The sequence below is a fragment of the Narcine bancroftii genome, chromosome 2 (genome assembly GCF_036971445.1).
Source record: "Narcine bancroftii isolate sNarBan1 chromosome 2, sNarBan1.hap1, whole genome shotgun sequence".
Lineage (NCBI taxonomy): Eukaryota > Metazoa > Chordata > Chondrichthyes > Torpediniformes > Narcinidae > Narcine > Narcine bancroftii.
This window is the reverse complement of record NC_091470.1, coordinates 26,352,936-26,425,024: the sequence shown is the minus strand read 5'-3', so window position 1 is coordinate 26,425,024 and position 72,089 is coordinate 26,352,936.

The following is a 72,089-nucleotide window of genomic DNA, read 5'->3' as shown; positions in this document are numbered from 1 at the left end:
TCACCTTGGCTTCCCACCCACCGGAGCTCCTGATGCTCCAGCCACAGACTCTCTCCTAGGCTGGGCCACCCACCCACCTGAGCTCCAAAGATCCCGAACGTGGACTTACCACCAGGTCTCGGTCATCCGAGCTCCCGATGCCTTAAACGATGCAGGTACTTACCACAGTTAGAAGTATAACCTGTGTAAAAGTTGACCCCTCCAAATTTCACCTGAGAAATTGGTCCAAAACTGGAGTATTACACAATTATACACAGTAAATACAATCAGATGATTATTCAAAAGATTAATAGCATTAATTGTTTTATAGAAATTGTTTAATGTATATTAATAAATTGAGAAATAATATAAAATTATTACATAATGTAAAGTGAGATAAAAATATTAATTGAACCATTAACTTTCCCCATCTGATCCACTGGCCCAGAATTCAAGTGGATCACTATTCAGTTGCTAGGACTATTTGATTCATTGCGGGAAATCTCAGCAGCATTGGGTGCCACCGTTGGACTTTATAAGGAGTTTAGTAATGGAGTGGAGTAACTGATACACCAGCCCCTATCCAACAACTCCTAGACTTGTAGCAGGCCACATAAATCCGAGTCCTGCTTCTCTGGGAGTGCCTAATGACCAGTTCTTTCCTTCAACCTTTCTGTCAATGCGGTTTTCAGTTTCATTTGCCTTGACCACTTTGCTCTTTGGAATCTGTCCCTCTTTATAATAAATTCCAGTAGCACGCAAGGAGTGATGTGAGGATCTTTTGGCCTTGTTTGAGGTAAATAACAATTACAGATTAGGCAGATAAGAAAAATATGGGTGAGAACAGATGTCAGTAACATTCACAGTAAAGTCTAGTTCTGGCACCAAAAAAAATCCCTAAAAAGCTGGTATGCCAATAAAAAATGTTCAGTATAGCTAACTTGGTTTAGTTCCTCTTGAACTTATTTGTGCTCATCCGGATTGCACGAGAATGGACCTCAGGAACATTAATCCACATTGCATCTCATATCAGTTCATGGATCTTGCAGAAAACACAAGAAAGAGGAGCCTGGCTTGCCGCTTCATATGATTATAGATGATCGACACTGATCTCAACTACTCTTTTATATCACGTTTAGCGGTCAGGGTTCAAAACCGGCGCTGCCTGTAAGTACATTCTCCCCATGCCTGCATGGGTTTTCCCCCATTCCTCCAGTTTCCTCCCACCCTTCAAAACATACTCCACCTTGGAGGTTAATTGGGTCTTAATGAGCCACACTGCCTTGTGGGCTGAAGGGCCAGTTATCGTGCTGGATGTCTAAATTTAAATTTAAATAATTTCTCCTGGTCCTTCTATTCCACAATTTATTTATCTACCTCTACCTTAAATACTTAAAATTATCCCATTTCCATTACCTGTTGGTTAGATGATTCCAGAGATTCCTTTCCAAGCTATTCCAGTAAAAAATGAACTGGGAAGATAATGATAACACTTGGAATGAGCGGGACTCTTAAAAGGGTTTTATTTAGATTTTGTCGTGGAAAGAGTATTGTAATTATAAGGGATCTATTTTGTTGAGGTAATGCTCTTTCGGAATTAAGATGCTTTTATTTAATGTACAGTATGCTTTGTGTTTAGATAATATTATGGAAAAGCCTTTTATCTGATTCATTGTGACCTTTATAAATGCTGCCTGTTGGAAATTGGCAGCCTTTTAAAACTGCAAACTTTTTTTAACAAAAAAAAATGTTAGTTTACAGAAAAGAAATGTTTCTTATTTAAAGTATAAAAATACCCAGGCCTAAACAGAAATGTGCACAGATGTGCCTCATGAACCCCACTTACAAGCCCCTCCCCTCCTTCTATTCATCTCCCACAGCTTCGACGGCACAGACCTGGGCCGTGCCAGGTTGGGACGTTAGATGTGGGGGTCCTCCTTTCAATGGAAGGTGAGGAGGCAACAGTGTAAGGCAGGAAGATGGGCAGGTAGTAAGGTTGACTGGATCCAATGATCATTATCACAAAGAAGTGAATTTTTTTAAGGAATGAAAGAAACCTGATTTATATTTCATTAAATAGAAATAAAACATTCAGCTCGTTTAAGAGGCCATCATAAAGACAAAATAACAAATGTGATTGGTCCCCCAGTGGTTGTAATAGTAAAACCTCCATTGCCTTCATGGACAGGTTCAGGCCAGTCAATGGGAATTGTGTGATGGTCCTTCCATTAAAACCACAATGAGTCATTTGCAAATGACAGCACTTTTTAAACAAACGGCAGTCCCTTCTCTCTAATATTCAGGAGCTTGGCTTTGTGCCATTGAGGCCTGTTATTCAACTGATGAATTTACAGCAGGCATTGACAATGCAGGAACAGTAATGCTGTGACACATTTCTTACATATGGTGAAAGTGGAATGTGACCGTATTGCAACAGCACGTGTGTTCAGAATAATGAAAAAAAAATTTGGTCTTCAGATAGGGTTCTTTTACTGAAAAGCCAAGATTAATTGCCAGCAAGACTTAATGATGTAACCACTTTCAATGAGAAGCTCCTCAATGTGGGTGTTTTCACTTATGATCAGAACATAAGGCAGGCAAGAGGAGGGTTACATCCCTTTAATCCCTGATCGTCCATTCAATAAAATCGTGGCTGACTTCTTACCCTCACCCCACAATTTTTTACACTCAGCCTGCATTCCTTGATCTCCTAAATTGCTAAAAAATCCATCAAGTTGAAGTTCAAGTTTATTATCAGCTGACTGTATGTATACAAACAGTCGAAACAGCGTTTATCTGGACTGTGATACATACACACACAAACATATACAGAACATACAAATCACATATATACATAAAGATATCATTAAAAATAAATACATAAATATTTTTGGAGGATTTATTTGGTTACATGATACTGTTCATCCATCTCATGATATGTGGGAACAATCTATTTCCCACCCTGGCGGCCCTGATTTTGATGTTCTTGTACCTCCTTCTTGCTGGTAGTGGGTGAAAGATGCTGTGTGCTGATGGTAAAGGTCCCCTTATAATTCTTTGAGCCCCCTTTAAGCAACCCTTCAAGTAAACGTTGTCAGTGATCATTTTGGCCATTTTGGTGATCCTCCGCATTGACTTCCAGTCTGATACTTTGCAAATTCTGTACCCTCAATTATTCTGCCTAATTGAACACTCTCTATTGTGCTCATATCTATTTCCAGACTGAATACAACAAGCAAAGGAGCCTCTACAGTTTCTTGGATAATGAATTCCAAAGATCCACTATCCTTTACATGAGAACTTTTCTTCCTATTTCTGCCTTGAATGAATCTCAGGATTGTATGTGATGTTATGTTTGTACACTAACAATAAATCCAAAAACTGAAATCTGAATGGATAACACCTTAATAAACAATTGAATATTTTAGACTGTGAGATTTAATCTCCTCTATTATTTAATGTAACGAGGCAGCACTGTAAACAGGCCCAAACTGCCCAATTACAGCTCAATTAACCTAAAAACCCTGCATGTCTTTGGAAAGTAGAAGGAAACTGAGGAACCTGGAGGGAGACATGGGAAGAACGTACGAACTCCTTACAGATAACAGCAGACACTGTAATACTGTTATGCTCTCTCTACTACATTAACCGTGCATTTTACTATTAACAACCATGTCTTCCTTTTCTGGGCTTTCAGTCTGCAATCCCTTATTGGAGCTCAAGTTTTTAATTATTGCCTGATAATATTATAAAGGAGGGTGCCCTTAGAGGAAGCACAGACTTCCTCAACTAGGAAGAGAAGATAAGGTTGCTAGGTCTAGCTACCACCATATTAAATGGGTCCTTAATTACATCAGCCGTACTCTATGACTGAAATAGGCAGGTAGTTTCTTACCTATGCAGACCAGGATGCAGTAGAACATCAAACACTCCAATAGACAATAGACAGTAGGTGCTGGAGTTGATCAATTGGCCTGTCGAGCCAGCACAGCCATTTTTCAGATCATGGCTGATCATTCTCTGTCAGTATCCATTCCCTGCCTTATCCCCATAACCCTTAATTCCCCTGCCCACAAAAGCCTTGTCTAACTCCCTTTTCAACATATCCTGTGAATCTGCCCCTACCAACCTCTGCGGTCAAGCAGATCCACACTTCTCTGTGTAAAAAAAAATAATCCTATTCTCCATCCTAAAGGACCTTCCCTGTATTCTTAAACTATGCCCTCTAGTCCTAGTCTCTCCCAACACTGGGAACATGTAATTGAAATTCACCTGTCTAGCCCCTTGATAATATTATATACCTCATCCTTTTAAACTCCATCGCATATAAGCCCAGTCTTTCTAACCTTTCAGCATATATCAATCCTGCCATCCCAGGAACTAAATTTGTAAATCTGCGCTGCACTCCCTTTATAGCAAGTATGTCCTTCCTCAAATTTGGGGACCAGAACTGGACGCATTATTCCAGGTGAGGTCTCACCAGGGTCCTGCAGGAGGGGATACCTGCTCCTATACTCCAATCCCCTCTCTATGAAAGCCAACATATCATTTGCCTTCTTCATTTGCCCATGATGTTGTGCTGACCAATATAACCCAACTCCACAACAATATAATTTTACCCAACCTCACATTCATAATTCTTTACATCCATGTGCCTATTTAAGATTCCTTTGAATGTCCCTATTGGTCCGGCCTCCACTACCACCACTGGCAATACCTTCCAGGAACTCACCATTCTCTGCGTAAATAACTTACCCCTGACATATCCCCTAAACTTTCTTCCACTCATCTTAAACAGATGTCCTCTGATATTGTCGCCTCAGGGGAAAAAAAAGATGCTGGCTATCCACATTATGTAAGCCCCTCATAATGGTGTTATTATGTCCTCACCTGTGCTCCAGATGCTGTTGGACAGAGTGCAGTTTTTGGAAGATCAGCAAAAGACGGTTCTGGAATGGATATTGTTTCAAAATAAGGGAGAAATGTGAAAATAATTCTTCTCTTTGAGTATCAAGAGTCTCTATCAAAAAGATCTTGGTGATCTTCGCAGCCTGGGTCACTGAAATATGTAAGACAGTTACAAAAAGAGGAACAGAATGGCAAAATAAAGGACTGGTCATTTAAAAATGGGATGCGTGGAATTTTAATCCCTGAGAATAATAGTGTATCTTCAGAATTCACTGAGCCTAAAGATGATGGGAGGGCAAAGCATTCCATATACTAAAAATGGAGATAGATAAATGGTTGAAAGATTATGATATTGAGGGCAGAGAGGAGGGGTGGAGGCCTGTATAGATCAGCTGTGCTCATGTTTTTATCCCAGGGTCGGCTTGTCAGATCAGCTCCTATTTTCTTGTATTCTCTATTCAATGACAAGATAAAGGCATGACTTGGAGGTCAGGAAATTTGAGGATTTTGGGGATCAGATAGAAAAGTGGAGTTGCTACCAAGATCCACTCAGTATGATCTTATTAAAAGGTGGAGCAGACACTAAGGACTGCATGACCAGGTCCTGCTCTTTGTTCCTGTGTTCCTTTTTTTTCCTGTCTATGTCAGAATCAGAATCAAATCAATTGCCATGGACGTGTCATGAAACTTGTTGTTTTGTGGCAGCAATATTGTGTGGGACAAAGTGCAAGATTACTATAAATTACAATTCTGTAAATACAAGACTCTATTGCAATAAAGAAAAAAAAGGTGGTGTCCATAGGTTCATTGTCCATTTGTTGATAGTACTCTAGAAGGTGGCCTTGGTCAAGTAACCTTGCAGTTCCAGGAGTAACATGTGGAGAGAGCATATAGTATATGTCCTCACAGTTTGATTGAACTCCAGACTAATTTTTCCCAAAATTTCATGGTTCTCAGCAATAGTATCAGTAACTGTCACAGTTAAACCATAGTAAAGCTCCAACACAGTGCTCTCTGATTATTGAGAAACCCTAATAATTCAGCATCTTCCCCATACCTTGCATTCCCTTTAAACTCACCTGAGCCCTGGTACCTGCTCCCCCTTTAAATTCACCTGAACCCTGGTACCTGCACCCCCTTTAAACTCACTCAAGTCTTGGTTCCTCCACTCCATTTAAACTCACCTGAGCCCTGGTACCTGCTCTCCCTTTTAAACTCACTCGAGCCCTGGTACCAGCACTCCCTTTAAACTCACTAGAACTGGACTTTCTGCAACTCACTTGGAGCCTTCTTTCCCTCACTCTCTCTAAGTGAACCAACTTTACTGAAAAGATTATTTAATTATTCTTTAACATTACTGTGTGGTCAGGAGATTTGGTATGTCACCGAAGACTCTCAAACGTTTCTACAGGTGTGTACCGTGGAGAACATTCTGGGTGGTTACATTACTGTCTGGTACAGAGGAGCTTGCGCTCAGAACAAGGATAAATTCCCGAGGGTCGTTAACTCGGCCTGTGACACATGGGCACCAGTCTTCACTCCCTCAGAACCCCCACCACCCAGCCAATACCCTCTTCACTCAGCTACCATCAGGAAAAAGATACCATAGGGGAAAAAAACCTGAAGACAATCACTCAGTGACATAAGGACAGCTTCTTCCCCTCCACCTTCTGATTCTTTCTTCTTCTTTGGCTTGGCTTCGCGGACGAAGATTTATGGAGGGGGTAAAAAGTCCACGTCAGCTGCAGGCTCGTTTGTGGCTGACAAGTCCGATGCGGGACAGGCAGACACGATTGCAGCGGTTGCAGGGGAAAATTGGTGGGTTGGGGTTGGGTGTTTTTCCTCCTTTGCCTTTTGTCAGTGAGGTAGGCTCTGCGGTCTTCTTCAAAGGAGGTTGCTGCCCGCCAAACTGTGAGGCGCCAAGATGCACGGTTTGAGGCGATATCAGCCCACTGGCGGTGGTCAATGTGGCAGGCACCAAGAGATTTCTTTAGGCAGTCCTTGTACCTTTTCTTTGGTGCACCTCTGTCACGGTGGCCAGTGGAGAGCTCGCCATATAACACGATCTTGGGAAGGCGATGGTCCTCCATTCTGGAGACGTGACCCATCCAGCGCAGCTGGATCTTCAGCAGCGTGGACTCGATGCTGTCGACCTCTGCCAGCTCGAGTACTTCGACGTTAGGGATGTAAGCGCTCCAATGGATGTTGAGGATGGAGCGGAGACAACGCTGGTGGAAGCGTTCTAGGAGCCGTAGGTGGTGCCGGTAGAGGACCCATGATTCGGAGCCGAACAGGAGTGTGGGTATGACAACGGCTCTGTATATGCTTATCTTTGTGAGGTTTTTCAGTTGGTTGTTTTTCCAGACTCTTTTGTGTAGTCTTCCAAAGGCGCTATTTGCCTTGGCGAGTATGTTGTCTATCTCATTGTCGATCCTTGCATCTGATTACTCAATGAACAATGAACCACAATCACTGCCTAAATTTGACTTTTTTCTTTTTCTTGCAAGATTTTTCTTTATTTTGGTTTAATATTTGCACTGGTAATACTGTTGCAAAGCAACACATTTTGTGACATTTATTCTGATTTTCTGCTACAAACTGTATTGAAATTGTGTTGACTATCAGTAGAAATAACACTCAATGAACTGGAAAATCTACCATTCTGACACCATAAAGGTGCCGGGCATGCGGAGGATGCCAGATTAACAGTGTTTTGCTCCACTCAGATTTCAAATTTATCGTCAGAGTACATACGTAACATCATATACATCCCTGAGATTCTTTTTCCTGAGGACGAGGCAGAATTACCACTTTTTGTAAGTGCAAAAAGAGTGGACACAGCATAAACATAAACAAATAAAGAACCGTAAACAGATAACGAATGTAAACAAACTAACTGTGCAATACAGAGAATTTTTAAGAATTAATAACGTACACAAGTAAGAGTCCTTTCAATGAGTCTCTGATTGTGTTGGTTGTTGAGGATTCTGATGGTGGAGGGGTAGCAGCTGTTTTTGAACCTGGTGGTGCGATTTTGTGACACCTGTACCTCTTTCTTGATGGCAGCAGCAGGAACAAAGTGTATGATGGATGGTGTCGATCCTTGATATTGGCAGCTGCTCTCTGACAGCAGCGTTCCCTGTAGATGGTCTCAGTAGTGGGAAGGTTTTGCCTGTGATGTCCTGGGCTGTTTCCATTACTTTTGGTCGGCTTTAAGCTCAGGTCCCCATACCAGACCCAGACCATGATGCAGCCAATCAGCACACATTCCATCACACATCTGTAGAAATTTGCCAGGGTTTCTGGTGTCATATGAAGCCTCTTTAAACTCTTGAGGAAGTAGAGGTACTGACGTGCTATCTTCACGATGCCGTGAAAGATCCTCCGAGATAGTGACTCCCAAGAACTTAAATTTGTTCACCCACTCCACCTGTGATCCCCCAACGATCACTGAATTATATACCTCTGGCTTTCCCTTCCTGAAATTAACAATCAGCCCCATAGTTTTGGTAATATTGAGTGCAAGATTGTTGTTGGTGGATCATTCAGCAAAGTTTCCAATCTCCATCCTGTATGGTGACTCATCACCTTTCTTTATACAGCCCACAACCATGGAACCATTGGCAAATTTGTGGATGGTGTTATTGTCGTACAAGGCCACATAGTCGTAGGTGTAAAGTGGGAAGAGCTGAGAGCTCAGAACGCAGCCCTGTGATGCTCAGCTACTGATGGATATTGTGGAGGAGATGTTCTTACTAATCCTCACTGATTGTGGTTTGGAGGTGAGAAAATCCATGATCCAATTACACAGTGGGGCATTGAGTCCTAGGTCTTAGAGTTTGCTGATCACTTTTGAGGGGATGATGAGGTTAAGTGACAAACTTTAAAGATAAAGAGCATTCTGATGTCTGCATCTTTATTTTGCAGGTGTTCCAAGTCTTTGTACAGAGCCAATGAGATGGCATCCACTTTGAACCTGTTGCTACAATGCGCGAAATGGAACGTATCCATGTCAGACAGGATCTTATATTCTTTAACACCAGCCTTTCCAAACACTCCATCATTGTTGAGGTAAGTGATACTGGTCAAAAGTCATTTAGGCAAGTTACTACAAATTTCTAGGACCCCGATATGATTGATGCCTGTTTGAAGCAGGTTGGTACCACGCCCTGCTGGAATGAGATATTGAAGATATCTGTGAATACATTGGTAAGTTGGTCAGCACATTTTTTATGTTATGCCTTACATGATATCCTAATATTAGGATTCAGGAAAGGAAGGTTTCAATCCTCAATCGGTTTGACCTATTCACATCCTTGATATTGTAACTGCGAAATACCTTTTGAAATAACCAAACAAATCACTCAATTCCGGCGGTGATTTGAAATAAATTGCAGCATTGCCAGCAATATCCCGCGACTGAATAATCGGAAGAGAAGTGTTTGCTTTACCCTTACTATTTGTGTGATGGTGATGTCCCCTCTTGTCCTTCTCAGCACTCCCTCCCACTTTCTTTTCTTTTTAAAGTAGTTTCATTGATGTTTTACAACATAGCCAATTGAACAGTACAGTTATGCAATGCGCTACAAGATTCGAGAAAGAAAAACAAGTGAAAATGTTACACAATATTCTCACAATCATAACTATAAAATAATATTTGACAACAAACAAAATCGTAAAGAAAAATTTCAAAACCCCAAGGTTGAAAGTTGACACCTAAGAATCAAGTGACATTAACTTGGAGAAATACAACTCAATGCCAAAATTCAAAAATAATCTTAAATCTTAAGATTTTGATAATAGTCCATAAATGGGCCTCATGTCTTTTGGAACTTAGCATTTGAATCCTTGGTAGCATGTCTAACTTTTTTTTTTCCAGAGTTAAATAAGCCATAATATCTCTTAGACATAGTGCATGTGTAGGTGGAATATTTCCTTTCCATTCAATCCAAATTGCACGTCTGGCTAACAAAGATGTAAATGATAAAATACAACTTTGAACTGAAGTCAGTAATACATCAACATCTTGAGGTGATCGAAAAAAAGAGCAATTTAAGGGCAAAGTTCCAATTTTAACTTAAAAATTACTGAGAGTACTTGAAAAACATTTTTCCAAAATTCATCTAAGTCAGGGCAGGTCCAGAGAATATGAACTAAAGAAGCATCACCTATTTTATATTCGTCATATTGAGGATTTATGTCTGAAGAGAAATGAGACAAGTTAACTTTAGACATATGTACTCAAGGTACCACTTTAAATTGCAGTAAGCAATGCTGCATTAATTTCTCATTTTGGTTTCAGTCATCTTCATTCTTGCTTTGTTACTAACCTTAACTGATGGTTCTAGTGCTTCCTTCCTGTATATTTTATCTTTTTATATTCTTTTCTTTCTTACTTTGTGCTTCTGGACGGCTTTTCTTTGCGCATTTCTTCTATATTTTCTATTTGTCAGTAATCTACTGAATATTGAGTGATAGAGGAACAAAAACTGAAATACTGGAAATACTCAGCAGACAGAGTGAATGTGGAAAACAGAAACCAATTAATGCTTCAAGGCATAGACCTTTCACCTTGGCTGAAGATTGGCGGAGTTCTTCCACCCTTTCTCTTTTTGCTTCAGATTCCATATCAGCAGATTTGTTTGTTTTCTTTTCAGATAGAGATTGATCAAAATTAGCTAACAAAGATCTCATTGTGCCTTTGGTTTCATTGGAGAGGACAAGGTTAAAGTCCTCTCTTTCTCCCGAGATTTCAGCCAAACCAAGGTGTGTGCCTTGTTTGTATTTCCTGACTGGTATTGGTCTCCACTGAAGCAGAAAGGGTTAAAATTCCCTCTTTCCCCAGGGATTTTGGCCAAGCCAGACTTGAAGCCACCTATCATGCCCACTTGATATTCAGCTCCATTGAAGCAGAAAGGGTTAAAATCCTTCGGGAATTTGGCCAATCTTCCGCCAAAGACATGGCAGCTGAACAGGAGAATCCCAAAGGAAATTTCAACTGTATGTTTATGTTTTCATATGGAACAACAAGGAGACGTGTATTTAGCACTCATTCTATCACTTCAATTTCTGAGGGGATGAATCAGACTCATGTTCTGCTACACAAACTCTCACAACTGAAAGGAAAATAGAGTTCCACTGAGAAACCTGCCTCTGTGGAAAATGCACAGTTTTGAACTCATGCTGTGTGTTATTAGCAAAGAACATTCCAAGTTGTCCATTTTCCTTTGCGCACTACCTCAAGAGTTGGTACAACCCATTTGGTTTAAAGGCTTCATTAAGATAACAGACAGAGGAATTTGATACCAGCATGTTAACACATTCATTACTAATTGGCACAGCGCGATTTCAACCCATATTTGATTATAAAGAGTGTTGTTTGGGAGGAAGAAAAATTGAATTGCAAAGTTTTCAGACTTGCTGCATCCTGGAAGCCTTCCGGAGGCTCTTTAGAAGTTGCCGATATTTTTGACAGTGAAGTTAACACCAGGTTTTGAGAATTGAATGTTCTTTCCTTGCCACTAATTTGATTGGATCAATGTTGAATCCAGCAAAAAAATAAGCACAGCTACGGATGGTGGAATACGAAAGGGAAGCTGAAATGCTGGAACCAGTCATTCTCTATTTCCACAGATGCTGTCTGACCAGCTGAGTTCTTAAACAATTAATTTAAAATTCTTTTTTTCTTTTTCAATATTTTTCATTGAAATTGAAATTCCACATAAAAAAAAATACAGAGTATAGAAGAATACATAGTAAAAAAATTTAAAGAAACATTGCACTTAGATTGTACCAGTTCATCCAAGGTACCCAGCATTCTCAATAAACAAATTACATTATAGTAACATTTTATTCCAAAAAGAAAATCTAAACTCACTACAAAAACAAATCTGTTGGGCAAAGAGAATCAAAAAAAATCCTTATCAGAGAAATAAATTAACTTTTTGGCCAACGCCTCTGCATTAATACTAAGCAAAGATTTTGAAGGTAATTCAAAGGCTCCACACAGTGTTTGAAAATTTAAATTCATATCGGAAATTGAGCATCCAATCTTCTCCAAATTTAAACAAGACATAATGTCACGTAGCCATTGAGCACGAGTAGGCAATGTCCTTCCAGCTGAGAAACACCTCCCGCCTAGCCATAGGAGAAATAAAAGCGACATGTTGGAAGCTGATTCGGGCCCTTGTAACCCATGCTGCCCAATTACACCCATTAGACCGGCCAAACCTGAATGCTTTTGGAGGGTGGGTGGAAACCAGAGCACCCAGGGGAAGCCCACACAGACATGGAGAGAATGTACAGACAGCAGCAAACTTGACACAGATCGCTGGCACTGTATTAGTGTCATGCTAACATCTCTTCACCTATCATCTGCCAACCTGTGCTCCTCCCATTTCCCCTTCATCCCCCAGCTTCTCATTCAAAGTCTTTCCTGATCTTTAATCGAGTGCTCAAGACAGAAACATTGACTGCTTATGGCTTTTCAACGCACATATGCGCTGGTAAAACTAAGCGAGTCACTCAGCATCAACAGTAGGTTAAGGGAAATCAACCTGTTGCCTACTTTTGTTTACATCTGATGAAGGGTCCAGGGCTGAATGTTGATTTACCTTTACTTCCTATGAATGCGACGTGACCTGCTGAATTTCTCCAGCATATACTCAACCCCAGCATCTGTTTAACTGCCAATTGCATTCCATGGAAACTGCATGACCTGCTGTATTTCTCCAGCTCTTTTTTTTTCTTTTTTTATAGATATACAGCAAGGTAACAGGCGATTTCGGCCCACGAGTCCATGCCAGCTGATTGACACCCCATTAACCTACACCCCAATATGTTTTGAATGGTGGGGGAAACTGGAGTCTCCGGAGAAAACCCACGCAAGACATGGGGAGAACATACGGACGGCGTGGGATTCAACGCCCAGTCCAGTCCTGATCACTGGTACTGTCAAGGCATGGTGCCAATGGTACCGCCCCTTGTGGATTGTTGGCTGTGTTCTTCGATAATTCTGTTTTTGAATGGAACTGGGTTTGACTCATCCATTCCAGCTTGTTACTTCTGGATCACAGTTGGACGGAACTAATTTCCCTCAGTTCGTTTTAAAGGCACTACCTCCTCTTCACTGATCCAGACGCTAGGAGGAAACGTCAACCTGCCCAGATGATTGCTACAGAACAATATTTCAAACAGCTTTCCATTTCAGCCTCAGAAGGCAACAATGAAAATATGCGGGTGATGGAAATTTGAAATAAAATGTTAATAAAAATTAAATATTCAACAGAGAGGCTACCAACAACAAATGATTCATTTCTTGAAAGACGCAGTAATTGAAGTGTTTGGTATCATTCCTTAAGCCGAAAGACTTTGCTGGAATTTGAACTGAATGCAGGCACCTGGGACTAGCTTGGGTAGACAACTTGCTCAGCATGGATAAGCTGGGCAGAATGGCCCATTTCCGTGCTGTAAAAGTCCACCACTCTATCTTGTGATCCTTTTATTTAACTCCTCTCATCCTGGTTATTTTCTTCATCTTCTGCCTTGACTTAACCCTGATAGGAATTGCCCAATGAACAGAGAGTGGAAGCAGATGGTTAAAAAAAAATCACTGCCTGCACATTTGTCAGGATTTGCTCGTTGGTTAACCATAGCTCTGGCTGAAATGCAAGGGAAATTGCATGAACAATTAGAAGCAGGCACTTGGACTGTTCTGTCAAAGATTCTGCCAATCTTCCATCTGAAGTAATATGGGAGAATGGGAGAATCCCTGCAAAAACACATTCTCTACTTCAAATCTCTGTCTGAAAATTCTTATTCACTAATAACAGAGAGGTGGCATTAAGAATCATATGAGGAAGGTGATAGGGATTGGAAAGATTCTATGGGATGCAAATGTTGCCTTTGAGCATCATTTTATACCCTCTATCAGAGAGGTGGCCTTTTTGACCATGCAACACTCTCACAGACCTGCCATGAAGAGCTCCGACTAGGTCAGGGCTTCCCAAATTTTTTAGCTTGCGGAACCCTTTTGGGGAGGACTTGGAAATTGCGGAACCCCAATCATCAATTACAGTTTAAAAGACCTGGTATGTACACAAGCATAGTAATAAACTCACCGTTCTCCACATTGAAATAATTTGTGGCCTCCAATTTACATTTAATGGGGTGAATGGAATTGTTTCTTGTCCCCGCAGATCCCCTTGATGTTGGCCACAATGTTAGATGGCTGCACCCTTATTTCAGACCAGCACCAAGTTGGTTTCTGTATTTTGTTTTCGTTGCTGCATAATACAAAAATCCAGCCTCAGACATGTAAGTTGTGGAAAATGATAATAGGCAATGCATAGCAGATTTTGCCAAGGATGGATATTCTTCACTCAGGCTAATCCAGAACTTCATCAGCGGAAAATCTTGAAATCTTTGCTGAAAATGAAAGTTGGATGTCACGTTGATTAGATTTTCATATTCTTGCACTGATAAATCAGCAGGTAGGGTCATGGGAACATAGGAACATAGGAAGTAGGAACAGGAGTAGGCCAAAAATGGCCCATCGAGCCTGCTCCGCCATTCAATACAATCATGGCTGATCTAATTTATGACCTAACTTCACCTACCTGCCTTCTCCCCATATCCCCTAATTCCTGGGAATGACAGTGAAAGGATTTTGTATCCTATCTTTTGTTCTTACTAGAAATGTAGGGAAAATATTCATCGAGTAGAATGTATAGTGAAGTGTTCCACTGTTTCATTAAGAAAATCTTCATCGACACTCACATAATGCTCCATCACAAAATTTTTCATAATACGTAAACAAAGTATTTTTCTCTTTCACCGTTGAAATCCAAAAGTCAATTTTTCAAGAAAGTGATGAAATGTTGTCCACCATGTTAAAAACGGTTACATTTATGCCTTGTAGGGCCATATTAACCAGCTGCAACAGGCACTCTGAGAATGAAGGCTTTGAGTCGCTAAAATACATTTGAAAGTTCTGGATAAAGTTTGAATCGCCTCTCCAATACTTTTTCTTGGGATGACCATCTCACTTCTGTATGCAGTAGGGCTGTGTGTTGGCTTCCCATTTCTTCACAGAGAGTTTAAAAGAAAACGGGACTGCAGGGGTCGACTTTTGATATAATTCACAATTTTTACTGCTTCATCGAGCACTTTTGTCAGGGGGCATGCGTGTTTTTTTTCACTGCAAGTGCATGTCTATGAAGTGCACAGTGAGTACTGTTGAAATTTGGTGCAACCCTCTTAATTGTGGAAACGGTTCCAGCAATTTTCCCCGTGAGAGCTTTGGCTCCATCTGTGCACACGTGTAAACACTTTTTCCATGGAATAGCATTTTCAATCATGTAGTTATTGATGCAGTTAAAAATTTCTTCCCCCATGGTGTGCCCTTGCAAAGTTCCACAAAGAAGCACATCTTCCTCAATATCCTTCTCATACACATAGCTAGAGAAGATGAGCTCCACTGGAAGACCTGCTACATCTGTTGACTTGTCCAGTTGTAATGAAAAAGCAACGCATAACAGCAAACGACCTACTAATTCCCCTTCTATGTCCTCAGCTAGATCCTTAATACGTCTAGCAACGGTATTATTAGACATTTGCACTGCATCAATTTTCCTGCTGAACTGCTCGTTGAACATACACTTCACTCTATCCTTTGTACGAAGCTTAATGATAGATTCTCCAAGATTGAAGGCCTCTCCAGCAAGGACCTACCCTGTAAGAAGCTTCCGTTGGATTCTCATTCTCTGTATTTGCTTTCTTTACGGTTTCCATCATAATACCTTTACTGTGAATCTAGTTTTCTTTTAAAGATGAACACATCCCTATCTTTGTGCTGGGGATGATATGTTTCCAGAAGTCTTTTTAATTTTGTTGTGGCTAAAGAACAGTTAGACAGAATTTTATCTCATAAAACACATGGTGCATCTGGTGCCCCTTTATTCCCAGCTGAGATGAATCCAAGCGACAAATAATTTTTGCCATACCTTCATCTGTTTACACTTGATTTTTCAGATAAAGGCATCATGGAAGAATCTTCGTGAAAAATAATGGTGGTACCTCAGTACCTGCTTCAAATGAATTATCCTGTCTCCTCTGTCCCATGGTTCTTAATACAGTATTAGAAAGGTGGAATATCTTTCCGTTTAAATTTTAAAATGGTGGCCAGCTTTGCGCCAGAAAAAAAATCTGAGTCTCATTGGCTGAAAATGGTGTCTGAGTCCTGATGCCTGCGCTGACATCTGTGCTCTTGACGTCAGGCCTTCTTTTGTTAGCATCAAGGCAACTGTTTGCTACCATTACAGATGCACAGCAATTTAAAGGCGCAGGTATAAAGTATAAAGTAATTTAAATAAAAGCAGATATTACGAGTTTTTGTTATTACTACCCATTTCTTCTGCAGAACCCATTTTGGGAAACACTGGTCGAGGTTATTGAGCTCATCGATTGTGGATTCACGCCCTTCAGAAGTGAAAACACTTCCACTGAGCCGGACCTGATTTACAAAGATGTAGTAATAATGGAGACTTAGTTAACTGAAATGGATTCTAAATATTCCTGAAAGGAAGGGGAGTGACAGTATTTAAAAAAAAATTAAATTTAGACATACGGCAAATGTCCCTTCCAGCCCAGAAGCCCTATAACAGCCATTTTGAAGTGTGGGACGAAGCAAAAGCACCCAGAGGAAACTCGCACAGATGCGGGGAGAATGTACAAATTCCTTACAGACAGCGCTCGATTTGAACTCCAGTCACTGGGTCTGTAGCAGCGTTTCGCTAACCACCACACGAACCGTGCCACCTCCATTGATTAAGGAGAATATTGTCGTGTTGGAGACAGGATGTGTTGGAATGAGCAGCAGTTTAATATACCTGGGTTGAATTAAGAAACAGTGGAGACTTCATCCACTACAATCCACCAATTCGTGGGAATAAAATATTGAGGAGTAGATTCATAGGGATGTCTTTCTTCTTTGGCTTGGCTTCGCGGACAAAGGTTTATGGAGGGGTATGTCCATGTCTGCTGCAGGCTCGTTGGTGACTGACAAGTCCGATGCGGGACAGGCAGGCAGAGTTGCTGCGGCTGCAAGGGAAAATTGGTTGGTTGGGGTTGGGTGTTGGGTTTTTCCTCCTTTGTCTTTTGTCAGTGAGGTGGGCTCTGCGGTCTTCTTCAAAGGAGGTGACTGCCCGCCGAACTGAGAGGCGCCAAGATACACGGTTGGAGGTGATATCAGCCCACTGGTGGTGGTCAATGTGGCAGGCACCAAGAGATTTCTTTAAGCAGTCCTTGTACCTCTTCTTTGGTGCACCTCTGTCTCGGTGGCCAGTGGAGAGCTCGCCATATAACACAATCTTGGGAAGGCGATGGTCCTCCATTCTGGAGACGTGACCCACCCAGCGCAGATGGGTCTTCAGCAGCATGGATTCTAGGCTTGCGGACTCTGCCAGTAAGAGTACTTCGATGTTGGTGATGAAGTCATTCCAATGAATGTTGAGGATGGAGCGGAGACAGCACTGATGGAAACGTTCTAGGAGCCGTAGGTGATGCCGGTAGAGGACCCATGATTCGGAGCCGAACAGGAGCGTGAGTATGACAACGGCTCTGTACGCGCTGATCTTTGTGTGTTTCTTCAGGTGGTTGTTTTTCCAGACTCTTTCGTGTAACCTTCCAAAGGCGATATTTGCCTTGGTGAGTTTGTTGTCTATCTCTTTTTCGATCCTTGCATCAGATGAAATGGTGCAGCCGAGGTAGGTAAACTGGTTGACCGTTTTGAGTTCAGTGTGCCTGATGGAGATGTGGGAGGGCTGGTGGTCATGGTGGGGAGCTGGCATATTGGAAATTTGGTTAGGAGAAAAAGGGAGATGTACAAGAGGAATAAAGAGCAGGGAGCTGAGAAGTTGAAGGAGGACTACAAGGAGTGTAGAAGGAATCTTAAGAAAGAAATTAGAAAGGCTAAAAAAAGTCATGAAGAGGCTTTGGCTGACAGAGTAAAAATAAATCCAAAGGGTTTCTATAAGTACATTAAAAGTAAAAGATTAGTGAGAGATAAAATTGGACCCCTTGTAGATAGTGAGGGTAGGCTGAGTGAGAAGTCTGAGGAAATGGGGGAAATTTTGAATGATTTCTTTGCCTCGGTATTCACTAGGGAAAAAAATGTTGAACCAGTTGAAGTAAAGAAAAATAGTGGGGAGGTCATGAAGCATATAAGGATAACCGAGGAGGTAGTGATGGCTGTGTTAAAAAAGATAAAGGTGGATAAATCTCCCGGACCGGACAAAATATTCCCTAGGACACTCAGGGAGGCTAGTGGACAGTTAGTGGGGCCATTAACAGAGATATTTAGGATGTCACTGGCCACGGGGGTGGTGCCAAAGGATTGGAGGGTGGCATATGTGGTTCCTCTGTTTAAGAAAGTGTCCAAATGCAAACCTGGGAATTATAGGCCTGTAAGTCTGACGTCTGTGGTGGGCAAGTTGATGGAAAGTGTTCTGAGGGATGCTATTTACAAATTTTTGGAGGTACAAGGATTGATAAGGAGCAATCAGCATGGTTTTGTCAGGGGTAGATCATGCTTGACAAACCTGATTGAGTTCTTTGAGGGGGTTACAAAAAGGTTGATGAAGGGAAAGCTGTGGATGTTGTCTATTTGGACTTTAGTAAAGCTTTTGACAAAGTTCCCCACAGGAGGTTAGGAAAAAGGGTGGAGGCATTAGGTATAAATAAAGAGGCAGTGAAATGGATGGATGGGAGGTGTCAGAGAGTAGTGGTAGAAAATTGTTTGTCCAATTGGAGGCCGGTGACTAGTGGAGTTCCTCAGGGTTTGGTCCTGGGTCCACTATTATTTGTTATATATATTAACAATCTGGATGTAGGGGTGGAGAATTGGATAAGCAAGTTTGCGGATGACACAAAGATTGGTGGTGTTGTGGACAGTGAGGTAGATTACCATAGATTAAAAGGTGATTTAGGAAGGCTGGAGATGTGGGCTGAGAAATGGCTGATGGAATTTAATACAGATAAATGTGAGGTGCTGTATTTTGGAAAGGCAAATTTAAATAGGTCATATACATTGAATGGTAGACAATTGAGGAGTGCAGAGCAACAAAGGGATTTAGGAGTTATGGTAAATAGTACCCTCAAGGCTGATACTCGGGTAGATGGTGTGGTGAAGAAGGCATTTGGAATGTTGGCCTTCATAAATCAGAGTATTGAATTCAAGAGTAGGGAGATTATGATGAAATTGTACAAGGCATTGGTGAGGCCAAATTTGGAGTACTGTGTACAGTTTTGGTCACCAAATTATGGGAAAGATATAAACAAAATAGAGAGAGTGCAGAGAAGGTTCACAAGAATGTTGACAGGATTTCAGGGTCTGAGTTACAGGGAAAGGTTGTGCAGAATGGGGCTTTTTTCTCTGGAGCGTAGAAGATTGAGAGGGGACTTGATAGAGGTGTTTAGGATTTTAAAAGGGACAGACAGAGTAAATGTAGATAGGCTTTTTCAATTAAGAAAGGGGAGATTCAAATTAGAGGACATGGTTTAAGGTTGATTGAAGGGGGAAAATTATAAGGGGAACATGAGGGGAAATTTCTTTACGCAGAGGGTGGTGGGGATGTGGAATGAGCTTCCGGCAGACGTGGTCGAGGTGGGATCATTGGTTACATTTAAGGAAAGACTGGATCATTACATGGATAGGAGGGGACTAGAGGGGTATGGTCTGGGTGCTGGTCAGTGGGACTAGGAGGGTGGGGATTTGCTACGGCATGGACTAGTAGGGCCGAACTGGCCTGTTCTGTGCTGTAAGTGGTTATATGGTTATATGGTTATATGGCTGATGGAGGACCTCAGTTTACTTCAGGCTGACTTCCAGGCCAAACATTTTGGCAGTTTCCGCAAAACAGGACGTCATGCGCTGGAGAGCTAGCTCTGAATGGGCAACTAAAGCAGCATCGTCTGCAAAGAGTAGTTTACGGACAAGTTGCTCTTGTGTCTTGGTGTGAGCTTGCATGCGCCTCAGATTGAAGAGACTGCCATCCGTGTGGTTCCGGATAATGAACAATGCGCGATCAACTCAGCAAGAACACATGGGACAAAGTGGGAGAGAATTTTCTGAAGTATATAAGGAGAAATTTATTGATCAGTATGTTTCTCGCCTAACAAGGAATGCAACTGCTGGACTTTGGACCTAAGAACAGAGCCAGGTCAAATGGAGCAAGTGTTATTCGGACATATCCTGGAAACAACTTTTGAAGCATCATTACATTTAGAATATCCATGGGATAAGATATGGAGCACTCCCAGGTGAAAATAAACATTTGGAGAAGGGTCAGTCACAATGGGATGAGAACAAATATGATTCATGTAGTATCTTTGGCTTGGCTTCGCGGACGAAGATTTATGGAGGGGGTAAAAAGTCCACGTCAGCTGCAGGCTCGTTTGTGGCTGACAAGTCCGATGCGGGACAGGCAGACACGATTGCAGCGGTTGCAGGGGAAAATTGGTTGGTTGGGGTTGGGTGTTGGGTTTTTCCTCCTTTGCCTTTTGTCAGTGAGGTGGGCTCTGCGGTCTTCTTCAAAGGAGGTTGCTGCCCGCCAAACTGTGAGGCGCCAAGATGCACGGTTTGAGGCGTTATCAGCCCACTGGCGGTGGTCAATGTGGCAGGCACCAAGAGATTTCTTTAGGCAGTCCTTGTACCTTTTCTTTGGTGCACCTCTGTCACGGTGGCCAGTGGAGAGCTCGCCATATAACACGATCTTGGGAAGGCGATGGTCCTCCATTCTGGAGACGTGACCCATCCAGCGCAGCTGGATCTTCAGCAGCGTGGACTCGATGCTGTCGACCTCTGCCATCTCGAGTACTTCGACGTTAGGGATGTAAGCGCTCCAATGGATGTTGAGGATGGAGCGGAGACAACGCTGGTGGAAGCGTTCTAGGAGCCGTAGGTGGTGCCGGTAGAGGACCCATGATTCGGAGCCGAACAGGAGTGTGGGTATGACAACGGCTCTGTATACGCTTATCTTTGTGAGGTTTTTCAGTTGGTTGTTTTTCCAGACTCTTTTGTGTAGTCTTCCAAAGGCGCTATTTGCCTTGGCGAGTCTGTTGTCTATCTCATTGTCGATCCTTGCATCTGATGAAATGGTGCAGCCGAGATAGGTAAACTGGTTGACCGTTTTGAGTTTTGTGTGCCCGATGGAGATGTGGGGGGGCTGGTAATCATGGTGGGGAGCTGGGAGGACCTCAGTTTTCTTCAGGCTGACTTCCAGGCCAAACATTTTGGCAGTTTCCGCAAAGCAGGACGTCAAGCGCTGAAGAGCTGGCTCTGAATGGGCATCTAAAGCGGCATCGTCTGCAAAGAGTAGTTCACGGACAAGTTTCTCTTGTGTCTTGGTGTGAGCTTGCAGGCGCCTCAGATTGAAGAGACTGCCATCCGTGCGGTACCGGATGTAAACAGCAGTCTTCATTGTTGGGGTCTTTCATGGCTTGGTTCAGCATCATGCTGAAGAAGATTGAAAAGAGGGTTGGTGCGAGAACACAGCCTTGCTTCACGCCATTGTTAATGTAGTATAAATGGAGCTCAGAAGTGCATTTGAGAAAGTACTACCATGTGAGCTTGCCTTTAGGGTTGAAGGCCAAGGAATAGTAAGAGTTTGGCAGCATGGATAGAAAATTCGCCAATTAACAGGAAAAAGAGGACAGTAAACCTCCAATAAGCCAGAACGATCATGACTTTAGTGAAGCTCAACGGGAAGATTTTCTGGGTTATTGAATGTTACTTCCATGAATATTTTTACAATCTTTTAATTATTTTTGTTTAAGAAGTCACTCAGTTCAGTGAAGCAGGTAAGTTGAAAAGGAATGTGGGAATCAATATGCTGTAATGGGCTGTGGGGAGCAGGGCATGGATTACCCAGACAACAGCAATACCCTACACCAGACTACTTTTTATTGATTATAACTCACCTTTCAACACCATCATTGCCTCAGTACTGGCTAGCAAGCTTCAAAACCTGGGTGCCTGTACCTCCCTCTGCCAATGGATCCTTGGCTTCCTCATCGGAAGACCACACTCAGTACGAATCGGAAACATCTCTCCTTCGCTGACAATCGATACAGGCACACCTCAAGCATGTGTGCTTAGCCCACTGCACTATTCGCTCTGCAGCCATGTCTGTGTGGCGAAGCAAAATTAAAATACCATCTACAAATTTGCCAAGGATGCAACAGTTGATGCAGAATCAGATGGTAATGAGGAGTGAGAGAGATTAGAAGAGCTATCCCATTCAAATGGAAGGATTCTAGATCTTCAACAGTGTTTCAATAGTTTTCTCATATTATAACCTGCAGAAGTGCAGAAAAAACATTTGATTCATTGGTGAAGATACATGGTGACCTTTTATGTCTTATTTTCAGATGATGTAAATGTTTCTATTTACACTCCCAGATGAGATAAGTTTTACCTTTTTTTTATTTACATTAGGAACCAAAAACTACAAAATATATGTAACCCTCAGGATAAGTGGCTCATCTTTTTTTTTTGTTAGTTTTTTTTTAAATTAAAGTAGGTTAGTTGTTTTTATTTTATAGAATACTTTAGATTTTTTTCGCATTTTAACCTATTGAGTTTATACTGTATTTCTTTCTTTGGCTTGGCTTCGCGGACGAAGATTTATGGAGGGGTAACGTCCACGTCAGCTGCAGGCTCGTTTGTGGCTGACAAGTCCGATGCGGGACAGGCAGACACGATTGCAGTGGTTGCAAGGGAAAATTGGTTGGTTGGGGTTTTTCCTCCTTTGTCTTTTGTCAGTGAGGTGGGCTCTGTGGTCTTCTTCAAATGAGGTTGCTGCTCGCCGAACTGTGAGGCGCCAAGATGCACAGTTTGAGGCGATATCAGCCCATTGGCGATGGTCAATGTGGCAGGCACCAAGAGATTTCTTTAGGCAGTCCTTGTACCTCTTCTTTGGTGCACCTCTGTCTCGGTGGCCAGTGGAAAGCTCGCCATATAAAATGATCTTGGGAAGACGATGGTCCTCCATTCTGGAGACATGACCTACCCAGCGCAGTTTGATCTTCAGCAGCGTGGATTCGACACTGTCGGCCTCTGCCATCTCGAGTACTTCGATGTTGGAGATGAAGTCGCTGCAATGAATGTTGAGGATGGAGCGGAGACAACGCTGGTGGAAGTATTCTAGGAGCCGTAGGTGATGCCGTCTCTGTATACGCTAATCTTTGTGAGGTTTTTCAGTTGGTTGTTTTTCCCGACTCTTTTGTGTAGTCTTCCAAAGGCACTATTTGCCTTTGCGAGTCTGTTGTCTATCTCGTTGTCGATCCTTAACTAAGGAATTTATTGTGGACTTCAGGAAGGGGAATCCAGGAGAACACAAGCCAGTCCTCATCGAGGGGATCAGGAGTGGAGAGGGTAAAAACTTCAGATTCCTCAGTGTCAACATCTCTGAGGACTTAATCCTGAAACCATCATGTTAATGCACTAATGAAGAAGGCAGGCTAGCGGCTATTTTTAGTTCGGAGTTTGAGGAAATTTGGAATGTCACCAAAAGCTCTTGCAAATTTCTACATTTGTACTGTGGAGAGTATTCTGACTGGTTGCATCACTCTCTGGTATGGAGGTGCCAATACACAGGACAGGTACAGGCTACAAATGGCTGTAAATTCAGCCAGCACCATCATAAACCTTAGTTTTCACTCCAGTAAGGACATCTACAAGAGATGATGCCTCAAGAAAGCAGCATCTATCATCAAGGACCTTCGTCACCCAGGCCATGCCCTTTTCTTACTTCTACCATCAGGAAGAAAGTATAGGAGCCTAAAAGCATACACTCAACATTACAAAATCAGCTTCTTCCCCTTCTCCATCAGATTACTGAACAGACAATGAAACTAAGGACATTACCTCTCTTTTTTTGCACAAGGTATTTATTTTATTAATCTTCTATTGTAATTTATAGTAATTTTGCACCTTGTTCCGCATAATACTATTGCCACAAAACAACACGTTTCATGATACATGTTTATGACAATAAACCTGATACTGATTCTGTTACCAAGGTTCTCAACAAGTCGTTACTGGGTCCTGTTTATATTTCTTAATAATTTGGACTTAAGTTTCCAAGGCACAATTAAAAAATTTACGGATGGTACAAAACTTGGAGGCACAATAAGCTGTGAAGATATCCGACTGCAATAAACTTCAAGGAGATGTAAACACGTTAATGAAATGGCTGGATCGGTGAAATTTTGTTTTGTGATATGCATGTTGTTCCTTGTTGGAAAGAAGAATGAGATGAGGCAATATAACTAGCGGGTATAATTCTGAAAGAGTTACAAGCTAAAGCATCTGCAGGAGTCTGTAAATAGTTCATTGAAAGTGCGAGGGCATGTTGAGAAGGTGATTAAAACACAATATTGGATCTTGGCCTTTATGAGAAGCAGTAAATATGTCACGATTAATATTTATAAAATGGGGCATTGTAACCACTTTGGGTGCCACAGTATTGGAATTATGCAAAGGGTTTTGTAGATAGTTTCTGTCATTACTCTCTGTTGATTTTGGTCTGATTCTAGACAGCGGAGAAAACCATTGCAGGCTTATAATTCTTTTACACATGGCTATTGAAATCTGATCAGATGCCATGAATAGGACCTTGGTGTCCTGTAATTTACACAAATTTAATACTAAATTGCAACTTCTGGGAACTTTTTCCCTTGCAAATTACCATTAAATTCAAGACATTCCTCTTCTTTAACTCTAGATGATTTTAGGCCATGATCCCCAAAGGCACTGCTCAAGATTTTTATCAAGAACTACAATCCAAAAAAAACATGATATTTTGAACGGCAGTCTTCTCATTTTGTCTGTACTACTGAATCAAGGCTAGCCAAACCTCATTCAATGTGGAGTGTGCTTGTAACTGCACGCAATCAGAGGCCAAAATCCACCCCAATCATTGAAGCTGTCAATGAAGCACACAAGATGGTAGATTTTGAACTCAACCTCCTCAAGGCAGAAGTCTTCCATTAACCTGCTCCCATGACAAACAACAAAACTTCCTGACAACTAAAGGCTCTTTCTGAGGCCTTAGAAATTGGCGACTATTCCCATGTCACAGCAGGTTCAAATTGGCGAAGGCAGATGAAGTTCACCACTTCCTTCAAAGTGCCAGCACTGTCCATGGTCAATTGAGGAAAAGAGCATGTAAAGATTAAGGTCTCAGAACTGGAAAAAAAAAACTCAAGCTCCACAGGGAACCATGTATTGAGAATCTTGAGGCCATGAGTTGGAAGCACAGATAGGTATTTTGTACCACCCACTTCTGGGGGGTGGGGAGGGGTAGGGGAGAGGAGGAGGAGGAGAAATTCCACTACTTTAGATGCAGCTGTCTCAATACGCCACCTTCATGTAATCTTACAGTTGCTATTCCATATCTGTATCAGCAATCACCCATCGAAGTGTATTGAAACTTCAATGAAAGTTAAAAAAAACCAAATTCCTTTATTTGACTTACATCTTTCACAAAAACACAATTGAACTGGCAAACAGGTAATTGTCCATAAGTGTAGCTGGCAAGAGATGTGGAAGTGCAGAGAGACCTAGGGGTACTTGTACATCAGTCTCTGAAGGCGAGCATGCAGGTACAGCAGGCGGTTAAAAAGGCAAATGGTATGTTGGCCTTCATATCAAGAGGGTTTGTGTATAGGAACAAGGATACCTTACTGCAGCTGTACAGGGCCTTGGTGAGACCCCACCTGGAGTATTGTATGCAGTTTTGGTCACCTTATCGAAGGAAGGAGGTTCTTGCAATGGAGGGAGTGCAGAGGCGATTCACCAGGCTGATACCTGGAATGGCAGGAATGACTTATGAGAAAAGATTGCGCAAATTGGGATTGTACTCGCTGGAGTTTAGAAGATTGAGAGAGGATCTCATAGAGGCCTATAAAATTCGGGCAGGACTGGACAGAATGGATGCAAATGGGATGTTTCCAAATGATGGAAAAATCCAGAACCCGGGGCCATGGTTTGAGGATAATAGGCAAACCATTTAGGACCGAGATGAGGAGGAATTTCTTTAGCCAGAGGGTGGTGAATCTGTGGAATTCATTGCCACAGAGGGCAGTAGAGGCAGGTTCATTAAATCTATTTAAGAGGGAATTAGATATATTTCTTCAGTATAAGGGTATTAAAGGTTACGGAGAGAAGGCGGGGACGGGGTACTGAACTTTAAGATCAGCCATGATCTCGTTGAATGGCGGAGCAGGCTCGAAGGGTCGAATGACCTACTCCTGCTCCTATCTTCTATGTTTCTATGTTTCTATGTTTAGACGGAGGTCAATTGATAATAGCAGAAGAAAAGGGTAAATGTAGCATCAAAAATTAATATAGAAATTATATTGGCAGGATAATGGAAAATAGGAAGAAGACGAGGAAAAAAAATCAACCATGCAGGATTCTGAGTCTTTATGATTGCAATGATAATGAAATTGTCAGTGCTCACCTTCACCACCCATTTGAGATTCTGCTTCCAATAGCCGTATATATATATATATATATATATATATATATATAAATTAAAAATTGAAGTTCAGAATCTCGACTTTCCAGTACATGGTTATCTAGACTCCCAACGAAAGCATCAGACAGTATTCCGTGTGTGGTAACCAGAAATACTTGGGGCTAGAAACATTATGGGATGTTTCTTTGAGGTTAGTGGATATCCATATTTTCCACAATTTTTCTTGAAAAGGAAGGAAGGCAGGCACATAAACGGGCAAAATATAGAAAGATACAGACTGAATGCAGGGCAAATTGGATCGCTGCATATGGGCGAAAGATCAGCACAGACACAGTGGGCCGAATGCACTGTTCTGTGTGCTCAAGTACAAGACTGTGGGTTATTTGGGGCCCACCAAGTCTGTGCCTCTTTGGGCAACACCATAACCCTGGTTGTTTTCCAGAAACCTGTCCTCTCTCGCATAACTGTTGACACTCCCCTGTTTTACCTCCCACTCACCGATACAACGAACAATAGTCAATTAACCCATCTTTGGGACGTGGCAGTAAACTGAAGATGATTAGGAAACCCATGGAGTCACGGGGAGAATTGATGACCTCCACATTGGCAGCACTACATGTCAGGATGAAACTCCAGTGAGATAGCTGCTCTATCTGCAGTGTCATTGTGTCGTTTCAGCCTCTGTTGTTTTTCAGTAGAATATCAGAGCTAATAGGGAAAATTGAACGGAAGGAAATGGTGGGCACATTTTCACAGCTGGATACAGAACTTGCATCAGCTTTGTTTCAATGGCATGAGCTAACCTGTGAGCATCAGCAAATCACCATTCCCCCACCCTGGAAAGGAAAATTAAAAGGGTATGTTATATGAGGTTAAATCGCTGGATCAGCAATAAGAGATCCAGATCACTGATTCAGAGAGTGAATAGCCCGAGAGCAATCGAGGAAAATAAATTCAAATGATTAAATAAATCTGGAGCAAATAACTGATGGAATGAATAAAGTTTTGGCCAGCCAACACCCCGTTCTCCCTCTCTTCCACATCCCTCTGTCTCTTTTGCTCCAGCTCTCCCCACCCCCTTCCCTCTCCATTCAGAGAGCCACTCCCCTCTGCGTGTTTGGAGGTGTGCCCTCACCCTATTACCTCCTGCCTTTGGGACCATGCTCCTCCCCCTGACCCTCCCCCCACCTCCGACCCCTTTGTTTGGCCACCTGCCTAAATCGTGCTCATGCCTTGATGAAGGGCTCAAGCCCAAAATGTCGGTTATGTATTTTTCCCTTTGCTTCTTTCTGTACACTGTTGGACCTACTGAGTTTCTCTAGCATGGTGCTTTTTACTTCCAATCAAAGTCCAGTGGGACTTCTATCTTCCAATGTCCTTCATGGAAGGAAATCTGCTGTACTACCTATTCTGGCCTATATATGATTCCTAATCCATTAATGTGGTAGTTGACTAACAGCCTCTTTAGCTCTGGAGCAATTGGGTATGAACAATAAATGCCAGCATTGGAATGATGTGAACACATAAAATAAAATATTGCGACACTGACCCCTTCCAATCATGGACCTCTCAGAAAATCAGTGGGCTTCTGGTAGATCCGACAACTTACATAGAATTACACAGCTCAAATTGTAGGATCGTGACAACATCAGCGGAAGCTATTCAGCCCATTGAGTTTGCCCCTCCATTCTGATAAAACATCCTGTTAAACTCCAATTCCAAAAATAGCTTGTTCCACAAAAACCAAGCTGAAGATACAAATTATGTGGTTAACGGATTTCATTATAGGTCATTTAAATTTTTCTTCTGATTTGTTGTTCCTCTTTGCATCACTTGCACCACTGCATAAACATTGAACGAGCCTGTTCCCAATATGTAAGTGGAGGTCAAATACAGGCATCTTCTGAGCATCACTGAGATCTCTTTGAAGCCGTGTAAACTCTGCTTTGTTCAGTTTATTACTCGATGTGTTACTTTAGTCTGTGTATTGAGTCTGAGCCTTTCATCCAACCTTTACATTTCACTTGACCATCTATCTAATCTTTATCAGTTGACCTTCAAGACCATTAGTTTCTATTTCTCCAAATGTTTTTATCTAAAACATTTTCCTTGTTCTGTTTCAAATATTATAGGTGATTTTCTAGAATGTTCTCCTACTGGGAAAATGTTCTTACAAACCAAATCTATGCACATGCTACCCTTTCTTTGGTAAATATTTCAAATGACATACTGTGGTGGAACAGGGCTTTGCGTGTATACTGTACAGGCTGGTCCACCTCTGACTCTGTATCTTCTCCTCGTAAGGTTCCCCAGTAAAGGTTGAGCCGCTGTCGTCTCCTCCCTTCATATCAGCCTTGGAACCGGGCCAGCAGCATGTGAAGATGTGACTCTGTTTTAGGTTATTAAAGCCTTTAATCACTCACCAAGTCTGCTTGCGCTTATTCATCGTGCTACACATATATTGTGTTGTTACCTGTATTTATGTGTTTACAATGGATGTGAATGAAGACCCTACCCTACCACTGATTCATCTTAACTTTGACTGCTCCAGGTGGTGAAGGAGCATTTTAAATTGAAGTAAGGCACTTGAAACTCTCTATCCATCTGGAAAATTACTCAGCGTTTTTGGAACCTTACTCTCTATATAAAACTTATTGACTCTGTGAAGATCTTACCCATGTGATAGAAGCATGTGAATATCACAAGACACTGCCATGAGAATGAAGATACCACGAGTGGTGTCTGGATGTAAATTTGTTGGACAACCGCACATCATCATCCAGAGGGACCCAAAACAATAAAACACAGATTGAACAAATCATGTCATAAGTTCCTTAATTTTATTGTTTTATTTTCCTCATTGAAATCTTTGTGGTAGTTTGGGAGGGTGCAACTTTTTTATATTAGAGACACTGGGAACTCAGTTTGCTACAGGCTGGTGTCATTTTCTGTGTGGAACTTCCTTCTCTTAACAGCCTGTCCTTTTTTTTGTCAATCACTCCCAAGATTTACATCTTTAAGTTTCTGTCCCTGGCCTAATTTATGAATAGTCTTGATCTTCATGTGCCCACTGACCTTGGTTACATCCATCAAGCTCTATCAAGCTTTTTCTTATATCCTCTGTTGTGTTCTTCTTTCAATCTTCCCATCTTTGCAGAACTCTTGTTTCAATTCTTGTTTGTCTCTTTTATCTTGTTTCCCTTAATTTACTTTTCCTTTGATCAGATATCTGTTGTCTAATCCCTCTTTGTTCACAACCCCTGACTTCTGTTTTAATTTTTTCACCTACCTTTTTAAATCTTCAACTTTTTCTAGTTTTACTGAAACTCTAAGCTCCACTTCTCACTTTGTAGGAGATATATAGCCAACATTCAAAAATATAGAGGTGGTTGTAGGTCAATTGGGTGTAATTGGGTGGCATGGGCATGTGGACCAGAAGGGCCTGTTACTGTGCTGTATGTCTAAAAGGGCAACATGGTTAGCACATTAATTAGCGCAATGCTGGTACAGCACCATTGACCAGGGTTTGAAGCAGGCACTGACTGTAAGGAGTTTGCATGTTCCATCTGTGTCTGTGTGAGTTTCCTCCAGGTCCTCCAGTTTCCTCCTTATCCCTCTAAATGTACTGGGATTGTAGGTTGATTGGGTGTAATTGGGCAGCAGTGACTCTAGAGCCAGATGTTATGTTACAATGCTGTATGTCTAAAAATAAAATGTTCTTTTGTTTATATTTTACGCTTTTTTAGTCATTTTGGTCCATTGTGGTTTTTCGACAGTCGGCCTGTAATGGCACAATCAAGGACTTTTGCCGCTGCATGGGCAGTCTAAGAGGGAATGTGCAGGAATGTTGTGTCGATTCCTGCACCGCAATTTATCCTGCAGGGCCCTACAACTTTTTTGGAGGAAGCTTGCCATGTAAATCATACAAGAAACATTCTTTGACGGTCATCCACTCTACTGCATGTCCAACCACCAGGACTGCTGCACTCAAAAGGTGAACAATCACACGGGTAGTAATTATGTAAATTTTCTTCAGTGATTTTGCTGACGTTGCAGTCAGGAAAAAAAAACATTACATGACTCTCAACTTCAGAAACAACTTGAGACATAAACTGAAGTGTTATGATACCAGGCTGAAAATGAAGTGATTACACAGGACTTAGGTCATGTGACTCAATCCAAGGTGACAAGGGAAGAGAGTTATCATTCTGTAGAATTGCTTGCTGCAGATTTGTTCTTTAGACCTTTAATGTGCTTTGGTCATTATTACTCCGAAGTTGAATTGTGTGTGCTGCATTAATCGCAGGTATTAAGCATGACACCACTACTGTAGTAAATCACCAATAAAGCCCAAAAATTAAGGGGATAATAAACTAGATTAAGGGCAATGCTGATTTTAAATCAGTTTTTTTTAGCACTGAATGGGTGCAATTAAGGCTTTTTTTCAAATACAGTTTAATATCACCACTCTGTAAGAGAAATACTTGGTCACAAATCTGCCATATAACTTTTGCTGCACATCAAACTGCGGGGATTTATAGAACAATTGGAATTCATTAACAATGAGCATGAGGCAGTATCTGCTTAGCTTTGGAAAAATTATGGTTAAATGCAATTTCCACGGTAAAATTACAATTTCTCCGAATGCAGAGTCCACTATGCAGAATACCCAGGCCTACTACCACAAATACACAGATAAAATCTGCACTTTCTCCAAATAGCTTAATGAATTACATGTAGAAGGCATCTTCTTCAGATATTTGTTAAAGAAATGGGATTATAGGGAAGTTTTCTGTCTTAACACAATACAGTCCAACAGTTCATGGGCTTAACATTGAAAACAATTGTTTCACATGAAGTTCTTTCTAGTTTGTACTTGGCAGTTCTTAGAAAAGGATATCAACTTATAATTATCAGCTCTGCTTTTACACTCTCCACTGGCGTTGTGCGACTATTTCCAGCTCCTTCTCAAGCCCATTACGTTGGTTATGTGCCTTTATCTCTGCTATATAAAGCAACTGTTTGACCAACTGAGTTACTCCAGCATTATGTTCACCTACGGCTCCTAGAACGCTTCCACCAGCGTTGTCTCCGCTCCATCCTCAACATTCATTGGAGCGCTTTCATCCCTAACGTCGAAGTACTCGAGATGGCAGAGGTCGACAGCATCGAGTCCACGCTGCTGAAGATCCAGCTGCGCTGGGTGGGTCACGTCTCCAGAATGGAGGACCATCGCCTTCCCAAGATCGTGTTCTATGGCGAGCTCTCCACTGGCCACCGTGACAGAGGTGCACCAAAGAAAAGGTACAAGGACTGCCTAAAGAAATCTCTTGGTGCCTGCCATATTGACCACCGCCAGTGGGCTGATATCGCCTCAAACCGTGCATCTTGGCGCCTCACAGTTTGGCGGGCAGCAACCTCCTTTGAAGAAGACCGCAGAGCCCACCTCACTGACAAAAGGCAAAGGAGGAAAAACCCAACATCCAACCCCAACCCACCAATTTTCCCCTGCAACCGCTGCAACCGTGTCTGCCTGTCCCGCATCGGACTTGTCAGCCACCAACGAGCCTGCAGCTGACGTGGACATTTTACCCCCTCCATAAATCTTCGTCCGCGAAGCCAAGCCAAAGAAGAAAAAAATTCTTACTTAATCCGCACCTGCAGACCTCCAGGCTTTACTCCAGTATTTTTTTAAAATCTTCTTTCAGATTTCAAATATTGGACAGGCTTTGTATCTCACATTTTTTTTTAACTCTCTCCTTCCCTGCTGCCCTTCACCTCCATCCACTCCCATCACATCCAGGTCAATTAACTTTTATTATCCTCTCTCAGCCAGCATTACCACCACTTGTGTCATTCAGTCTCTCTTTGACTTCACCCCATCACAAACCTTTGTTCCCTTTTTGATTCAACAAATTTAATTGAATCGATCTCAATCGATCTCTGTTTCCCACTCCACAGACGCTGCTTGACTTGGTCCAGCAGTCCCTGTTTTCATTGAAGAAATGGTTCATTTGTAAAGATGATCCAGAAGATACTAAGTTAATTTGTCATGTTGCCTCTCGACCCTTGCTATTTTTTTTCAATTTGTACAAGGCATTGGTGAGGCCAAATTTGGAGTACTGTGTACAGTTTTGGTCACCAAATTATAGGAAAGATATAAACAAAATAGAAAGAGTGCAGAGAAGGTTCACAAGAATGTTGACAGGATTTCAGGGTCTGAGTTATAGGGAAAGGTTGTGCAGACTGGGGCTCTTTTCTCTGGAGCGCAGAAGATTGAGAGGGGACTTGATAGAGGTGTTTAAGATTTTAAAAGGGACAGACAGAGTAAATGTGGATAGGCTTTTTCAATTAAGAAAGGGGGAGATTCAAACTAGAGGACATGGTTTAAGATTGAAGGGGGAAAATTATAAGGGGAACATGAGGGGAAATTTCTTTACGCAGAGGGTGGTGGGGATGTGGAATGAGCTTCCGGCAGACGTGGTCGAGGCGGGATCATTGGTTACATTTAAGGAAAGACTGGATCGTTGCATGGATAGGAGGGGACTAGAGGGGTATGGACCGGGTGCTGGTCAGTGGGACTAGGAGGGTGGGGATTTGCTACGGCATGGACTAGCAGGGCCGAACTGGCCTGTTCTGTGCTGTAAGTGGTTATATGGTTATATGATTTTATAGATGGATTTCCTGCACTAAAAGTAAAACCTAACGATATACACCGGGGGCTTTACATTATGCACCACAATAACCATATTCTTTGGTCAAGGTTGTCTTGTACTTGAATCAGGCTCAACATAGAGGTCAATTAGAGGGTAATTGCCATTGGTGACAGGCAAGCTCTTGTGAAATGCTGAGGTCAAGATTCCAGGAGGAAACGACAGCCTTAGCTCCCCTCTTTGATTTTGAAGAGTGATGTTCACATTGTGACAGGATTGTCAGGAGAACACATTTCATATTTGATATTGAAGATGGCGCTTTCAAGCATGCAACTGTTCGACCAAACAGTTCCATAAAGAAGGACTTGCAGGCTGGCAGAGTGTTTCTTCCCCCGACCCACACAACCCTCTCGCCCACTGTTTACCCTGATTTCAAGAAGGACAGGACATTTTTTAAAAAGAAAAAAACAAGCTTTCCAAAAGGCGAATTTGGTTTTTGGTATGGATGAGGTTAGTGGCAAATGTCAGACCAGAATAAAGTTTGATGAGGGGTCCCTAACTGAAACGTCAACGTTACTTTATTCTTCCACTAAAGCTGCTCAACCCACAAAGTTTCTCCAGCAATTTGCTTTTGCTTCAGAACAGAATAACCTTGTAGATAGCTTGAAGTTGCACTAATCAGGGCTTGCTCAGCCGCAGAAAGTAAGTAGTTCAACCCTTCAAGATCATGCCAGCACCGAATCAAGTAATCCTCTCTTTCCCCTTTCTCCAAAGTCTTGAAAATTATTTTCTTTCAACTGCTCAGCCATGCATTGCTGACAGATTCTGTTCCTACAACTTTTTTTGGGGAAGTGAATGCCAGTGAACCTCCGCATAAAAAAAAAACCCGTCTGGAAACCCCTCCTGCGTGGATGTGCTGTCGACCAAACAGCACATTATCTGTTTGTAGGCTGATGTCTTCACAAGGTCTAGAGTGGAATCCATATGATGAGTACAGCAATAATAGCAGACGATGCATCACCAAACTGAAAGCTGATGCCATATGAAAGGGAAAGGGCATGAATAGGCAAGCAAAATTTCAGTTGCTGGGCATCATTCATGAAAAGCCAAGTCCTCACAATGACATTGGGCTGTGAGTTCTAAGGAAGTGGTGGCGGGATAATGAAGAACTGATGCCATTCCTCCAGGTCAGAATGTTGAATTGAAGGCTGTTTGAGATTCCTATGGCATTCCTTCTTAGTCAAGATAAAGGAGTATTGCTCGTGCATCTAGATTGCATTGGTCCAGTTTTTTTTTTGTTCCCTGCAGGAAGTATCCATTGCTGACAAAGTATGCCCCTATTGGAGGAGGTGTGATGTGGAGAGCGGTGATATGAAGGAAAGAGGTTATTGAATGAAATGACCAAGTGCTAATCAACCAAATTGGGCTCTCAGATGGGGAGATGCCTCACTGGTGGTGTGGTCGAGAACCTTTTTTTTTAAAGAGCCATGCATTGATATAGCTTGTAGAAAGATGCTTGGGCCCAATCAGACCCAACAGACCATCAGCACCATTTAGCCTAATCTCATTTTGTTCTCCTCAGAATCCCTTTACCTCCTTTAGATACTGCCACTCACCTCCACACTAAGGACAACTTACAGTGGCCAAATAACTTAACCAATCTTTGGGATGTGACAGGAGATTTAAGGAGACCCATAATGTCATGGAGAACATGAAAGTTCAACACGAGCATTTCCTGAGGTCATAGTCAAATTGGTCTCTCTGGAACCACTCAACAAGCTGTTAATCATCCACATGTTAGCACCACTGTCAGAGGTTACCATTCATTTGCTAATCCTAGTTACCCTTGAGTAGGTGATGATGAGCCACCTTATTGACTGCTGCCAGGATCAAGTTCAAGTTTAGTCTCATCTGATTGTACATTTACAACCCAGACCATGATGCACACACAAAACACAGTACATATGATCAGATAAATAATCAAACTAAATGTACTTATAAATACAGTCCTTCTAGTGAAGATACTTTGACAATTGGGTGCAAGGTTTTGTGACTTACATCCAGCGATACTATCAGAATGTCAGAATTTCCAGATCTGCAGAGTATTTCACCTGAAGGGTTGGCAAGTAAGCTGCAATTGAAGCACTTCTCTCTTCACTTGTGAATCTGCAGGGATCCAGTGCTCTAGTTGTGGTTTCCTCTACATCGCAGAGACTGGTTGCTGACTGGGAGATAGTTTTGGTGATGACCTCAGCTCTGTCCACTCCAATATCTGTGGCCACCCATTCCAGTTCCCTTGCTGACAGGTCTGTCCATAATTTTGGGCACTGCCCAGACAGAGACCACCGGCAAATTGGAGGAACAACGCCTCATCTTCCATCTAGCACCTTCCATCCAGATGATATTTCCATCAACTTCTCTGCTTTCTGTTAAGCCCTCCCACCTCTTCTTCTTTCCCCTGTTACCTTTCCCCCAGCTCTCTCTCTCTCTCTCTCTCTCTCTCTCTCTCTCTCTCTTTCTCTCTCTCTCTCTCTCTCTCTCTCTTTCTCTCTCTCTCTCTCTCACTCTCTCTTCCCTCTAATTTCTTTTACAGATTGAACATCAGTCCTCACCTTTCCTTTATAATATCTAATTAACACATTTTGTTGGTCTGAACTCTTCCCCCAGACAGTTTCGATATCTTTATTCTGATGCTTTCCTGTTCTTTGCTTACTCCTTGAAGAAGGGCTCAGTCTTGAAACATCGGTAATATATATTTACCTTCATTTGGTACTGTGAGATTGACTGTGTTTCTCCAGCATTTCTATGTGTTTTCATTGCTTTCAATAACCAGCACCACTTCACGTCTTACCACTGCTTTTCCACACACACACCTCCTCCAGTAGTGCCACACATCAATGGGTACTTTCTGCAGAAAAGGAATTGGAAGTGGTGGTTTACCCTGACATAGCTGCATTCTCTTTTCTGATGACACAGATTGCACATTTTGGGAGTACTGACGGAGCATCCTAGGTTTTGTGGATACTACTAATTTCAGTGCTGGTGTGTCAATGCAGAGAAAGAAAAAAGATGGTGGACTGGGTGTCAGTCAAAGGGGTTGCTTTGACCTGGATGATGTCAATCTTCCTGAATGTTGCAGATGCTTTATCAAAGTAAGTGGATAGCATTCTATTGGATTCCAATGGTATTCTAATTGGAAATGCAATGGAATGTCAGGAGTTTACTACTTGCCACATCTGACTAGCCACAGTACTTATGTGATTTATGTGGATTGACCTGTCCAGCTTCTGATTAATGGTGATCCCGAGATTGGTGGTGGGCAGTAGGCAAGGGAAACAATATCTGCTTAGACTCAGTTATAGGATAGTGGGCATTGCTTGGCACTTTTGTGATGTGAAACTTGCTGATACCCCAAGGCCTTCCCTCCACCTCCCCCACTTTGCCATCTGCAACACCAGGTGATGTGTTACTTCCTTGATACCCAAAGGTCTTCCCTGCTCCTTCTCTGCCACCAGGTGATGTTGTACTTGCTTGATACCCCAAGGTCTTCCCTGTTCCTTCTCCACCATCTGCAAGGCCAGGTGATGTGGTACTTGCTTGATACTACAAGGTCTTCCCACCCCAACCCCCCACAGACTCTGCCATCTGCAAGTCTAAATGATGTTGTCCTTGCTTGATACCTTGATTCCCATAGGCTTTTTCCCACACATAAACACCCACCCACCCACAACTGCAGCTCCAACTACCCTCAAAAAGCTCAACACTCTTTCAGTCAAAGCAGCCATCAATCACCCTAAGCCCTCATTCACTCTACCATTGATACACATGGACCATTGTGTGCTTCATCTACAAGATTCCCTTAATTTTACTGCCTGGGCTACTCTGACAAGATCTTCTAGACCCACAATATTAATCCCTAAGAAAAACGAATGCAGCAAGCACACGGGGATGCCACAATCTACAGGCTTTCCCTCGAATTCTCATACCATCCTGACTTGCATGCACTTGTATATTGCTGGTCCTTCACTGAGGTTCAGTCCTGAAACCCACAGCAGTGCCAGAGTATCTTCACCGGAAGAATCATAGTAATCCAAGAAGACAGTTCACCATCACCTCTTGAAACATCGGTAATATATATTTACCTTCATTTGGTAACTGTGAGATCGAGGGCAATTAGTGATGGAGAATATGAGATGGGCCATAAACGGTGGCCTTGCCTGCAAATACCCAGATCTGCAAAATATATTTTAAAAAAGATAATTGGGTTCCATCAAATGGAAAGAAAAATTGATGTGGGGAGGGCAGTTCAGTTGATGAAGATTGCCTAAACATATTGCTGGGTAGACATAACACCAAACTAATTAATTCTACAACACTTTCTTTTTGCTTTCAGGCTGAATCATTTCAGGAGGTAAAATGGTCCATTTTTAAGCAATATGAAAAGTGTTAAATATTATTTTATCTTTTCCACAAAGAATTTTGCCAGTAGCATGTTGCTAGAAACATCTTTAAAAGCTAAACAAGCTACACCAGCTCGTGGCAAAGGAAACTCAAATGGCCTCTGAGCTGTTAATAGGTATACTCAGAGGAAAATGGTGTGGAGCAGAGATATCAGTTTCTACAAAAGATTTGTAAAACCTAGCTACCTGCCAAGACTGCAATTAACCACCATGCTTGGAGTCCGATATTGGTTCATTCCCTATGTGGAGAACTGTGGTCTCTAACAGATGTTAGCTCAGCGGCCCGATACTTAAAGTGCTTAACTTAGGCCTTTGGACTGGGAGGAACAAATTATATTTACAAACATGCGAGGAATTAATCTTCCTTATAATGACTCTGAGGGCCTTAGATTGTACTGCCAGCCAAATCCTTGTATCGTGAATTGATAAAGTTACAAAGTGTAAAAGGAACTTGAAAACATTTTTTTTTGGTCAAGGGAGGGGAAGGATGGTAGGTGCTGAGGGATCGGCTGGGCTGTGGGCTATACTTTTCCAACATCTCAAACATTGCTAAGGCCGAGCCGGCCTCATCCATTTTCATTTCAAACCAGCCAAAAAATTACCATAATTGAAGCATGATATAGCCAAACATGCACTCTTAACATGAGAAAGGTTCAGAAATGAATGGAATGCGCATTGGGCCTCTGTACAGTAAAACCTCTGGTCTCCGGCACCTATGTGGAATGATAGATGCTGGATAAGTCTGTTATCTGGTTGCTTGAGACTCACTCTTACAATGTCTGACTAATAAACCTGCATTAAGAATAAACAGTTTAAAAGACAAAAATATTAGACTGCCCTTACAATGAACAAACTTCACTTGCATGAATATATAACTTTAAACATTTTATTTTAATTTCAGTCACTTTCTTGAAAACATTTAACAATCCCAGTATCCATAAGTTCCACCCCTTCCATGGAGCTGCCCTAAAGACGAACAATAACATGATAGATAATTAACACCCCCTCCCTCCAACAAAGTTTATAGATAAAGCCTCTGACAGGGGTGACTCTTATTATGTCTGCTTTGAAAGAGTCACCCCAACGGCAAGCAGCATCAACCAACTCTTCATCCTGGGCAACACCATTGTTGTTTCACACAACTTTATTCTAACAGCAGCTACGAGCAAAGCCTGACCAGGGCCCTCCGCTGACTGAATATTTGCTCATCTTCACCAAAGCTTCATGTGTCATTTCAGAGAACGTTTACATTTATAATTTGAAACTTACTTATGTTTTACTTGTTATTTTGTTCTTATTGATTTTATCATATTTTATTTATTTTCCTCAATTTCTTTGCTTGTTGCTTGAAGTTGCCCTTTGCTTGAATTCTGGATACCAGGGGGTTTTACTGTAATCCAAAGGATTGGCTCATGATTATTTGCAAGGTTTCACTGTTTAAAATAAAATTTACTTGTTTATTGTCGCTCCTGCCAAGATACAGTAAATATCATTATTTTTCATTTTATCCATGTCAGTCAACCCATGCTTGTGGACAGCAGGTCGTGCAATCTGGAAAATGTGCAGGTTAAGTCAAAAGTGCAGATATGGTGTGATTGGGGCAAAGTGCAGGACATAGAGAGAAGTCGAGTTAAATAGTGCAGGGAGATCATCTTTGGAGTGGTCCATTCACAATGTCTAAATTATGACCGGCATGGTTAGTATAGCGGTTAGCATAACACTATTACAGCCAGAGCCTGCTGCCCCAGCTAAAAATCTGCTGTTAAGTGTAGGGAGTTTGTACGTTCTTTCCATGTCTGCTTGGGTTTCCTTTGGTTGCTCATTCCAAAAACCCATGTGGCTTGTAGGTTCATGGACCGGAAGAGCCTGAAACTGTGCTGCTTTTCTAAATTTTTTTAAATGTTTAAAAAAATTAAAATATAATCAAATTTAATTTAAAAAATATTTAAAACTTTTTTAAAAATGGTAAATACTAACTGTGGTCTGCAAACTGATGTGAGCAGAAGTCCTCCCCATCCTCTTTATAGCCCCAATACCACTCCAGAATGAATTAAAGGGCAATAATGATAATTTCTGTGGAAGTTTGACTTTACCAAACTAAAATCGTGGTGACCTGTTGAAACCCTTTTAAGGAGGCTGGTCTAGCGGGAGGGCTTGGTTGCACTGAGCCAATTCAAGCCATGGTCAGATCAGTCTGTCGATGATTTTACAGGCTATGGAAGGAGCATGGAGCAAGGAGGAGAAAGGAGGAATTTCTTTAAAAAGAGGGTATTGTATTTATGGAATTCATTGCAGTGGGCGTCCATGGAAGCAAAGTTGTTGGGTCTATTTTCAACAGAGGTAGATAAATTCTTGGTTATGAAAAGAATCAAAGATTACGGGAAGAATGCAGAAGAATAAGGTGGAATGGTGGTGTGGACTTGATGACCTCATTTTGCTCTTATATCTTATTGTTTTATCATATTTAGCATAAATGCTAGAAAAGCTCAGAACTTGCAGTTTTCAGTGGAACTGTAAATGCATCCAGGGACTTTTCATTTGCCCTTATTCAAACAATTCATTGTACTTCTGAGGCTTCAAAGTAATTGGATGCAACACAAGAAGCTGTACAACATGTGCCATAGTCAAGTCTTGGGAGAAAGATGGAATCAGGGCTGGATCAGTTTGAGGGTGAGAGGGGCTAAGACTGGTTTCCTGGGAAGAATTTGTCCTATTTGACTTTGCTATTTACCCGTTGATTAGATATGAGCTGTAATTTGAAGGTCTCTCCTTACCTTTATCCTAAAATTCAAACAAGAGCACGTAAATGAGAAAACAGAATGATCATGTCCAGATTATTGAGACTGCTGCAATCATATTAAACTTAGTACTACAACAAAGAAGATCCACCTGAAATGTTCAAGACGCATGTGATTCTCAGAGAGCCAAGGCACGTTGAAATCTGACGCATTTACTCCATGTTCTGGTTTCCATGCTTGGCACAAAACTTCCTTCTGGTTATCGTTGTCCATGTGTGAATTTTAATGGAGGAAGACTTGAATAGATGAGAGATGATTTGGTGTTTAACTAAGTTCAGTTTTGAACATCATCTCCCCCCTCCGCAGTCTCCAGGGCCAACCTAAGCTCTGTGGTGGATAGAAGATGGGTGTGAGGGAAGGTTAGAAAGAGAGAAAACTAATAAAAAGCCAAGTGCTGGAAATGGGAAAGAAAATTCATAGAAAATACTTAGTAGGTCAGGAAGCATCCGTGGAAAGAAAAAAAGCATTAATATTTCAGATCTTGGACTCTTCACAGCATGCATTTTGCGTGCGCGCGCGCACACACACACACACACACACACACACACACACACACACACACACACACACACACACACACACACACACACACAGAGGCACACATGCACACCTGAATGTACACACATCCACCCACCCACACACACAGGCACACATGCACACCCAAATGTACACACACACACACACACACACACACACACACACACACACACAGAGGCACACATGCACACCTGAATGTACACACACACACACACACACACACACACACACACACACACACACACAGAGGCACACATGCACACCTGAATGTACACACATCCACCCACCCACACACACAGGCACACATGCACACCCAAATGTACACACACACAATCACACACACACACACACACACACACACACACACACACACACACACACACACACACACACTCATGCACTCACACATGCACACCCACATCTACACACACCCAAACCCACACGCGCACACACACACACACACACACACACACACACACACACACACACACACACACACACACACACACACTCTCTCTCTCTCTCTCTTTTGTTATTGTGGCTTGTATTAGGATACCTATGTAACTGAGGTGAAGAGTTTAACTGAAACATACAAAAAATTCCAGTTGTAGGAAATGCGAAATCGGAAAAGAAAGAGTTGGTGGACTCTGAGCAAATCTCGCAGAATCTGTAGAGATAGAAATAGTCAGTTATCCTTCATCAGGATGCAAAATGTGACCTGTCTGCACGAATGCCGACTGACCAGCGGAATATCTGCAGCTTTTTAAAAAAAGACTTGCATTTAGCATGAGCTTCCAATAACATCCAGAGCTCAGTCTAGAATTAACAGCTGGATGCACAAATGCCCCATAGATCATGGAAGGTGCTGTCTTCAGCAAACAGTGTTCCCTCCTACCCACTGATCTGGCTAGCCACTTGGTCAATGCCAAGAAGGAAGCTAGACTGAATCATACCAGTGGCATTGGTCTTGAAGTTCATCATCTTCTCTTCATCTTTGATGGATTGTCTAGCTGGTTTCGCCTACCCTCTCTTCTTCCTCTGATTGTCTGGCATCCAGCAAAATGGTGACAATAAAAGGAGAGTACAGCAAAAGAGGGGCCAGCAAGGAATGGCCCCCAATGAGTGAGTGGCCTGGTGAAGGAATGGGGTTTTGAGGCTTTGGATCCAGAGGCTTCAAAGAGCAGAGGCTGAGGTCGAGTGTATCTGGATTAAGGTAAGACTGTATATTTGACACATTATATATATTTTTTTCTCTTTGTACATTGAGGGAGAGAGAGAAGGGGTGACAGTGAGAGCAGTTTGTCATTCTCAGTGTCAGATGTGGGAGGTCCTGGAGTCTTCTAGCCTCCCGGGCATCCACGTCTGCACTAGGTGAGCTGAGCTGCAGTGTCTCAGGGACCGAGCCAGGGAATTGGAGCTGCAGCTCAATGATCTCCCTCTGGTCAGGGAGAGTGAGACCATCATAGATAGGAGTTATAGCTATGTGGTCTCACCAGATCACGAGAGGAGGATCAGTGGGTTACAATGGGGGAAAGGGAAGAGACATGTACAACTGAGGGCCCCTGTGCCTGTAGCCTTCAACCATAGATACTCCTCCTTGAGTACTGTTGGGGGGGACAGTCAGGCTGGGGAAGGCATCAGTGGCTGTTCCTCTGGAACAAGGTCAACCTCTGGAGCCCAGAAGGGTAAGGAGAGAAAGAGGAGGGCATTAGTTATAAGGGAGTCAATGGTCAGGAGGACAGATAGTGCATTCTGTGGATACGATAAAGAAAACTAGATGGTGGTTTGCCTCCCTGGTGCCAGGTTCCAGGATGTAACTTCTCGTGTTCATGACATCCTAAGGGGGGAAGGTACTGAGCTAGAGGTCATGGTACATGTTGGTACCAACAATATAGGGAGGAATGATATGGGTGGAATTAAAAAATGGAAAAGGAGAAGTTCAAATTATAGGAGTGTATTATAGAGCACCTAGCGGGGACCGAGAAATAGAGGGGCAAATGTGTAAGGAAATAGCTGAGATTTGTAATAAGCCCAGGGTTGTGTTAGTGAAGGGTTTTAATTTTCCTAATATAAATTGAGAAACACATTCTGTGAAGGGGCTGGATGGATTAGAATTTGTAAAATATGTGCAGGTTAGATTTTTGCAGCAATATGTTGAAGTACCGACTAGAGAAGGGACAGTGTTGGATCTACTGTTGGGGAATGAGATAGGGCAGGTGACTGAGGTGTGTGTTGGGGAGCACTGTGGATCCAGTGATCATGGTACCATTAGTTTCCACATAATTATGGAAAGGGATAGGTCTCGACCAAAGATCAAGGTTTTTGAATGGGGGAAGGCCAGTTCTGATGAAATGAGAAGGGATTTGCAAGGAATGGTTTGGGCTGATTTGTTTTATGGGAAGGAGGTAGAGGAGAATTGGTGAGGCTGTGAGGGTGCAGAATCTTTTTGTTCCTGTTAGGATAAAAGGCAGAGCCAAAAGTTCGAGAGAGCCATGGTTTTCAAGGGAGATTAGAAAGTTAGTTCAAAATAAAAGGGAGACCTACATTAAATACAAGAAACAAGGTATAGATGAGATGCTTGGAAAATACATGGATTGTAAAAAGAAGCTTAAGAAAGAAATTAGGAAAGTGAAAAGAAGTGAACAGGGTGAAAGTAAATCCAAAGGGCTTTTACAAATATGAAAATAGCAAAAGGAGAGTGAAGGATAAAATTGGTCCCTTAGAGAATCAGAGTAGACAAATGTGCGTGGAGCCGAATGAGATGGGGGAGATATTGAATGAGTTCTTCTCTTCGGTATTCACTAGGGAAAAGGATGTAGAATCATGTAGGATCAGAGAAGCAAAAGGGGTAATTATGGAAATTTAGGGATTAGGAAAGAGGAGGTATTGGAATGTTTGAGGCATATAAAGGTGGAAAAGTCTCCAGATCCTGATGGGATTTTCCACAGGACCTTGAGAGGTCAGGGAGGAAATAACATTCACTAGAGGGGGGCATGGTGCTGTAGGATTGGTGTGTCACAAACGTGGTTCCTCTGTTTAAAAAGGGCTCCAGGTGTAGGCCCTGCAATTATAGGCCAGCAAGTTTGACGTCGATATTCTTAGAGATAATATCTATAAGAATCTAGAGAAGCAGGGACTAATCAGGGACACCCAACAAGGGTTTGTGCAGGGAACATCATGTTTGACAAATCTTATTGAATATTTTGAGGAGGTGACAAGTAAAGATGATGACGGTAGGGCAGTAGATGTAGCCTATATGGATTACATTAGACCTTCGATAAGGTTCCACAAGGAAGGTTGCTAAGAAAGGTTCAGTGCTAGGTATTAATGTTGAGATATTCAGATTGATTCAATGGTGGCTAGAAGGTAGAGAGTCAAGATGGATAACTGTCTATCAGGATGGAGGCTGGTAATGAGCGGTGTGCCTCAGGGATCAGTGTTGGATCTCTTGTTGTTTGTCATTTACATGAATGATTTGGAAGATGGAGTGGTAAATTGGGTTAGTAAATATGCAGATGATACAAAAATAGGGGGAGTTATGGATAGTGAAGATGGTTTTCAGCGACTGCAGAAGGATTTGGATGGCTTAGAAGATGGGCTGAAAGGTGGAAGATGGAGTCTTCATTTTGGGAAGAATAATTAAAATAGGACATATGCAGTGAAGGGGAGGTCATTGAGGAATGCAGAAGAACAGAGAGATCTTGGAATAATGGTTCATCATTCTTTGAAAGTGGATTCTCATGTGGATAGAGTGGTAAAGAAAGCTTTTGGTATGCTGGCCTTTATAAATCAAAGCATAGAATATAGGAGCTGGGAGGTGATGTTGAGACTGTTCAAGACATTGGTGAGGCCAAATTTGGAATACTATGTGCAGTTCTGGTCCCAAATTATAGGAAGGATATCAATAAGGTAGAGAGGGTGCAGAGAAGAATGTTGCCTGGATTGCAATATCTAGAATACAAAGAAAGATTGAGTAGACTGGTCTTTATTCATTAGAGCATAGAAGGTTGAGGGGGGATTTGATAGAGGTATTTAAAATTATGAGGTGATAGATAGAGTAGATGTGAATATGCTCTTCCCCTTTAAGGTAGGTGAGATTGGAACGAGGGATCATGAGTTAAGGGTTAGGTGGAAAAATTTTAGAAGTAACACGAGAGGGAGCTCCTTCACTCAGAGAGTGGTGGCTGAGTGGAATGACCTTCCGGAAGAGATGGTTGCAGAAGGGTCAATTTTGTCATTTAATAGAAGGTTGGATAAGTGCATGGGTGTGAGGGGATTGGAGGGTTATGGACTGGGAGCAGGTAGGTGGGACTAGAGGAGATCACTTAAATTGGTGCTGACTAGAGGGGATGACATGGCCTGTTTCCATACTGTAATTGTTATATGGTTATATATATATATTTTTTCATTTAATTTAGACATCGGGTATGGTAACAGGCCCTTGCATCCTTTAAGCTCATGCTGCCCAAATATCCCAATTAAACTACAACACCCAGGCGATTTGAAAGGTGAGAGGACACCAGAGCATCAGGCGGAAACCATGCAGACATGGGGAGAATGTGCAAACTCTTTACAGACAGAGCCGGATTCGAACTCCGGTCGCTTGTGCTGTAACTAGCATATGCTAATCATTTCATTAACCGTGGTGCCCTGGAGTGACACGATTGGCTCTCTATCCATTTCCTGTTATTGACACTTGTTACAAAAGCAGCCAATTTTCATTTGGAAGTTTGAATTTCAGTTAACATTTGCCAGTTTTCATCTCGAGTTGCTATTTGTTATGTCCTGAAACACATCACTTATGGTTTATTCTTTGTGCTTCCCGAATTGGAGCCATATTGCTTGCACGTGTGACCAAAAGAATGTGCTGAATGAAAGAAATTTGGCTTCAGTGAACATTGTTGTCTCCTTCTGAAATTCACTCCCATTGAATCCAACAGGATTGAATATTAGAAGTGGGGCAGGCAAATGAAAGCACCACGTTGTTCATTTAGCTCAAGTAATTAGGATTGAATTCTACCCCAGACTGTTTTGTTTAGCGTCGTCTGATCTTTTTATTCTGGATAATTCACGGAAGCTTAATCTTTTATTTTAGCAGTGTTTTGGCAAGTTTAAGATCTTGCTTATTTCTTATTCATATGAAATAAATGAATTACAGAAAAAAAGAGTAAAAATAAATGAAGTAAATGATGAATTTGACGCTTTGCCTTTGAAGGGAGTTTTCTCACTGCTCCCCTGCCTTTCCCATGCTCTTTCCCCCCTGATCTCTTCCTCTCTCCCCACTTTTTAAATTCAATCAGCTATCCCTTTCTCCAGATTCCTGACAGACGGCTCAGGCCTGAAACGTTGACCACCTTTCATTTCCTGCAGATGCAGCACTTTAACTGGCGGAAATTCCGCGAATGATCTATCGGACGTGGAGGCTGGCCCAGCGGTAGGTAAGGACGAGGGGAGCACCACTGGCCGCGTGGCGTCTCAGGGCAGAAGGGGCCAGGGCAGATGTGTGGAGGGAGAAAAGATGTGGATGAGGGCTAAGTTAATAGCAGTAAAGATAAAGCTGCGTTGACTGAACAAGGAGGAAATCTGGATGCTGTATGAGTTGCTGAGTTTTTTTTTCCAGCATTTTGGAGTCATTCTACATTGGCAGCCCATCAACAGTAGGAATTACAGAATCATACACCAGGGGAAATGCTCTTTGGTCCATCAAGTCAATGCTGAACATCAATCATCCTTTTACAGTAATATCATTTTATTCTCCCCGGATCCCCCAACAACTTCCCCAGATGTTACTATTCTCCTACAGACTGGGACAATTTTCAGTGGTCAGTTCATTTAGCAACCTTCTGGATTTTTAAGGTACAGGAGGAAATAAGGAGAGACCCTATACAATCATTGGGAAAAAGTGCAAACGCCACACAGAGAGCACCAAAAATCAGGATCAATGAGGCTCTGAAGTTAAACAGTGAAGTGAACACTTCCACCAGCATTGTCTCTGCTCCATCCTCAACATTCATTGGAGCGCTTTCATCCCTAACGTCAAAGTACTCGAGATGGCAGAGGTCGACAGCATCGAGTCCACGCTGCTGAAGATCCAGCTGGGTGGGTCACGTCTCCAGAATGGAGGACCATCGCCTTTCCAAGATCGTGTTATATGGCGAGCTCTCTACTGGCCACCGTGACAGAGGTGCACCAAAGAAGAGGTACAAGGACTGCCTAAAGAAATCTCTTGGTGCCTGCCACATTGACCACCGCCAGTGGGCTGATCTCGCCTCAAACCGTGCATCTTGGCGCCTCACAGTTTGGCGGGCAGCAACCTCCTTTGAAGAAGACCACAGAGCCCACCTCACTGACAAAAGGCAAAGGAGGAAAAACCCAACACCCAACCCAAACCCACCAATTTTCCCCTGCAACCGCTGCAACCGTGTCTGCCTGTCCCGCATCGGACTTGTCAGCCACAAACGAGCCTGCAGCTGACGTGGACATTTACCCCCTCCATAAATCTTCGTCCGCGAAGCCAAGCCAAAGAAAAAAGAAAAGTGCAATGCACAAAAGAGCTGGAGAAGGGCAGCAGGTAAAGCAGCATCCAGAGGAATTAAAGGGTAAATGTCGTCTCAGGCCTGAATCCTCCGTCAAGGTATGAAGGGCTCAGACCCAAGACATTGGTTACCCTTTAATTCCTGTAGATACTACTTTACTGTGGTAAACCACTGTTATACTGTGATTGGCTACTGCCAGCTGGACACACCTCCCGAGACCGATCATACTCATTACCCCTTTGCATGCTCCCCAGTCTTCCTGCTATGATCAGTCGATGAAATTAGTTGCTGCTCCAGTGGTAATTGATGGTGCATCAATTTTATTGACTATATTTTTCAAAGAAAATGGAGCAATACCTGAAACCAGAGAGACTCAACATTAACTCTTGATCCTTGATGTTTGAACTCTGGCTACGTTGTTCTGAGGATTTCCTGACGGCGACCGCGAACCTGCTGAGTTTCTCCAGCAACCTTATGTATTGCACTGGGGCCATAAGGCTGCTCAAGCTGTGCCACAGTGTGGCTTCACCTTCTCTAAGAAACTTGGCTAAAGCATCAGGTCCAAGATGCCTGAAAATTTACAGGGATCAATTAACCCATGACATCGTACCCCGCCCCTTTGAGTTCACGTGATCTTGTAACACATTACGTGGTTTTTGTAATTTGGATACAGAAAAAAATGACTAAGTCAGCGACAACAATTGGTTAACCTCACAAAATTTTGCAGGAAAGAAATAAGTTATAGATTCAAAACTTTTGCAACATGTTCCCATCAAACTACTGTTTTAATGAGAGTGCAGGGATGTATTTCATTTTGTGCTACTTGTAAATCTATTTATAGGCTCATTCTCCAAAATGCACTTTACATTTTATTAAATTATGTACGAATGATTCTATTCACTATTACTGTATAATAAAAAGCAGTGGGTGTGCGCACACAATATTTGGGTCAGATTTCACACATTTTACGCTAGGTTTCCTACTTCCTACCCTGAATCCCACTTCCATCCATCAGGATGAAGAGGGAGTAGGAGGAGGGAGGGTGTTCCAATATTAAATAATTACATCATAAAACATTTCTCTCACTGGGTGACTCCTCCGGTACTGAAAACTAAATGTTCTCATTGGAAAACAAAACACAGACATAAAAATAAGCCAGTGTTTACATCAGAGACTGAATAAAATGAAAATTCTAATCTTGAACAGCGGCTTCTGCCTCATGTAATTTCTGAATTTGCAAATAAATTAAAAGTGATGAAAAAAACTTTTGACTGGAGTTTTTAAGTTTAAGAAATGATTTTTCCTGATGCCTGTCCAGTTTATAACCCTTAAGACACAATGCCTTGCTCTGCAAAAATCAATCTGATAAGAAAGGTGTTGTTATTTCTCTTCAGCATCTATTTGAAAATGTTGAAAACTTTCATTGGTCAATTTCACTCTCAAGTTCATTTGTCTAAGATTGTCAAAGAGTAACCCCCCCCCCCCCCCACCAGAGTAATTGCTCATCCAAAGTTAGTGCTTCTCCCCAGGTCACTCGCTCCCATCCCTCTCCCCCTCCCCCAATCGACTTGATGTACCGGGATCGTTGACCGAAGAGGGAGCACAAAATCATTGAGGACCCCTTCCACACCTGCACACAATATCTTTCCACTGCCCTTGTCGGGAAAGAGATACAGGAGTATCAGAGCCAGCACCACCAGGCTGAGAAACAGCTTCTTCCCACGGGCAATGTCCAAAGAAACTGCTCACACGAACCAGCTGAGACTCTCATATTTATGAAGCAAAATTTATTTATTTATGTGTGTTATATCTGGTTGTGTGTCTGTGTGTTTTGCACCGAGGATTAGAGAACACTGTTTCGTTGGTTGTACTTGTGCAACCAGGTGACAATAAACTTGACCTCGTTGTCTCCTCATACAGAGAGCCTTGAATGTAATGGGGGAAGAGATGCAATGAAACTACAGGGGCTTGTCACTGACTCCGCCCAAGAAGAGACAACTTTTGTTCACTCTTTTCAGGTATGCAGTAAACAATGTAGATGTGGGAATTCCATTTCTATCAATAAATGAAAACAAAAATTGGAGCTATGAAAGAGAAGCAGCTATCCTACCTGATATATTTCAACTTTGAATGGCAAATCATGATAAGGATTTTAACTTTGTTCTTGACTTCAACAGAGTGAAAATCATGTGAGGTTTAGAATGGCCAGGCAACTTCCATCTGATTGGGTGCAATTGAGTTGGGTGTGGCTTATGGTTTCGAAAGGAATCGCCTGTGTTTTGCTGCTTCCAGATAAGTACAGCCCAGCCTGGGATAAGTTGATTGATAGGTGTCAGGGCACTTGTCAATCCACACTGCCAACAGACTCTACACTGCCAGAGAAGCATTGGATGGAAATCCACATTAAATTAGACGAAGGAAGTGGTAAGTTCAGTTATTATTTGTGAAGATTTAAAAAAAATATTTAAATGATTTATTGGTTGTTTAATGTATTATTAATTTACTACATTTTCATCAAGATGTAATAAATTTATACTTAGTTAAAAGACTTTTAATAGTTTCTATCTATCTCTGAATATCAGGAACACAAGAGCTCTCGCAAAGCCTCTCAGGAGCTAAGGTCCTTAGCTTCCTTCTTGTTAACATACATTCAGGATATTCTTGGAGCAGGTGTGCAGTGAGGCCTTTTCAACACAGAGGCCTTTGTATGTTGTGTGGACATCTTCAGCATTGGAAGAATAAGGATGGGTGGACCCATTTGCCCACATCACGGGGAGAGTGTCCAGGAGAAGGGCCAATGTGACCACAATTACACCTAATAATGCCCACATGTAGAAGTTAAGAATGACTTCCATTGTTGGACTATGGAGCGCTAGAGAAGCTTGTTTATACATACGAATACAGATACCTAGTGATTGTACCTTCCTAAATCAGAGGTAATTACTAATCTCCCTGATAAGCTTTAGGGCATGCTGTTCATTTTGATTGTTTTGTTAGAACAAATATTTATGCCTAATTCTGAGACATAGCTAACAGTGGTGCCTGTTGCTTAGTGAACTCACAAGATTATAGCCAGAGGGCATTGGAGAATTAATCCCTTTTGACATACGATATGATTTCAAAACAAAATTGTTCCACACCCTCCACCTATACCCTGGTGACTACCTTTAAATGAGAAGGTCAATGCGGTCAACACAATGATCTATGTACGTCTTGGAGAGATGATGAACTGACGCACATGGAGTTAGCACACGTCATTGCAGGCTGTTCTGCAATTTCTTTTTGTTCCTTCCAAGCACAAGACAGAGACCTAAGAAAAGGAATTGAACCTGAAAAAGACCTTAGCATTTGTGACACCCCATCAGCTCAATTTTTCAGCCTTCACAGAGAACCACGCTTATTAGTTAGAATGGGATTAGCCTGATGTTGCCAGTATTCCTTTATTTTTAGTCAGCCATCGAAAAGTTTGAAGACCTCTTAGCCGAAATCTTGAAGACTCTGACTATAGAGGAAGGACGTTCAAAGGCTTGCAGCAGAGGAGATCAGAATTCTGGCCCCATGTCAATCAAGGAAACATCTGATACTCTATTACATGCAACACACCCACCATTCCTCTCTCCTATGAGCCTTTGCAAAGCCATGAGTCTAGACAGAGCTTCTTACTGACAGATAGTCACCTGAGAACAAATGCAAGGTGTGGAACAATTTTGTTTTGAAATTATATCAAATGTCAAAAGGGAATAATTCTGCACCACCCTCTAGCTATATTCTTGCGTGATTAGTAAATATCAAGAAGTTCTGTTAGCTGAGTTACCGAATGGGACATCAATATTCATATTAACAGAACAATTGAAAAGTACACCTTTTCATTAGAGCTGGTCAAGAAGAATTTTAGTAATTTCTAGCCATTTCTAGCAACTTAAAAGAGTAATGGATTTGTTTGGTACCTGCATTCTTTCATATATAGAGCTTCAATCTCAAATCTCCACCTCGGCAGTACAACAATGAAAGTAATTCTCAGTTTCACCTCATAACGCACTCAATTATGTTCAATTCGATTCATGGTCTAAACCTACTCTCTTCCCACTTGGCCTTAGTTACTGCATCCAGTGCTATCTTTGTAGCGTTCTCTACATCAGAGACTCCAGTCACAGCCTGGGAGATCGCTTCATTGAGTACCTCCGCTTCGCCCGCAACATCAGCAACCTCCCAGTGGCCAACCATTTCCATTCTGAGACTCACATGTCTGTCCATGGCCTTATGTATGATCCCACCCAGACCAACTGCAGATTGGAGGAACAACACCTTATTTTTTCTATCTGGGTACTCTCCAGCCAGATCGACTTTACTGCTTTCCATTAAACCTGCTCGCCTTTTCTTTCCCCTCATACCTGAAAGCCAGAAATGTCGGTTCTGTATTTTTACCTTTGCTGAGCTTCTCCAGCAGTTTGTGTTTTTCCTTAATAACCTTCTTTATTTGATAGCATTTTGCTTTTTTGCATGGAATTAACCTTCCAGAAACAAAGTTTGGCACAAAATCACTTTCAAAAGAACAACAAATAAATGACATGAAAAACAGAAATACCTCACTCAGAATGGCTTGGATTGCCCCTTGAGGGCTTCGCTGGATGGAGCTCCTCCCATTACTTGCCTGGCTTTAACCCACCACCTTCCCCAACCTGGTTCCCATTATGGCATCGAGGCCTTTAGACGTGGTCACTGGGGGAAGGGGGGGGGAGGAATTGGTTGCCTATAGAGAGTCATTCCCAGGTAACAAAGAGCTTGCCACAAAACATGCACTTAAAATAATAAAATAAAAAGAAACTGCCATGCTTGCGGTCTTCACCAAATGAAACAAAGAATGTTATTTGTCAGGATAATGAAAGGAAATTTGAAAGACTTCAAATCACCTGAGACATTTTAATGAAGCTTCTTGAAATTGTGCTTTCCTTACATGCGGTAAATGAAGCTAATCACAGTAGGATGGAGAGAATGGCCCACTTTTGATCTCCGACCTATCTACGAATGACTTTTTGAACTTTGGATAAGTTAACTTGCTCTTTTTTTTGGATCTACCTCCGTAAGATCACTAACCGTGACACCTGATGTATTCCATTTTCTGAGATTCTTCAACCACCTTCTCAGGCCTCTGGGCGGCTGAAAGCCCCTCGGAGGGTGGTTCTAATGAAATCAGAGGATCAAGGGACTGCTATCCTCTATCTACGTGTTACAATGGTCCTATCCTTGCATTTAATTAAATTTAAATTTCGACCTACTGCACGGATACAGGCACTTTCAGCCCACAAGCTCATGTTGCCCAAATACACCCAATTGACTGACAACCCCGAGTACATTTTGAATGATGGGCAGAAACTGGAGCACCCGAAGGAAACCCACATAGACACGTACAAATTCCTGACAGACAGAGATTCAAAACCCGGTCCCAGTCGGTGACGCTGTAACAGCGTTGTGATCAGGGCTATGCTAACTCTGCTCTCCCATAACTCTATTCTTACACCACCAGAATTACTGTGATGCTTTTGCACTGTTTTAACTCTACTTTTCCTTATACTCTGCACTTTGTCTTTGTAACTCTGCCCTCTTTTGTTTTATTTCATTATCTGCTGTAATTAAGTACAGGTTTCCTGGCCTGGATAGGATGCCACATGGTAAGCATTGCAGTTAGTCCAGTACTATTTGCAGTAACAACTGGTCCAAATCCGGTGCAGTCTGCAAGGAGTTTCTCCCCTCGTCTTTGTGGCTTTTCCCTGGGTGTTCCAGTTTCCTCCTACCCTGCAAAATGCAAGGGGTTGTTTGTTAATTGAGTGTAATTGGGCAGCGTAGGCCAGGGAGGGGGTGGGGCCTGTTACCATGCTGTATGTCAAATGCAATTTAAAAGTTTTACACTGAATTTTGGTTCAGATGGGCAGGAAATAATTCAGTTCAATGGCAGGGGGTGCAATTATTTGGAGCAAAGAACAATCTCATGGAGATGAGCTGAGTCTTGAAGAAGGATTTTGACTTGAAATGTTGACAACTTTTTATCCCCAAAGGACTCTGTTCAGCCCATTGAGTTCCTACAGCACATTATTTCTTTTTTTCAATAGGTGGTGATCCACGTGTAAATGTGAATGGATTGGGGAGCATATTTTCTGCAATGGCCCCACTGCGGCTGGTTCGGACTCAGGGAGAGTTGGAGCGGAGACACAATGTTACTCCAGAGGGTTTAACCACCCGGGCCAATGGCTCTGTGCAGATGATAAATGGACTGTTAAAAGCGGCAATGGTGTTTTATTTTAAAATTCTGCAACCTCTGAGGTCCGTGCCCAAGATGGCAGTGCATCTGACCATGAGGGGTTGCAGACTGACTGCTCCGTGGAAGCAGTGGACTGGCACAGGGTGTCAGAAATGAGGAGAACACCCCCATTAGAGGAGGAGAAGCAGAGGACGTGACCCTACAGGAAAAGTGACCCCAGTGGCCAACCAGTGAGACGTTCAGCAGCTGAAGGACCCACAGAGTCTGTGGGTTCCTGGCGGTCGGTGGACCTGCACAGGCCCCAGGCTGCTGGAGACTGGCTCATGGGAAACCGGTATCAAAACCAGGGTTCGAGAGAGTGCTGAGGGCAAGAAGAACTTTCCAATCCTTTTTTTTTGCCTTGTATGCTTCTCCTTGTATCACTAAAATCTGTCATCCTTCTGTTCTTTCAATCTCTCACTGCCTGTTACATCTGTGACATTTTTCAGTTCAAGCACAAAGTTACAGACCTCACAGATACCGGCTGAACTGCTGACAATTTAAAAAACAATTTGTGTTTGGATGTCAGGTTTGAGTAATTTGGTTAGATTACACGATAAAGGGATGGGAACCGTAACACTGAGCATGTGGACTTCCTAAGTGATATTTAGTAATGCATCACAGAATAAATTTATTAATAAAATTACATTCATGGAATTAATAGAGGCTTGAATGCAAAGAGGGGGCTACAGTCATTTATATATCTTTTTAACAAAAATAAATTACTGAAAATTTATTGCGCCAGGCCAAATGGTAATGTTTAAAGAGACCAGAAAATTGTAGAGTATAGTTAAGAGTCAGAAGAATTTATAATGAGTTCTAGAGAGGCGATTGTAAAGAAGTGTGAAGTGTTCATTTTGGTCGAAAGTTAATGGCATAATTTAATTAAAAGTGCACAAAATATAGAGATGGATGTTTATGCCCTAAAATCAATGAAGGTGCAGCCCAGTGGTCATGCCTGAACTTGATAATTGTGGATAGCACATAGTCAGAATTTTGTTGAAATATTAAACAAGTTTACTGGAATAGATCCAGTGATGTATCTATTTAGTTATATTGAGAGACAAGAGTAGCGGGGACTATTTTCCTCAGAGCAGAGATGTTTAAGAAGAGATCTGATAACCTTCAAAATCGTGAAGGGTTTTTACAGAGTCAATGAAACATAATTGTTTCCATTATCAGTAACCAGAGAGCACAGATTTAAGATAATTGACCCAAGAATATGTGGCAGCAGGGGGAAATGTTTTGCACAGTGAGTTGCTGTGACCTAAAGTTTACTACTTGGGGAAGCAGCTGGATCCAGATTCAACTGCAATTTTCAAAGGATAAACAGCTGGGAAGGAAACATGTGGGAAACTATAGGGAAAGACTAGGGGAAATGAGACTAACCAGATACTTCTTTTGAAAAGTTTGCACAAGCAAGATGGACTAAACAGCCTCCTTCTAAATATTTTCATTTCAAGATTCGATACCACTCTGAAACATTATCCATGTTACTGTCAAGGTTAAAAAATGCACCATCCGTGATGGAACTTCAGATAATTGTCTACAATGTTTGTGTATTTTCAAATACTTGGGCAAGAATGCTTCAACGAGGCCAGAACTGATACACCACCATTGCCAAAGGAGAGGCCTGCTGAATCCCATCATGTTTTAAAGACTCGGCCGTTGATAGTGAGATTGCTTCAGGGCTCCCCTAATTCTCCATAGCTGCCCAATTAGTATTCAGACCATTGTTAGCAGATACATGCATTGAATTTCAAGTCACCTGGGCCTTGTGGACATCTGTGAGCTCTGAATATGGCTCTGTTCTCACGGTAACAGCAACTTCATTAAATTGGACCTCTTAAAATCTTGACTTGACTGGCTTAGCACATTTAACAGCTGCTTGCTGTGGTAGCCAATCAACAGACAAAGATGGCCACCACATTTAATTAAACTTGGCCCCTTTCTTAACAGCTAATGGCTGTGTAATGCAAAACACTTTCTTCTTTCCTCCAGACTCCCTAACCTTGTGGGTCAGACACTGACCAGACACACAAATAAGAGTCAAATTGTAGAGGAAGTAGACAGCCAGGTCTAAGCATTTAGAGTGTTGACCCCTGACTTTAGCAAGGTCACCCTTTCTTGAAAGGGTGGGCTCAGATTTCCCTGTCTGCTAACTTCATTTGATCCATGTTCCAGCAATATATATCTTTATGGTCACAGATGAGCAGCACTTACCATTGTTAACATTTGCCAAGCAATCCATTGTATTGCCTGTAAAAGGTTTGCTATCAGTGCAGATGTACCTCTCTTTCCTGTTACTCAATGGACTACATTGCCAAACTGTCAAAACAATCCATATTCTCTGAGCTTTATTAAAAGCACAATAATACCTGAATATAATCAGTACTTTGATCATTAACAAGAATGAAGCAAATCTGAGATTTAGATCTGGATTTCATTAACCTTTACTCGTTCTAAATGGGGTAACTTTTGTTTTGCAGTTGCTAGCTGCTGTTTAAGCTTCACATGTTTCACAAAGTAAAAAAAAATGAACCATGAAGAGGGCGCACAAAATCAGTGAACCGGTGCGGACTCGAAAGGCCAACATGGCCTGTTTCCGCTCCGTAAATGGTTATATGGTTATATGGTTACGTGTGATTTAACAGGGCAAGTACAACCTGCACCATAATTACATTGGTGCCTTCAAATCTGGGCTGAGCTGATATTAACCAGCACTGTGATGTTTTTGGTGTGATGTTTGGGTGGTAGTTTCAGGTAATGAATTAGAAGCAGGAGACAAAAGGTATTTGGCACAGAAGTGCTTTGTGTGTTCAGTTGCTGTAATAATATCACAAAACTATTCACAGAAGTGTCACCAAACAAAAACCTGGCATAAGGAGACAGAAATTAAATTTTGAAAAGTGTTTTAAAACTTGAAAAAAAGAATCCATGGGAGATGGAGAGATTTCGGGAAGGGTTTCTTAATCTTAGAGTTGAACGCATGCTGCCATTGAGTGGAATGAAATTATTCGCGGGGATGATCCACTTCTGCAACGACAATTGGAACATTGCACTGTTCTCAGAATTCATTCCTGCAGCTCATTTCATTTGTTGCATATTCCATTTTTTTTTTGGATTATGCATTCCTATTAGTAAAATATTTTCTTGCTATGCATAATACATAGAAGAGGACGCATTCTGCTAATAGAGGCAGAAGCCAAAGATGTACGATCTTTTATTAGTGAAATAATGTTCATCCTTCAGACTTGGTTTTTTTTTTCAAAATAGGGTTTTCACTGCCTGGGTGAATCTTTGAGAGAAAAAAAGTGAATTGGAAGGATTAGATACCTATTTTGTAACTAATTTTCTGTCTATTGTGCCTCTCTCTGCTCTTGTTATCTTTAGATGCTCTGCACTTGTAATTGATTGAAGGTCAAGTGCAAAAAGAAAAGAATCCAGTCTTCTATGCCCCCTACGCTCTGTTAGTATGGTTGTGAGTCTTAACCAGAATGATTTGAACCAGTTAACATTAATATTCACGTGAAATAAACAGGGATACCCTGGGGTTCTCTCCAAATGTTGTCTGCAGAACAATTCAACATTTAGGCTTGGGTATGAACTGCTGTGAAAAGAGCAACACGAACACAGCTACAAAGTCTTCACAGTTTCAGCAGATGTTTAATTATTACTAAGTTTATTGCCATTCACATTGTACAAAGTACATATGCATTGAAATTATTACTTGCTGGAATCAAATGGGTACTTCATTTTAAAAAAAAACACAATAATATACATTAAATTAAATTAAAAAGTTAATATATTAAAAACATTAAATTGATAATAAATATTCAGTTACCGCAATGCAAGAAAAAGGTGGTGAAATGATCTTTATTGTAGTGTTAGCGGAGTCCATGATTAGTGTAACAATGGGAGGTTCAACATCCTGATAGCTGTTGGGAAGAAGCTGTTCTTAAGCTTAGAAGTCCTGGACTTCAAGGTTCTATACCTTCTACATGAAGATAACAGTGAGAAGAGGTTGTAACCAGGATGACTGGGGTCTGTTATGAAGCTGGCTGCCTTCTTGAAGCAGTGATGTCTTCAATGGATGGGTGGTCAAAGCTTGTTGTATTATATTTGCTACCTTCTCCAGCCTTCTGCTTTCCTGAGCTTTGAATTGCTAAATCAGACTGTGATGCAATCCTTCAGTATGCTCTCCACAGTATACTCGTCGAAGTTTGATAGAGTATTTGAGGACACGTCAAATCTCCTCAGTCTTTTTAGAAGCCTTCACCATGGTTGCCTCAGTGTGCTGGCTCCAGAAGAGGTCGTCCCAGGAACTTTAAAGTTCTAACCCTCTCCACCTCTGTCCCATCAATGCCTGGCCTCTCATATCATTTTTGTCTTGGTGCTACTTGCTGTCTCTTGATTCACAGTCACAAGATATTCATAGTCACAGGTGACAAGATTAGCTCATTCAGGTTTGTAATGTGAGATTTCCGACAGGACTGCCAAATTACTAAGCAGTTGGAAAACCTGTCTGAAAGGAAGGATGGAGAGTTCAGACAGGTTAAAATAGTGGTTTTGAAACTTTTTCTTTCCACTCACATTCCATCTTAAGTAATCCCTATGCCATAGGTGTTCTGTGATTAATAGGGATTACATAAGGTGGTGTGTGAGTGGGAAAAAAGGTTGAGAATCACTGCTCTAGGCCCAATAGTTATTAAAATATTTTGCTTGAGAAAAATTGTCATTGACCCATTTCCTTTGGAGTTATGAAACTGTGCACATAACAAGTCAATGAGGTACGATTAAAACTGTGGTTTTCAAACTTTTTCTTTCCACTCACATCCCACTTTAAGTAATCCCTTGCTAATCATGGAGCACCTATGGCTTAGGGATTACTTAAGGTGGGATGTGAATGGAAAGAAATAGTTTGCAAACTACTGAGTTAAAGCATGGGAGATCAGGTATTCCATTCTGCCATGTGAAGAAAGGAAATATCCTGCTCATACCCTGAGGCTTGGCAATATCTTCAGTGGTCTCCTGCTCTGGAGACAATCTATTCACCAATTGTGCTTCTTATCGCTGGAAAAAATCCAGCACATGACCCAGCACTGCTCTGCTTCCCTCTTCACAGATCCTCTCTCATCTACCAACATTTCCAGCTTTCTCTCTATTTATTCCAGATTTCCACCATCCGCTATACTTTTGCGTCCAAGACCTTAAGGTTCTCACCAATTTACATAAATATCACTCGACTCTGATTTCAATCAACATGCAGCTCATGTTGAATTACCTTTGGTTGGTGGCCTTCATATTTTCTGTTGGTTGTTTATAAATGAACATAATAATAATAATAATAATAATAATAATTTGTACATGTATTGTTTATGTTCCTGATTTTCCTTGCGGTCGCAGCTGAGTTGTTCATGACTAGTTATTGCACCTCTAAAAGACAAAGGAGGAAAAATCCAACACCCAACCCCAACCAAGCAATTTTCCCTTGCAACCGCTGCAACCGTGTCTGCCTGTCCCGCATCGGACTTGTCAGCCACAAACGAGCCTGCAGCTGACATGGACATTACCCCTCCATTAATCTTCGTCCGTGAAGCCAAGCCAAAGAAAAGTTGCTCTTGTAGGAGCTCCTTAGGAAGATGTCTTCAACGCAAGCACTTTCAATACCAATATAAATAATGCTCATTCCTTCACAAACAAGCCTGAAGTTTACAATGTTTAACCCCCAACAGCAATTCTTCCTATAATAAAGCTCGCATTTCAGACGACAGCAGGACCTGGATTGAGCTGACAGCAGGCCACATTCATTGCAGTTACTCACCATTGGCTTCGAATCGCCCAACTACGTCTTTGAAAAATGAACGTTTCTGTGTTGCAAGCAGTTGGGGACAATATCTTGTTCGATGGTGAGTGAGGAAGAGGGGACACCAATTCATGAAAAGCAATTAGAATAACCACATGGTAACAAGAATCATACTGACCTGAGGTTTCTCAATACTGTTCGGTTCACCTTCTGAACCCTCAAGGTTTCTTTGTCATTGGCAAGGATCTGGCTAGTCAGTGTGTGATGGAATTCTCAGAGAGAAAAGAAGCTATTTCAACAATCCTTAACATGTGTCTCCTGAAGTCCCCACCTCCATCAATGCATTGTACATACAATCTCTACCATTTATCTGTTGGAACTTACCATCTACTTTTATTTTGTCTCATTGCCCCACTTTTACCAATTGAACCCATGATTTGGAACTACCATTACTTTCGAGCTCTGACAGATTGTAAGGCTTAAAACATTAACTCCTTTTCATTTTTGTACAGATGCAGTTTGACCTGCTGAGTGCTTCCAGCAATTGCTGTTTTATTCCATTCATTCAGTAGCCACAGTTTAATTTTCTTGACTTCTAAACTTACCTCCTTGGTTACGTGCTAGTGTTAGACACACACCAGCTCGACATTGTTTCTCATGGAGCAGTCTACATATCACCATTCTCAAAGCAAGGTCGCAGGGGCACAGAAGGGGGACTCATCACCACTTTCAAATTAGGTAGCAGATGCAACCTGCCCCGCATCTTCAGGGAAATAGCATTGCAGCATGGATTGCCTAAACACTGCGGTGAAAAGCCACAACAGCCTTGTGAGCAGAATGTGGGATGAAGCAGACTTTGATTTAGGTAAACCTGCTCCTTTTTGGACACATCTGGTTTAAAATACCCTTCTACAACAATGCTATCAAAAGTTGACATGAGTCTTTTTTTAAACTAATGGGAATTCTTTGTCCATGGACCTGAAAGAGTTAATGGCTTCCATAATGTAAATACGTAAGTCTCATGGGTCATTAGGTCATTAGACTTCTGATCTGCGCTGGGCTTAAAGGGCAAATTACTTTGCAAAATATTAATTCTCTTGATTGCGGCATTTAGATGACAAACCCCACAAAATCATACTGCTTGTGCCTGCACTATCCTCTGAGATTTTCATTACTCTGCATACAATAAGTGGCCATTAATGGCTCACTGCATCTTGGGTAGCTGCAAGAATCCAGTGGGGAGGTGTAGCAGGTACTATTACTGTCCTTTAATTATTAATGTCTCCCACGGGAGGACAGCAATGAACTACAACAAGCATTTTGAAAGTTGAACGGTAATATAGTATAATGCGTTTTTGAACCCATTACCTCCAATAGTATCTCATTATCTCTTTCTCACATTTGCTTAGCTTATGACTGTATGTGGAGCCAACATGCAGATAAATCAGGTTTACAACTAAATCTAGCCCAGAGGCCAATGCCCAGATTTTGTTGTTCCTGAAGTCGTGGTTTGCAGTCATTGTGCCCCAGTCTACTTAGAAGTTACAACATAAATCGCAATTGTATTGTTCCCTTATCAAGGAAAGAAGTCCTGATTCAATTCTTCAATGTGGGCACCATTGTACATAGAATGGATTCAAACAAAAAAAATCCGGAGCATTTGTAGAATCCGTTTGTTGTGGCATCGGCCTTTAATTGATTGAACTGTTTTTTTCCCCAACGAGTTTTGCTGAAAGTTCCAGTAACATGGCAGTGATGTTATTCCATTTGGTGCCATTTCATCAGGTCAAGGAATAATGCATCTTGTTAACCAATGAGATTGAAGTATTGAAAAATGTAGCAAAATGAAGTGTAAATTACATTGACTCAATTCAGTCAAATTAGCTACAGAGAGAAGTATAAACTGAGAGAAATCAAGAAGAAAAGGTACATCTCTGACCACAATTAATACCTAAAGGAATGATATTCCACAATCAAAATGGCTTGCATTCACTGCTTGTTTCGCAGTAACTTGCACTTATCACATTATTAAATTGAAATAAAAAGAAATCCTACGGTGAACTTGATTCACAACTCACGTGCAAAAGCAGTTCATTTCATTCCATCATTGACCAGGGTAGATGATGGGATGGTCCAACTTCAATGGCATCTTTAGGATGTCCATAATTAACCCCACAACTTCCCCATTACCTGAATTTAAGGCAAAATTTACACACCCTCCCAGTGAATTCTGTGACCCGATTAGTATTTTGACTGCTAATTTTGCCATAACGATTTTGCATGAACGACAGCAAGCTTTGACTGTTCTTGAAATGATGCATTTCCAACCAATAACAACAATTTTCATCTGCATTCCACCTTTAAATCTGAATACATCTCACAGCTCTTCACAGAAGGGAAGGGTTGGCACTGAGCTCCATAAAAGCAGGCCCTTGGCTACAGAGGGAGATTTAAACTTAGATAATTTACTAATGAGTTTATTGTCATATACGTTGTACAATGTACATGTGCACTGAAATTCTTCCTTGCTGTACCCAGATACTTTGTAAAAAAAACTACAATACCTACATTAAATTAAATGTAAAAGATACAAGAAATTGATCATAAATATTTACAGTAATCATTGTGCAAGAAAAAAGGTAGCATTACAAATGTGCAAACAGGGTTTTTTGGAGATGTTCAAGTGGGATGACATCAGTATAGTTAGAGGAAGTTCAAGATCCTGTTTGCTTTTGGGAAGAAGTAGTTCTTGAATGAAGAGTCGCTGGTCATCAGGCTTCTGTACCTTCTTCCCAAAGGTAGTAGTAAGAAGAGGTTGTAACCAGTGTGACAGGGGTTCCTGATGATGACAGCTGTTTTCTTGAGATAGTACCTTACAGAAGTGGCTTCAGCGGAAGAATGGTAGGCCTTGAGCATGAATTTCTAAGGTGGATAAGCCATATATGACAAATGCAGGAACATTCTGAACCAAGGCAATTATTTGGCTGGGAGATTTATAAGAGGATGAAAAAGCAGAAGGAGAATTTTGATATATTTAGTAAGATAAAAAGCAGCTCCTCTTCATCTCCATCCTAAACCTACCTTTTTTTCAAATCTTGAGCCCAGTGGAAACAGCATTCCAACTTTTATTTTATCTAACCCTTTCAAATTTTTATGTATTTCCATTAGATTCCCTCTCATTCTTCTGATTTCCAGTGAGTACAATCCCAGGCAACCGAGTTTCTCATCTCTGGAATCAACCTGGGGAACCTTCTCTGCTCCATCTCCAAATTCTTTTTCTTCATTGTATTCGCATCTATCTAGACAAATAAGGTTCTCACTTTCTGTAATCTTGCCTCTTTTCGATAATGGAAAGGCTTTGAGGTGCCATAATAATGATTCATTGCTGGACACCTAGACATTGACCGTCAGTTGCAGTTATGACATTAGTGATTGTTCTCAATGAGTCAATTTCAACTCATAGGGTGGAGAAATGGTGGGGAAATGGCAATGGAAATACCATTGAATGTCATGGATGGATCATTAGGCAAATTCTTACCAAGGATGGTCATGGTGTGGTGATTTTGTTGTGCAAATATTATTTATAATTTATAAATCCATATCTTAATGTTGTGCAGACTCGACTAGGTTTGGTGGCTGAGGGTCTCACAACAGGACACAGGGTACTGGTGACTGGCTACTAGATATGAGGTATCGGGTCTAGAATTTAAGAAGGTGCAAATGAAGCAGGGCTCCAGCCTCTGATAGCTAACTGATACTTTGGGAGTGCTGATCTAGGGGGGTCAAAGAGATGCAATGTGGATGCCTCAAGCTCCAGTTCGCTGCTGGACCATAGCTAAGGCGGATGCAGGAGGCAGTGGTTTTGGGAGAGGCAGCGAGATCCATGAATACTCCAGGTCTCTGAAGGGACATGCTTTTGTTTCTCTTTCTTTACATGACACTGTTGTTGTGTCAAAAGAGCCTCTTTGTCTGTCTTTATGGGGCAATTGAAGGAAAGATTATTGTTTAGTTTGTGCACATGACAGTAAATAAAATCTTGATCTTGAATTACAACTTGAATGGAGTGTTGTTCAATCTGGCTCTCCATCCCATAGGATGATGAAGGTTCCTTTCAGTCAGTTTGTGGGGTTTGATATGAGGATACCCCACTCCTCAGAAAGGAACAGCGTGTGTGTGAATGGATTTAATGAGTCGGGGGTTGCACAGGTCTAGGTCCAGCCTCTCAACATCCCTTCCCAGATCCAGCAGTATGGTGAGATCCAAGACTGCTGGGGGAAGTTCTGTTGCAGTGAATGGCCAGGCTGAGCTTCATTGCAAGGGAAGCCCTATCTGCGCTTCACGGCACGTGTTTACTAGATGGTCATTGACCCTACGAGAGGGTTTTTCTGCCCTTTAGTGAGTCAAATTCCTTCATGTTACAATGGGAGGAAAGTCACTGATGCAGAACAGGAAATGCTTGGACTTAGAACCAAGCAATGTGGGTGGCACGATGAGCTTAGCAGTTGTCTCAACGCGATTACAGTGGTAGCAACCCGGGTTTGAATCCAGTGCTGTCTATAAGGTGTTTATACATTCTCTCTGTGTCTGCATAGGTTTTCCCCAGGTGCTCCAGTTTCCTCCCACCCTCCAAAAATGTATAGAGTTGTGATGCAATTGGGCAGAACAGGTTCAAAGCCCAGAATCAGCTTCTCTCATATTTAAAATTTAGAAATGATTGACCACATTGATGTTTTTTGCTTGGAATGATTGTCATTGAACAATTAGAATAAGCTTCCTTTGTGCATGGAGTGGTTTCTGTAAATGCAGAATTTTCCATTGATTTCCTGTACATTTCAACATTAATCATGCTTATTGATTGCATATGTGATTGAATGCTGTGTATTGATGACTTTCCATTATAGTTTCTTGGATGTTAACCTTCTTGTCGATGACTCATTCAGACAAATTCATACCAGAGTTAAGTTGAGTTTTCCAAAGTTTATTAAACAATATTAAACATTGTTAACATGATTGTAAGTTGTTAAACATTGTTATATGTCATTAAAAATGGTCAATGGGAAATGTCAGAAGAAGCTTTTACCATCCATTCTGCAGAACAAAAGAAACTCTATCTCCCAAGCAAGCAGAGAAAAACAAGTCATGACACTGAAGTAAAGATGTTGCGAGGAGACAGCATAAACATGTGTTAAATAATAAAATAACAAGCAGACAAGTGATGAGCATAAAAAACATTTTAACCCCTACATGCTGTCACAGGCAGTCATTTTCACTTTACCTCCAAATTCAACGCTTTGGCCCCATGACTTATCCATTGTGTAGAGCAAATTGAATTGATGAGACTGAATTCTGTGATTGTTGGGAGGAATCAGAGATGTATCATCCACTTGGCTTATCTGCTTGAACATTGCTGCAGTTCCTCCAGCCATGTATTTAGCACATACAAGCTGGGCTCCACCATTGCTAAAGAACATTCCCCTTCCTTCAGTTGTCCCTACACTTTGATCAGAACATTCCTCTTAAAATCGGGGGGGGGGGGGGCGTGGGGGGAAGGATTTCATATGATTGTGCTGTGGCGTGTGCTTAACCGCCATACAGATGTTTTGCATGAACCAGATACTAGTCTGAGGTAAATGTGGTCATCAGGGAACTGGAAATCAAATTGTTAATTTAATGTGCCCAGGATGGTTGCCACACACCATTATTGCAGAGAAAATGAATAATAGAGTTCTGCTTTGGATAAAAGTCAAAAAAACTTTGTGATGTTTTCATTAACCACAGAGTAAAAGTTGAGAAGATCAATTCACATCTGATCTTAAGCGGACAGAAGACTTAAATTAAATACCAAAGCAATGATATGCTTGCGTTTGAGTCACTCTCTGGTTTGGAAAGAATATTGGCACCAAAGGTTAGTGAAAACAGACCACATCAAATAACTTGTCCCTTGAATTGTCCAGTGAAAATTTCTTCAGATGATCTTATTGAAAGAGGAACAGCAGAATGCAATTCTGTCCCTGTATACTGATTTGCCTTTTAATTTAATGAAGGCTGATTTATATCTCCATATAAATTACAAGCCATCTTAATCAAATCCTGCATCCCGAATATTTGGGGAGATAGTTCCAGATTTCCACTATTTTTGTTCCTAATTGGTCCAACGTACTTTGAAAATTATTTCTCCCTGCTCTGGATTTTTTCCATCAGAGGTGCCAGGTTCTTTGTATCCATACATAACCGAGACAGCCTTCACAAATCCTTTAATAAACCCATTTTTTTGTCTCAGTCCTCAGTCCACTTTATTTTTTTTCTTTTAAATCTCAGCAACATCAGTTAGATTGATGTGGAACTGACAGCTCTCTGGTTGTTAGATATTTTTCCCCTACTTTATTGAAGGGTTTCACTTGTAATTTTTCAGAATCAGAATCAAAATTTATTGTCGTGAACAAGTCATGAAATTTATTGTTTTGCAACAGCGTCACAGTTGCAAACATTCATATAAACCACCTCACACAAATACATTTTTTAAAATAGTGCACGAAAAGTAAGGCAGTGTCTTTGGTTCATTGATTTTTCGGGAATCTGACGGCAGCGGGGAAGAAGCTGTCCTTGTTCCGCTGAGTGCTCGTCTTTGGGCTCCTGTACCTTTTGCCCAATACTAGTAGAGTGAAGAGGGCATGGCCTGGGTGGTGGGGGTCTTTCAGGATAGAGGCTGCTTTTTTAAGACACTGTCACTTGTAGATGTCCTCGATGGAATGAAGTCTGATGTCTGTGATATCTCAAGCTGAGGTAACAACCCTCTGGAGTTTTTTCTTGTCCTGAGTGTTGGCGCCTCCATACCAGGCAGTGATGCAACCAGCCACGGTATACCTGTAGAAGTTTAAGTGAGTTTTCGGTGACATACCGAATCTCCTCACACACCTGACAAAGAATAGCTGCTGGCGAGCATTCTTCGTGATTGCATCGACCTGGAGGCTCCAGAACAGATAATTGGAGATGTTGACACTCAGGAATTTGAAGGTTTTGATCCTCTCCACTACTAAGCACTTGATAAGGACTGGGTTGTGTTCCCCTGACTTCCAAAAAAGTCCACAATCATCTCCTTGGTTTTGCTAATGTAGAGTGCAAGGTTGTTGGCATGACACCATTCAATAGGCTGATCTATCTCCATCCTGAATGCTTTCCTATTGCCATAGAAAATAGACCAATAGATTGCTACAGCACAGAAAATAGGCCATTCAGCCCTTCTACTCTGTGCCGACCATTCTTCCACTAGTCTCAATAACCTGCTCCTATTGTGTGACCCTCCAGACCTCTCCCATCCATGCATCTATCCAATTTATTCTTAAAACTCAAGATTGAGTCTGCAGCCACCATATCAGAGGGCAGCTCATTTCACACTCCCACACTCTCTGAGTGAATAAGTTCCCCCTAATGTTCCCCTTAAACCTTTCCCCTTTCATTCTAAAGCGATGTTCTCTTATATTTATCTCTTCTAATCTCAGTGGAACCTACACACATTTATTCTGTCTATACCCCTCATAATTTTGTTAACGTCTATCAAATCTCACCTTATTCCAAGGAATACAGTCCTAATCTGTTTAATCTTTCCCTGTAACTCAACTCCTAAAGACATGGCAACCCTAGTAAATCTTCTCGGCACTCTTTCAATCTCCTGTAGCTAGGCAACCAGAAGTTCACACAATACTCCAAATTTGGCCTCACCATTGTCTTATGTAACTTCAACAAAGCATCACAACTCCTATACACAATACTTTAATTTATAAAGGCTAAGATGCCAAAAGCTTTCTGCACAACCCTGTCCACCTGTGACAGGGAAAAATGTACCTATATCCCCAGGTCTCTTTGCTCCTCTGCACACCTCAGTGCCCTATCATTTATATGTACCTATATCCCCAGGTCTCTTTGCTCCTCTGTACACCTCAGTGCCCTGTCATTTATAGTATATGTCCTTCCTTGTACCTATATCCCCAGGTCTCTTTGCTCCTCTGCACACCTCAGTGCCCTATCATTTATAGTATATGTCCTTCCTTGATTTCCTCATCCAAAATGCAATACCTCCCACTTGTCTGCATTTAACTCCATCATCCATTTACTAGCACATTCTCCCAATTGGTCCAGATTCCTCTGCAAACTTCGAAAATCTTCCTCACTGTCCACTACACCTCCTATCTATGTGTCATCAGATCCAATTCACAACTTTATTATCCAGATCAATAATATAGACAACAAACAACAAAGGTCCCAATATAGATCCCTGAGGCATGCCACTAGTCACAGGCCTCCAGTCTGAGAAACAACCATCCACTACCACTCTCTGTTTTCTCCCACACAGCCATTTTCGAATCCAGTTTACACCCCTCTATGTATACCTAGTCCCTTAACCTTCTGAATGAACCTCCCATGTGGGATCTTGTTGAAGGCTTTACTAAAGTCCATGCAGACAACATCAACAGCCTTTCCTTCAACCACCTTCTTGGTAACTTCCTCAAAAAACTCTACAAGACTTGTTAAGCAGGACTTACCATGCACAAAGACTGTCCTGAATCAGCCCATGGCTGTCCAAATATCTATATATCCTATCTCTCAGAAGTCCTTCCAATAATTTAACAACTACTGATGTCAGGCTCACTGGCCTATAGTTACCTGGTTTACTTCTGAAGCCTTTGTTAAACAGCGGGACAACATGATCTACCCTCCAATCATCTGGCACCTCTCCCGTGGCCAAGGACATTTTGAATAGATCTGTCAGGGCCCCTGCAATTTCAACACTTGTCTCCCTCAAGGTCCGAGGGAATATCATATCCGGCCAGGGATTTGTCTACCTTTATTCACTGTAAGGTAGCAATCACCTCCTCCTCCTTAAGCTCCATAGGTTTCATGACACTTCTATTTGTTTCCCTTCCATGCGTATTCACTATGCCAATTTCCCGAGTAAATACTGATGCAAAAAAACTATTTATTATCTCCCCCATTTTGTAAAGCTCCTCACATAGTTGACAACTCTGATCCTCTAGGGGACCAATTTTGTCCCTTGTTATCCTCTTATTCTTAATATACTTGTAGAAACCCTTCACATTATTTGGCAAAGCACCCTCGTGCCTTCTTTTTGCCTTCCTGATTTCCTTCTTTAATATTCTCTTACATTTTCTACACTCTGCAAATACCTCATTATCTCCTTGTTGCCTATACCGGTTATACACCTCTCTCTCTTCTTCTTAATCTTACCACCAATATCCCTTGAAAACCAAGGTTCTCTATGCCTATTAATTGTGCCTTTAATACCAGTAGAAACATGCAAACTGCACCCTCAAAATCTTGCCTCTGGATGCTTTCCACTTGCCAGACACATCCTTGTTAGAAAACGGCTTATTTCAATCACCTCTTCCAAGATCCTTTCTCATTTCCACAAAATTGGCCTTTCTCCAATTTAGAACCTCAACTCGAGGACCAGACCTATCCTTATTCAAAAGTAACTTGAAACTCATGGCATGATGGTCCCTGGACACAAAATGCTCACCTATACAGACTTCTGCCACCTGACCTGCCTGGTTCCCTAATGGGAGATTAAATATTGCATCTTCTCTCACTGGTACCTCTACATATTGATTTATAAAACTTTACTGTCCACATTTGACAAACTCCTTTTACAGTACAGGAGTCCCATTCAATATGCAGAAAGTTAAAATCTCCTACTACCACAACTTTCTGTTCCTTACAGTGGTCTACTATCTCCAAACAGATTTGGATCTCCAATTCTTTTGGACTATTGGGCGGTCTATAATACAAGCCCATTGTCCTCACACCTTTCCCATTCCTTAACTCCACCTATATGGCCTCTGTAGGTGAGTCCACATTGCTGTCCTGTCTAAGCACAGGTGTGATTTTTTCCCTGACTAGCAGTGCCACTCCTGTTTTTGATTCTACCGACAGTGGCAGACTGCTGACAACTCAAGGCGAGGAACCCGAGGAAGCTGTGAGCTGCTGGAAACTGGTTCAAACTAGCTGGAGGGTACCAGGTATCAGAACCTGAACGCGAAGGTGTGCCGATGACATTAAAGGATTTGGATCTGTATCTTGGGTCGCCAATGGTTTGGACTGGACTCTATGGCTGCAGAGGCTGCGGAAGCGCCGGAGGCGAATCTACGGGCACTCGGTAAATCTGGGGGATCTCTCTTTTGTTTCTCTCTTCCTGAGTGTAAGTCTGACTGTAAGAGATGCTTGGGCAATTTCTGCCAGTGGCGAATCTGTCTACCTTACAGCAGGCAAAACAAGATTTCATGTAATATGAGACTGTTCTATTACTACGATAATAAATTGAATCTTGAATGTGGGTGATGAAAAGCAGTAAGTGTCCTGGCTCAGAGCTGGTTAAATGATCCTGTACCCTGACTTGAAATTGGACTGGTACTGCTTTATCTCCGATGGATCCAAATCGTGGACCTGTCCCTCGATACCATTAGTGGACTGGTGCAGATTAAATCAATTACTCACCCTCATCTTCTCAAGGACAATGTGGGATGGGTAATAAATGCTGGCTCCATCTATATCCTGCAACATAAAAGTCAAGAAAAAGTGAAATGTGCTGAATCTATTTCAAGCTTAAAAATGGGTCAAAAGCAAGTGTTAACCCTTACGGGGTTATAGTTAACAAGATATCAAATCAGCAAATGAATATGAGGAATGTCCTCCTGTGCCAAATAGAGAGGTGGTAGTATTTTGGGATTATTTCAGAAGGAAGTATTTTTTTAACGTGTTTGTTGAGTCTGACAGACCAGATAGATGCAGGTGTGAGAAGGTGTGAGCTGAGAAACGGAAATTAATTAATGAAATTGATATTCAGTCTAATGACATCAGAAGTACTTTTTATGTTTTTGCAGCACCAAGAGTAGAGTATTTGACTGTAGAAGTTGTCATTATTTATTTCCTCTGATTTGCAACTTCCATCACGTGCTTCTGCAAATTAGACACATCTTTTAACTTTCCCATAACGCAGTGGAGACCAATGGGATCCGAGATACAACTGACTGTGTGTGCTAAGGTGGCTGTGCACAGCAAAGGACATGCCAGGGGTTACGTATCCTCTGCTGGGATCCCTCAGCTCAAGGTCAAGTTCACATGAAGTGGTCACTGGATGAATGTGCAGGAACTGGGATTTTTGGAGTTTAGTTTTGATGGGTCAAAGCAAACCTTGTACCTTTGATTAACTGATTTAACTTTGAATCTTGCTGCCATGTTTAACCAGCAATATTTGCACAAAGATGTTTACATCACAAACCAAGTTACTACTGTTTCATCCTTGGAGTAAAACAAGAAAGTGCACAAAAACTGTGATTGGAGTTAATACTTAAAAAGTTCTGGAGACACTCAGCAGGCTCCCTCAGCGTCCATAGAAAGGGAAGATATATATCCAGCAATGTTCGAAATGTTGGTCATATATCTTTGGCTCCTATACACGACTGCTACATTTCTCCAGCACTTTTGTGTATTAACTGTTTCATCATTTATATTTTATACTTAAATTAAGGGATGCAATTAATCACAATGGTATAGAAAGCTAGGGTTAAATGGCCTGGGTAATCTCAATCTTAAACAAACTTGGTCGCCAGACTTAATAAAATGGTGACCAATAGAATTTCTGTCTGATTCTGAATTTTTGAGAGAAATTATTCATTTTTTCACTCCATTTCTGCTTTCTTTGACATATAAGCAGTTTCCCAAATTAATTATCTTTGCTTATTATAGAATTATTATAGAATAGCCTGCTTTCTGTGAGGAAGGGTGGCAAGGTTGGCGTAGTGGTTAGTGCAACACCTTTACAGCACCAGCGATCAGGACCGGGGTTTGAGTCCCACGTTGTCTGTGAGGAGCTTGTGCATTCTCCTTGTGTTTGCGTGGGTTTTCTCCGGGGACTCCGGTTTCCTCCCACCATACAGGTGGGGGGGTGGGGGGGTGTAGGTTAGTGGGGTGTAAATTGGACGGCACGGATACATGGATCGAAATGGCCTGTTACTGTGCTGTATGTCTAACTTTGAAAAGTTTAAAATTAAAAAATAATCCGCTCAACTCATTGGTGGACAATGGATTCGCATTGGCTACCTGCCTTCCAGCAAACTGCATTCATTCCAAACTCTTTCCAGACCACTTTAATGAGTCCTGACCTGAAATGTTGACCTACCATTTCACTCATGGATGTTTCCTGACCCACTGAGTTCGTCCAGCAGTTACTCAAGATTCCAGATCGGCTTTTTTTGTGTGTTTCACCTTCCTGGTCTAATAACCTCTTCCACTGATCACTTTCACCACTGAATCCCTTGCTCAGTAGACCATCAAATCCATTATTTCCTCAGTGCTGGGCAAGAAGCTACAAAGTCTAGGCCTCTGTAGCTCTCTCTGCAACTGGATCCTTGACTTTCTCATCGGAAGACCACAGTCAGTATGAAATGGAAACATTTCCTCCTCACTGATTATCAACACAGGCGCAGCCAAGGATATGTGCACTGCTCTACTCATTATGCACCCATGACTGTGCGGCCAGGCACAATTCCAACGCCATCTAC